This window comes from Euleptes europaea, chromosome 5 (genome assembly GCF_029931775.1).
Source record: "Euleptes europaea isolate rEulEur1 chromosome 5, rEulEur1.hap1, whole genome shotgun sequence".
Classification (NCBI taxonomy): Eukaryota; Metazoa; Chordata; class Lepidosauria; order Squamata; family Sphaerodactylidae; genus Euleptes; species Euleptes europaea.
The window spans coordinates 109491714-109563460 of record NC_079316.1 but is presented as its reverse complement, the minus strand read 5'-3'; the positions used below and the strand labels follow the sequence as shown (position 1 = coordinate 109563460).

The 71747-nt window shown below is 46.8% G+C and overlaps 2 protein-coding genes and 1 pseudogene across 2 annotated transcripts in view; 1 reads left to right on the top strand and 2 right to left on the bottom strand.

The window, feature by feature from the left end:
• Positions 1–10072, bottom strand: part of LOC130478194 (transmembrane protein 254-like) — an 11717-nt gene extending 1645 nt beyond the window's left edge. The window contains exons 1-3 of the mRNA XM_056850343.1: positions 10037–10072; positions 1570–1673; positions 860–919 (exon numbers count right to left, since the gene is read on the bottom strand). Coding sequence (XP_056706321.1) covers positions 860–919; positions 1570–1673; positions 10037–10072 — 200 coding nt within the window. The remainder of the gene's footprint in view (positions 1–859; positions 920–1569; positions 1674–10036) is intronic.
• A 6227-nt stretch (positions 10073–16299) lies between these two features.
• On the bottom strand, positions 16300–29777 carry LOC130478169 (transmembrane protein 254-like). Its single transcript, XM_056850301.1, has 4 exons — positions 29679–29777; positions 20740–20843; positions 20044–20103; positions 16300–16453 (listed from the first exon to the last, which is right to left on the bottom strand). The coding sequence occupies exons 1-4, from the start codon at positions 29775–29777 to the stop codon at positions 16300–16302; spliced, it is 417 nt and encodes a 138-aa protein (XP_056706279.1).
• A 15742-nt stretch (positions 29778–45519) lies between these two features.
• On the top strand, positions 45520–64948 carry LOC130478123 (pecanex-like protein 4; annotated as a pseudogene).
• Positions 64949–71747: the final 6799 nt, after the last annotated feature.

Below are 71747 nucleotides of genomic sequence, written 5' to 3'. Positions count from 1 at the left end.
TTTTGTTATAGTTTATCGTTCCCAGCTCAGCCTTTGAAGCTCCCCGCATAGAATCTGTGTGGCATGACTGTAACTAGAGGCAGGATGAGCATGGCCCTACCAAACTCCTTGAAGAACTGAAGAACAGCAAGTGAAGTAGCTACAGGGCAGATTCTAAATGGGCCTCTTCCTAATTAGCCTCATTAATTAAATTGCGTCTCCACTGTGAGGGACTGAGTTAACTTGAGGAGTCTGGCCAGGTTTCCTCATCTTGAGAAAGCTGATTCCCTGAAAATCTTGCCAGTCTCCGAGGCTCTACTGGACTCGAATCGAATCTAAGAAGGCGTGATTCGAATCTGAGACTCAAATAGAATCTGAGACTCAGATCGAATCTGAGACGTAAATCGAATCTGGACTAAAATCACATCTGGACTCTAATCAAATCTGGACTCTAATCGAATCAGGACTCGAATAGAATGCCAGAAGGCAGGAATCACCACTGTGGACCTGCCTCTACAATCAGGAAGTGCACCGTAATTCTTACCATCAATCAATTTTAAAAAAATGGTAAGAGAACTCCAAAGTCTATTCTAGGCCAGTATGTTGTAGTGGTTAAGAGCGGCGGACTCTGATCTGGAGAACCAGGTTTGACCCCCCCCCACGCCTCCACATGAGCAGTGGACTCTAATCTGGTGAACCGTGTTGGTTTTCCCGCTCCATAGGAGAGCTCACACCTGGGGAATTGCAATCCAGTGGCATGTTTTTGACCTCATCTGGTGTTTCTGAGACCTTAAAAGGTAAGGAAGGAAGGCAGGCAGGAAGGAAGGAAGGAAGAGAAAAGCAAAGCAAAGCAAAGCAATGAAAAGAAAAGAAAGCTTACCGGCACAGCTTGATACAGTAAAGTGCTTCCACAATATGAATTAACCAGACAATGCCATACCTGGAAATGAGGGAAAAACAGCATTGGTTTTGGACTATGTTGCTTCATATCTGGCCTGAGACATTCCAGTACCTAGGGTTGCCAGGTCCCTCTTCGCTACTCGCGGGAAGTGTTTGGGGCAGAACCTGAGGAGGACGGGGTTTGGGGAGGGGAGGGACTTCAATGCCATAGAGTCCAATTGCCAAAGTGGCCATTTTCTCCAGGGGAACTGATCTCTCTCGGCTGGAGATCATTTGTAATAGTAGATCTCCAGCTAGTACCTGGAAGTTGGCAACCGTACCAGTCCTTGAGATGGAAGTCTAATTGGTGCATCCTCCACAATAATGTAATTGAAATGGGGGAGGGATAATAAAGGGGGGGCTCTCCTGCCCCTCACTGAGACTTTATGCTTTTCCAGTTCATTCCAACTTAAAAAAAAAGTTGTAGAATTTTGCATCAAAAAAAGTTGTGGAATTTTGAATCTATACCCCTCTGTGATCTAAAACACCCAGGTCAAGACCCAAAACTGCATTCTCAAGCATACCCAGTCAAGATCTCGCTCTTTTACCATGCTGTAGACCCCCACCTCTTACAACCCCATTCCCACTCATGGATAATCAGGAAGGGAAAGTCAGCAAGGAAATCTGGCCTCATTTCTGGATTCAGCTTACCCAATATCGATATAAAGTTTGTGCTTCTGCACCATGGAGTTTGTGAAGGTGCCAACTGGTCCCAGGTAGTAGTAGGGAAATGTTGCCGGTGAAAAGACTAACCACTAAGAGAGAAGAAAAGAGGGAGTCATTCATATTCCTGAGCATTGATTAGACATCACCACATCACCTTATTTATTTATTGAGTTTATTTATACCCCGCCTTTCTCCACAGTGGGAACCCAATGTGGCTTATGTAGTTCTGATCTCCTCCATTTTATCCTCACAGCAACCCTGGGAGGAAGGTAAGGTCACCCAGCGAGCTTCCATGTCATGAGTGGGGATTCGAACCCGGGTCTCCCAGATACTAGTCCTACACTCTTAATCACTACACCGCACTGGCTCTCATTTGTCAAACTTGGTCTAGGGAAGTTTTTAAAATCTTCTGTAGGTAATAAATGAATTTAAGGGACTTGAACCACACATGTGCCTTACACAACAGAAGAGAAGAAAGGTTTTCACACCATACGACTCACATTGCTTTGCTAACCGTCATCCTTTTTAGCCTGGTTCTAGAAAGACAATAGGAGCCCCGTGGCGCAGAGTGTTAAGCTGCAGTATTGCAGTCAAAAGCTCTGCTCACGACTTGAGTTCGATCCCAACGGAAGTTGGTTTCAGGCAGCCGGCTCAAGGTTGACTCAGCCTTCCATCCTTCCAAGGTCGGTGAAATGAGTACCCAGCTTGCTGGGGGGTAAAGGGAAGACGACTAGGGAAGGCACTGGCAAACCACCCCACAAACAAAGTCTGCCTTGGAAACATCGGGATGTGATGTCACCCCATGGGTCAAGAATGACCGGGTGCTTGCACAGGGGACCTTTACCTTTTATAGAAAGACAACGTGAAGAACAGGGCCCAAATCAGAAATTGACAGCTGTTTCGGAATCCTGAAATAATTATCACGGGTAAAAGTTTCTAGCCTTCATGACTGGAAAATAGGGTTGCCCGGTCCCTCCTCGCCACCGGTGGGAGGTTTTGGGGGCCGAGCCTGAGGAGGGCGGGGTTTGGGGAGGGGAGGAACTTCAATGCCATAGAGTCCAATTGCCAAAGCGGCCATTTTCTCCAGGGGAACAGAACTCTATTGGCTGGAGATCAGTTGCAACAGCAGGAGATCTCCAGCTAGTACCTGGAGGTTGAACTAAATGAAAGTACGTGCTCATATGCAAACACGTTTTATCAATGTATCCAAAAAACAATGATATCTACTATATAAGGTGAGACAATACCTAAGCTAACTTATCTACTGTGTCTTTGAATACCGAGACAGACCTATCATGCTATCTTTAGTACCATACCTTTAAGGGCTCAATGCTAACAGCTGTCTTGCATGCTGAGAACTCTGAGACTTAGGGGGTTACCGCACTTTGTATTCCCAGCAATGTATTAAGAGTTTGAAAATGTTATAAAAAACATCGCTTTAAAAGGGTTTTTGGATACCATGGCTTATAAATGGTTGGAAGACATCTTCACAACTAAAGAGGCCAAACAAAGTGCGAACAGTATTTTTTATAACATTTTCAAACTCTTAATACATTGCTAGGAATACAAGTGCAGTAACAGCCTTATATTACAGCTTGATGTGTGCAGCAGCTTCATTGCCAAAAGCAAAAGCAGTCCTGAATGACGCGAATAAGCCATTCAGAATTCATTTATAAGAATAGCGAAACACCAGGAAGGTAATTATTAAGTTTTTTATTGCCACTCATTTATAGATGTTAATAACACTTCACAGCAGTTATAATATAAGGTTTATCGAGTCGAATATTGATTGCTCAACAGGTGAAATACGGCTGATGATGCCTCAATTGTTTTGGTGAAAATGCTTACTATCCGGAAGGCATTTATGAGCAAAATTTGGTTTTCTCTGTATAAGAGGCTCCTCACTTCTGTAAATATTGTATATATTGTCTATTTTCAATGTATGTGATTGTAAGACACAGTAGATAAGTTAGCTTAGTCTCACCTTATATAGTATGTATCATTGTTTTTTGGATACATTGATAAAACGTGTTTGCATATGAGCACGTACTTTCATTTAGTTCAACTAACTTTCTAGTACGGTTGATATACTTGTTAGTTCAAGCACCTGGAGGTTGGCAACCCTACTGGAAAATAATGAGAGCATAAGAGTATATACTACACACTGGAACTCAAAGGAATCGCGAGGGATAGCTATTCTAACGGGAGGGGAGTATTTATATTTATACCCTGCTTTTCTCCCCAGTGAAGACCCAAAGAAGCTGAAACAGTTTCCCCTGTTTCCAGCTGTATCCTCACAACAACTGTTAGTCTAGGTAGGTTAGTCTAAAAGTGTGTCACCCGGATCTCTCAGATTTTAGTCTGGGACTCCAACCCCTACACCACACTGGCTGTCAATTGCACTAGTCAGCATTCACTCTAGTTTATTGTTTTAAGCCTCAAAATTTCCAGTTCTTTATTTCTACTTTCTGTAGGTTGTTTATCCTCGGAAGTGGAGGTCAAAACTGCTTTCCCCTCAGCTGCCATTCTGCCTTTTGTCTTCTTTGCAACCATGTCGTCCTCACTTTTACCTGTAGGGTTGCCAGGTCCCTCCTCGCCACCTGAGGAAGGTGGGGTTTGGAGAGGGGAGGGGCCTCAATGCCATAGAGTCCAATGGCCAAAGCGGCCATTTTCTCCAGGGGAACTGATCTCTATCGGCTGGAGATCAGTTGTAATAGCAGGAGATCTCCAGCTAGTACCTGGAGGTTGGTAACTCTTTTTACCTGAGAGATCCCCCCCTTAAAATAATTTTCCAGCACCAAGGAACTCCCCAATAAAAGGTGGTTCTTAATAAAATATCTTAATTTTCTGTCAGGATTTTTTCCTGTCTGAGTCATGTTTATTTCACTTGTTTCAACCCTCGGATTCTCAGCCAGGAGTCCCAGGTTGTTGCTCAGTGTTCAGCCACGTCTGGCGCCAACCTGTTTTGCAAAACTAGGAGAAAGGGCCAATTACTACTCCCTGCGTTTTTCTGGATTCATTTGAATTTCCCGTAATTACAGCTCACCCGGTAGTGCCCACATTCCATCGCCCTTTGGCCCTCTTTATCGATTTTCTTCTCTCTAATTTCAAATATGAATACCTGCCCTTTCCATGTATCAGGCAAGGTATCATGGGCAAAGCCAAAAGCCCTGCTGTCTGTTTCCTCTTCCCTCAGAACACTCCGCTGCCTGACTTCGGTGATTGGCATTCGAGCCACTGCGCACAATGTTTATTTGGTATGTGCCAGAGGAATTAACCCCCCAGACCTAGACTTACTCTAATAATACCGGGGATTTCTTCCCTGCAGCTGCAACACTGCTACAATCAATATTAACAAGTTCTGCAACCTCTTCTGAAATTTCTGCTGGGCGTGGCAATTGCATTGGCAGCCAGTCTCCTCCCGGGTCCAATTCAAGGTGCTGGATTTGACCTTGAAAGCCCTACAGGGCTTGGGACCGGGTATCTGAAGGACCGTCTTCTCCCATATGTTCTTCCCTGGGAATTAAAATCGCGGGGAGAGGCCGGGTGGGGGGGGTGTGCACAAGACGGGGCCTCTTTGGTGGCAACCCCACAATTACGGGACAACCTCCCCAGGGAGGTGGCCTGGCCCCCTCACTTTCAATCTTTAGGAGGTAGCTGAAGATGGTTTTGTTTAGGACTGCAGCCTTATATGGTGATGTTAAATTTTGGTTTTATGTTTTTAATGCTTTTATGTATTGTATTAATATTGTAAGCCAAAGAAAGGCAGCTAATATAAAGGAATGAAAATGAACGAATAAATAAATAAATAATAACTGCTAGGTGGTATAGTAGTTAGAGTCAGACCCAGGTTCGAATCTCCACTCTGCCATGGAAGGTCGCTGGGCGGCCTTGGGCCAGTAACACACTCTAACCCTAACCTACCTCATAAGGATAAAATGGAGGAGAGGTAGGGTTGCCAACCTCCAGGTACTAGCTGGAGATCTCCTACTATTACAACTGATTTCCAGCCAATAGAGCTCAGTCCACCTGGAGAAAAGGGCCACTTTGGTCATTGGACTCTATGGCATTGAAGTCCCTCCCCTCCCCTAGCCCCGCCTTCCTCAGGCTCCACCCCAAAAACCTTCCTCCTGTGATGAAGAGGGACCTGGCAACCCTAAGGAGAGGAGTAAAGCCACTTTGGATTCCCATGGGAGAGAAAGGTGGGGTATAAATGAAGTTTAAAAAATGTATGGGCACAGCTATTTTCCATGATTATACGTAACTAATAAATAAAAGTGGAGCATTCCTCCATGGGTAGTAAGTCTGGTCTTTACGCTACCAAGCCAAATCAGTCAAAACGTTCAACATGATTGGCTACAAGAATCACGTAGAAAATAAAGGAGGAATTGTAGAACTTCCTGGTTTCTGTTTAGCACTTGATGGTGGCACCTGGGCAAGGTGGTTGAGAGAGCGGTCGCCGAGCAGGTTATGAGATTCCTGGATGACACCTGGGCATTGGGCCCATTCCAGTCGGGCTTCCACCCTGGCCATGGGACGGAGACGGCTCTGGTCGCCCTCACAGAAGATCTCCGTCGATAGCTGGATCGAGGTGGGTCAGGGCTGCTGATTCTCTTGGATCTGTCAGCAGCCTTTGACATAGTTGGTCACGATCCCTTAGTGTAACATTATGCTTTCAACTTGATGTTTTGTGGTTTTTATGTGACTTTATGGAGTGTTATCTGCCCTGAGCCAGGCTTGGCTGGGAATTGAGGGCGGGCTACAAATTTGAATAAATAAATAGACTCCGGAAAAGACACTAAGCAAAACTATTTCTTGGAAGACTTCGGTGCCATTTAATTTCCACAGAAAGGACAAGTCACGAAGTTTCTCTGTAAAATGTTTGGTTGGGGTAGTTAGGGTTGCCAACCTCCAGGTACTGTGGTAAACTGAAGTTAGCGTGCTGTAAGATAATTAGCAAACATAAAACAGCAACAACGGCAAGCAACTACAAACAATGCTTATTTATGCTTCACAGAGCAAAACAAGATACAACCAGTATCTAATACACAAATGGACAATGTCCAAAAGTCAATACATGACCACAGAACGAAGACAATATAATCCCAGCGATAGTAGCTAGGAAGTTTTCCTTCTCTCCAAGAGGTAAGGTGATGAAACAATGCACAATGCTACAGAATTCCGATTTTCTTTCTGTTTTGGCTTAAGATGACAGCCTTCCTCAGGGGCCACTATATAAACGAAAAACATGCAGTACAACAGCATAAATAACAATCCGGACAATCTTTGCTAAAGAAAACAAGTTGTAAAGATATTGTTTTCTTTAGCAAAGATTGTCCGGATTGTTATTTATGCTGTTGTACTGCATGTTTTTCGTTTATATAGTGGCCCCTGAGGAAGGCTGTCATCTTAAGCCAAAACAGAAAGAAAATCGGAATTCTGTAGCATTGTGCATTGTTTCATCACCTTACCTCTTGGAGAGAAGGAAAACTTCCTAGCTACTATCGCTGGGATTATATTGTCTTCGTTCTGTGGTCATGTATTGACTTTTGGACATTGTCCATTTGTGTATTAGATACTGGTTGTATCTTGTTTTGCTCTGTGAAGCATAAATAAGCATTGTTTGTAGTTGCTTGCAGTTGTTGCTGTTTTATGTTTGCTAACCTCCAGGTACTGGCTGGAGATTTCCTGCTATTACAACTGATCTCCAGGCTCCAGCTGATAGAGATCAGTTCCCCTGGAGAAAATGGCCACTTTGGCAGGTGGACTCTATGGCAGCAAAGTCCTTCCCCTCCCCAAACCCCTCCCTCCTCAGGCTCCGTCCCAAAAACCTCCCACCAGTGGCAAAGAGGAACCTGGCAACCCTAGGGTTAGCGGCCAGTTGAGCAGTAGATTCAGGATGGACAAATGCTGGATCTGCAGAGGTACTGGTTGGCCAGTGTGTGAGACAAGATGGATCACTGGTCTGATCCAGCAGGGCTGTTCTTATGTTCTTGAACCAACGTCGGTTGGGCAAAGCCAGAGTTTGATCGAGCGTCTGCAGGCCAAATCCCAGTTTCACAAACCAACCATAGTTAAAATAAAGCAAGATTTGGAGTTACGACTCAACTGAGCATCTCTTATAGCTTCAGTATCTTGAGAGGGGAGGGGGGCCTTCATATTTTACCCCAAGGCTAGTCACTTTCTGCCTTGCCTATGTCCCCTTTGGAAACTGAACCCAGGTCACACCAAAGAGGAGGAATTGCGTCACTCTGGGTTAGTGACTTCACAGGCACTAGCCAGCAGGCTAGTGACCTGAATGGCCCAGGCGAGCTCGACCTTGTCAGATTTCAGAAGCTAAGCAGAGTCAGCCCTGGTTAATACTTGGATGGGAGACCACTGAGGAAGTCCAGGGTCGCTACGCAGAGGCAGGTGATGGCAAACCGCCTCTGAGCGTCTCTTGCCTTGAAAACTCAACTGGGCCACCGTATGGGGGCTGCGACTTGACAGCACTTTCCACCACCACAGCCGGCGGTCACCCTTGCCAATCAAAGAATTGATTGAAGGGAAGTTGGATAACACGACTAGAACGTAAAGAGCTGCGGCACTGCAAACCGATGTGCCTAGAAAGACTGACGTTGTTAGGAGAAGCCTGCTTAGTTTTAATACATCGAGAGTTTGCTTTAAGACATTATTTAGCACAAGCATTTAAAACCTCCGTGGCCAGATACCGAAGCCCAGAACCTAGTTTTCCCTTCAGGAACATTATACTTGGCCGAAGGCTCTTTCCTACTAGCTTGTATTTATTTATTATTTGTGCCATTTAATTTTGCCTTTGCCCAGCATCTAATTTAAACTGGACTCTCAACCCATGCAATGTTGGCACAAACATATCAGGCCACAGATCTGCCTCCCAGGAGGATGCTGCGCTGGCAGGTCTGGGGCCAAGGCTCAGGGGAAGAACATCTGCTGGACATGCAGGAGGTCCCAGGTTCAATCCCTGGCATCTCCAGTTTAATGGTTCAGCAAGTTGGATAGGTCTCCGCCTGGGACCCTGGAGAGGGTAGGCAATAAGCAGCCTTGACAGATCAAGGGTCTGCCTCTATGTGCACTCTAACATATTACATGCATGGAGCATGAGTGCATGCATGCGCTGAGCTTGTACTTGGGTAAATTCTTCCTTGCTGACAGCATCGCATTTAAACCAGGGCACATCTTGGTACCCCTACCCTGCCCTGTTCAAAGACTGAATTTCCAGAAACTGTGGGGGGAGGAGGAAGAAGAGGTGGGTGAGGTTTTAATCTGCAGAAAGGCCAAGTCTTGAAATTCATGCTCTGCCATGATCAAAAGGAAACAGGAGGGGAAACTGCCCAGGCTGCAGATAAATAACAGCTTCAAACCTAGGGAGCTGGAGCAGCATTCAAGGGTCTGGACCAGGATCTGGGGGATCCCAGTTCAAATCATGACTCTTGTCATGAAAGTCACTGGTTGCCTCTGAGTCTCTCTCTCTCAGTCTCACCTACCTGGCGGGGTTGTTGTGAAGAAAGGAGCTATGCCACCCTGATCTCTTTGGGAAAAGGGCAGGATAAAAAAGTACTTAATATTAAAAAATAACAGTAATTAATACCATTAATATATTTATTACTATTCATAATTGCTATTATTAATAATAATACTTTCTCAGCGTGGTGCCAGCATGGTGTGGTTAAGAGCAGTGGTTTGGAGCGGTGGACTTGGATCTGGAGAACCAGGTTTGATTCCCCACTCCTCCACATGAGTGGCGGAGGCTAATCTGGGGAACTGGATTGGTTTCCCCACTCCTACACATGAAGCCAGCTGGGTGACCTTGAGCTAGTCGCACACTCTCTCAGCCCCACCTACCTCACAGGGTGTCTGTTGTGGGGAGGGAAGGGGAAGGTGATTGTAAGCCGGTTCGATTCTTCCTTAAGTGGTAGAGAAAGTCAGCATATAAAAACCAACTTCTCCTTCTCCTTCTCCAACTCCATTCTTTTCAGTTTCCACCTCCAAAATCTCCAGGTGTTTTCCCACCTGGAGGTGTCAATCCTAGCCATTACAGCATTCAAAGGATCCTGGATCAAACACCCACTCTGCCATCAAGCTCACTCTCAATCCTCCCTGTCAGTCTTACCTACCTTGCAGGGTTGTTGTGAGCAGATCTATGCCACCCTGTGCTCTTTGGACAAAGGTTAGGATTTTTTTGTTTAAAGCACTCAATGATAATGATAACTCTCTTCCCTTGAAATAAATAGGAATCAAACGTGATTACCCACCAGCAAAAATGACTGTCATGACCCCCAGCCTCAATTGTGTACCGAGGATTGCGATTCCTGGGAACCCTGAGCGTTCAAAACTGGGATTGGCCCCAGGGAAGCAGAGCCCCTGCTCCAACCCCCCCACACACACACTTTTAAAGGCGCCCTGCTCCCCTCCTAGCCCACCGGGTCTCACTCACCCCATGGTACACCAAGCCGAACACGACAGCAGCCATAAAAATCGGGTGGGTGAATCGGAAATAGGTACGGGGGTTTTGTCGGGTCCTCCTCGGTGCCATCTTCACCCTGCTCTGCCACTCACCCGCTGTGGAACTGTGAAGGGCTCGGTCCAACCATCGGCAGGCCATGCTGGCAGCAGTTTGGCTCCGCCCACTGGGGTGGGGGGCGTGGCTCGGGAGAGGAGGGACAGGCGGGGATTCGATGGTTTTTTTGGGGGGGGCGTTTCCAGATTTACCTTTCTGAAACCACCTTAATTTCCCCACCCCTTTTGAACCCATTCTGCTTTGTCTCCCAGGCCATTTACACTGGGGAAGTTTGTTGCTCTCCAGATGCACTGTTTTCTGATCCGAATTCTCAGAACTTCTGCTCGTGGGGGCTTGTCGCCTGGAAGAAATCCCAGGAGGAGTGGAGTAAATCTCTGCTATGAATAAATCCCCAGAGAAACCGCCAGCCCTGTCCAGCCCCAGGTGAGATTCTCTCATTTGTTCTTCTGAGCAGATCGGCGAGGCCGAGAAGCAGAGGGTGGGAGGAGACTGGGCGGCCCGTCTTGGCAAGTCAGAGAAAGGGTGCCTGTACTGGGCTCCCCGAAGAACCGTGGGTGCAAGCTGGATTGCATTTGGGCTGAATAATAATTAAAAGGGGGCGGGGAGTCGGGGACTAAATGTACAAGGCCAACAAAATATAAAACAGTACCCAACTATTGATGTGAACTTATATCCAAGACTCACAATGTATTTGTATCAAATCAAATCAAATTTATTAATATGGTTCATTGCCCAATCCCATGTTAGTACATCAGAGCTTTAGACTTGATAGTTTCGTACTGTAGAATTACAGACTGCTTGTATAAATAAGGGTGTAAGGTTGATAAAACAACAACAACCCCCGGTTAAAATTATCACCCCAAACTGGAATAAGGAGAGAACTGGGTGGATCACACCCATTCTAACAAAGTATAATCTTCTTTTAGAATTTAGATTGTACCTTTTCTCTTCTCAGACCTAGAGGTGGACATGTAGAAAATTTATCAGGTGGCAAAATACTTAACTCAAGTAATGGCTTCAAAACTGTCCTGCTAAATGATACGGGTATTTGGCCCCAAGAGATATTGCTTAGGATAATGTTTTTATGTACTTTAGGTATTATATATATGTATGTATGTATTTGCTTATGACCTTGTTAATGAGCAGTAAACTAAACTGAAACAACAAACACCTTAAAATTCATAAGATTGTAAAGTATTTTAACAATCATTCTCTAATAAAGTTCTGTGTATTCTAATAGCAGCAGCCCAAAACTTGGCAGTTTGGAGCATAAGCTGTGGATTTTCTCCTGATAGGAGCTTCTTTACCAAAAGCTCAGTTGACTCTTCAGGGAGTCTGCCAAGCAAGGGAGAAATAAGCTTTGATTGATGGGACTTTGCGGTAGAATGGGCAACATATCAGTGCGTGTTCGATGGTTTCAATGTCCCCTGTCCCACACGGACAAAACCTTTCTGATCTAGGGGTCTTCTTATATTTCCCTTCTAAAACAGCCGATGGAAGAGCCTGACATATAGCAAGGGTAAAGGCCTTCCTATAATTAATAGGCTCAAGATGAGAAAAATAAGCCGCAGGTGAGACTAAGTATCTAGATTTATCACGTACTAGGAAAAATGATGATTTTCCAAGGTCTGTCTGGCGCTCAATGCATTTGTATATAAATATAAATTCAGTGGTAGCAAAGGTACATATTACATTTGTAATGCAAGTCTTACAAAAGGTAACCTCTCTGAAAAGTGAAACCTGGGAGCTTGTTAACAACACGGAATTTGGCTGCTACATGGAGACAACTTGCAGCATATAATATAGGAAGAAGCCCTGCATAAAAGGAAGAGAAGGCCCACGTTGCCTCAATTTATTTTGTCTTCAGTCTGGATTAAAAGGTGTTAATTTGTAAGACTTGCATTACAGATGTAATATGTACCTTTGATACCACTGAATTCATATTTATATACAAATACACTGCGAGTCTTGAATATAAATTCGCATCAATAGTTGGGTACTATTTTATATTTTGTAGTGCGTTTGGGCCAGAAGAGGGGAGGAGGAGGAGGAAAGGTATGCACTGCTCTCCGTTGTCCCTGCTGCGCATTGGGGCTGAGTGCCCCACTGATGGAGTGCCCCGCTGATGGACAATCTTACATTTCCCTCCCTCTTCTCTGGACAAACGGTGGTGGTGGAACAAGCTGCTCCTTGCCTCTGATCACCTGGCACAGACCCAGCTCGCAGGGTTGCCAACCTCCAGGTACTAGCTGGAGATCTCCTGCTATTACAACTGATCTCCAGCCGATATAGTTCCCCTGGAGAAAATGACTGCTTTGGTAATTGGACTCTACGGCATTGGAGTCCCTCCCCTCCCCAAGCCCCGCCCTCCCCAGGATCTGCCCCCAAAACCTCCCACGGGGGGGGGGGAGTCCTGGCAACCCTACCAGCGTCTCCACCTTGTCGTAAATACCGCAGCACAAGTCCCTTGCGTAGTTCGAGGTTGCAGGAGGCTTGGGAGAGAGCCAAGGCTTGTGCATGAGTGTGTGTGAGTGTGTGTGTATGTGTGTCAATCAGCCAGGCGCTCCAACAGCAAAACAAATTACCAAGGCAGAGGGGAGTTACTAAGATCTTGCCTGGGCAGGCTGCAGAGGGAGGGAAGAGGGAGATGGAAAGAAACCAGAATGTCTCTTCCACCCAGCTCTGTACAAACATCTAGGTCTGAAGGGGGGTTAGGCTTGCCAACCTCCAGGAGGTGGCTGGAGATCTCTATTACAACTGATCTCCAGATGATAGATATCAGTTCCCCTGGAGAAAATGGCCGCTTTGCAAGGTGGACTCTATGGCATTATACCTAGGGTTGCCAACCTCCAGGTACTGCTGCGTTCCGTATGGAAAAATACCAAAATAATGAACAAAATTTACAACTAAATCTTGTTTGCTTTTACTGGATGTTGCATATACTTCATACAAACTTACAGTCATATGGCTTACCTCATACACATACATACAGGTTTACACATCTGAATACACAGGCATAATATGCCCTTGCAATTTTTCCAAATCTGGTGTAATTGCCAATTTTTCGATGAGCATTACTTGCCCTTACAATCTATGCGCCACCTGCTGGGAAATTTCCAGAGGCCTGTCTTCATCCCTCAGGTGTGCTGAACCAGCAGGTCAGAGAGAGAAGAAGAGCTGGTTTTTTAGTATGCCGATTTTCTTTACCACTTAAGGAAGAATCAAACCGGCTTACAATCACCTTCCCTTCCCCTCCCCACTGCAGACACCCTGTGAGGGAGGTGGGGCTGAGAGAGCTCTAAGAGAGCTGTGACTAGCCCAAGGTCACCCAGCTGGCTTCGTGTGTAGGAGTGGGGAAGCAAATCCAGTGTTCACCAGATTGGCCTCCGCCGCTCATGTGAAGGAGTGGGGAATTAAACCTGGTTCTCCAGATTAGAGTCCACTGCTCTCTACGATCGCCAGCCTTCAGGTGGTAGCTGGAGATCTCCTGGAATGGCAACTGATCTTCAGACTACAAAGATCAGCTCCCCTGGAGAAAATGGCTGCTTTGCAATGTGGGTACTATCACTTTACACCCCACTGAAGAGCCTCCCCTCCCTAAGCCACACCCTCCTCCCCAGGCTTCATCCCCAAATCTCCAGCAACTTCCAAACCCAAAGTTGGTAACCCTATCAAGAACCCTAAGAAGGGCAGATGATAGCTTGCTATCAAAGATGACAACCATAATCAAGCAGGTTTGGCAAGTCAGTGGCATTTAGCACATTCGAAGCATGAATACATTTTGTGTGTGTTTTATATGAACTTTAGATGTTTTTTAATTATTTTTTGGATGGATTTAAGGTGTGATTTTATTAAATACATTTTAATTTATTTGTCACCTTGGTGGCCCTTATGAGGGCAGAAAGGTGGGTAATACATTTAGTAAAAAAAGAAGTACCAATAAATGACCATGAAGCCTGCTCACTCCCTGCAGAGACACAACCCAGAGCAGAACACGCGGAGCTTGATAAACCAACATTGTAACCCTACAAAGGCATTTTCCGTAGGATTTCCCTACAGGCTGGGGCCTCCCAAACAGCCCCCATGGTTCGCTTGGAGAGGAGGAAGGAAGGAAGAGGCTGATGGAAGGCGGAAGTAAGTAAATATTTATTACAGTCCTAGGCCAGAATGCTGTTATACACACAGAATTAAAAGTGTAACATAGGTTATAAATATGAATATCATATCATCAATCAGACTCCATATGATCGATAATCATTTGTCATTACTAAAATATAGAATAAAATAATACTAAAACAAATGAATAAAGAGGATATATAATAATCTGCTTATGACCCTTCCTGAACCAGTATAGATAGGGTTGCCAACTTCCAGGTAGTAGCAGGAGATCTCCTGCTATTACAACTGATCTCCAGGTGACAGAGATCAGTTAACCTGGAGAAAATGGCCGCTTTGGCCATTGGACTCTATGGCATTGAAGTCCCTCCCCTCACCCTGCCCTCCTCAGGCTCCGCCCCAAAAACATCCTGCTGGTGGTGAAGAGGGACCTGGCAACCCTAATTGCAGAGATCAGCGGCCACGTCACAAAGAGAAGCCCTGCTGTGCCGCACGTTTAGTGCAAAGTTTATCATTTCACAGTGACAGGACTAAAGTGCCGGGGGGGGGGGGGGGAAGAGTGCGAGAAAACTGCAAGCTTCTGAGCATGCAATCCTCGTCACATTTCCTTTGGAGTAGGTCCCAGGGCGAGTATTGGGACTTTCTTTTCAGTAAGCATGGGGACCCTCGGGCTGTAAGAGGTATAATTCCTCAAGTGGCTAGGGGAGGTGAAAGGGAGCCCGATCACGCGCCGATACTGCAGGCGTACATAGGCTGCCGTGGAGAGAAACAGCAGTGATCGACCGAATCCTGCCCCTGCCCTGGAACCTCGCTAGGCAATCTTGGGACGCTTTCTCTCTCTAACCTACTTTGGGGGGTTGTTGTGAGGGTGAAATGGGGGGGTCTGATGCATGCCACCCGAGAGGAACACTAAATCAATAAATGGCAGAGCAAGTCTGTGTGCATGTGGGAAATATTAGCCATTAGTCTTCATGTGTCTCTGAAATGGAAGTTCTGGTGGTAGGTTCTCACGCTCTCCTGCCGCTATGAAGCCGCTGGTGGAGAGGAACATTTGGATTTGGCGGGTCGTAAACCAGCAAGTGGAAAAAGGAAGTTAACCCAAAAGAAAAGGTTTGAGGAGCGGTTAAAATGGTTTGGGCTGTTTAGCTTGGAAAGAAGGTGGTTAAGGGGAGACATGATAGAGGTCTATAAAATTATGCATGGTTTGGAGAGAGTGGACAGGGAGACGTTTTTCTCCCTCTCTCGTAATACTAGAACTTGAGGTAGTTTGCTGAAGCTGGAGGGTGAGAGATTCAAAACAGAGAAAAGGAAGTATTTCTTCACACAATGCACAGTTCAATGGTGGAACTCCCTGCCCCAGGATGTTGTGATGGCTGCCAACTTAGAAGGCTTTAAGAGAGCAGTGGACATGATCATGGAGGAGAGGACTATTCATGGCTACAACTTGTTACCCGCCCTGACCCTGATTTACTGGGGATGAGGGTGGGCTACAAATTTGAAAAATAAATAAATAAATAAATAAAAATAGATACTAGTCATGATGCATACCTATTCTCTCCAGGATCAGAGGAGCAGACGTATTATATTAGGTGCTGTGGAACAGACAAGATAATGCTGCTGCAGTCGTCTTGTTCGTGGGCTTCCAAGAGGCACCTGGTTGGCCATGGTGCGAACAGACTGCGGGACTTGATGGACTTTGGTCCGATCCAGCATGGCTGTTCTTATGGTCTTATGATTTCTACCTCTGATCAAATGATAAAGCTCCTTCTTTATCGAGAATAATTCCATAAGCTACTTTCTTCACTTCCCCTAGAGTTGCAATACCAAGATACACCCCAAGGAGATGGGAAACTCTTCCAAGCGTGTAAGTATTTAGCAGTTTCCCTACCCTCGGGCAGAAAACAATACCCAAAGGCCTGACTGTGTTTTTAGTTCTTCTTACGGTCAAATCCTTCATTGGTGTTTCTTCCTTGACTAGCACATAGATATTCCAAGCATGTCTTGTGTTAAACCACCACCCACCCCAGACAGAAAACAATATCCCAAGCCTTGACTGTATTTTTTTAGTTTTTCTTTTTCTTTGGGTGGAGTCCTTCCGTGGTGTTTGTTTCCTTTGGTGGGTCGTAAATCAGCAAGTGGAAAAAGGAAGTTAATCCGAAACAAAAGGTTTGAATGACCCATCGCAACTGGGTTGAAGGGTCTGTGATGCCTTTGTCCCTGCAGAGAAGACACAAACCGACTTTCAGTTGCTATCCATATCTCACCATTTTAGATGATGGGGGAGAGAGAGATATGTACAAAGCCTTCCGATCAGCAAAGGAAAGGGAGGATTTGAAATTAATATATCCGGCAGGTAGGGTTGCCAACCTCCAGGTACTAGCTGGAGATCTGCTATTACAGCTGATCTCCAGCCGATAGAGATCAGTTCACCTGGAGATAATGGCCGCTTTGGCAATTGGACTCTATGGCATTGAGGTCCCTCCCCTCTCCAAACCCTGCCCTCCTCAGGTTCCGCCCCCAAAACCTCCCACGGGTAGCGAGGAGGGACCTGGCAACCCTACTGGCGGGGTCCCTCAACTGCAATGACCCTGGGGGCATGGCTGGAATCTTGAGGAAGGGCTGAGGGTGCCGCCACAATATGGCAGCCGTGGGGTGGGGCCAGTCACAAAATGCGTGTTTGTTTATTTTTTCTTGACCTTTAGGGTACTTAATTAATTTATTAGTCACCTTGGTGGCCCTTATGAGGACAAAAAGGTGGGCTATAAATTTTGTAAAAAGAAAAAAAAGTAACAATACATGAAAGAAGAATTGGTTTTTATATGCCAACTTTCTCTACAATCAAAACATCTTACAATCACCTTTCCTTTCCCTCCTTACAACAGACCCCCTGTGAGGTAGGAGGGACTGAGAGAGCTGTGACTAGCACAAGGTCACCCAGCTGGCTTCATGTGGAGGAGTGGGGAATCGATCCCAGTTCTCCAGAGCAGAGTCCACCGCTCCAAACCACTGCTCTTAACCACTGTACCATGCTGGCTCAATTGGAGGCCCAATTTAAAAGTTTTGAGAGGATTCCCTTCAAGCCTCGTCCTCTGATAGGAGCACCTTTATTCCTGAATGGGTGCTCCCTGCAGACACTAAGGCGACGCCTTCTAGGCTCTTCTGAAGCACTTCCTCTAATGAGGGAGAACCCATTCAGGAAGATCACACACCAAAATATGTTTCGTCACAGGAACTGGGTTGTTGCATAGGATCTATGTGAATCAGGGCAATCTATCACTGGTTGGTGTACACACATCTGGAAACCAGACTGGTGTGTGAGCAATTTTCCATGTGGCAAAACCCAAGGTTTGGGATTAAGAGCTTACATCAGGCCAGATTAAGAGATAAGGTAAAAATACCTCATAAGGTTCACTTCTGGATTAGTTTTTAATACAACAACACAACACAATATACGCCTTTATTGGCATATCAAAAGGAAGAACATATATTGGGAGAAATCAGAGTACAAATAAATAAAATTGGATAAAACCATCCCAAATGAGCCATTAAGGAAAGCTACACACCAGTTGAGGGCAGCAGGAAAAGAGGAAGACCCAACAAGAGATGGATTGATTCAATAAAGGAAGCCACAGCCCTCAATTTGCAAGATCTGAGCAAGGCTGTCAGGCCATTTTGGAGGACATTGATTCTTAGGGTCGCCATGAGTCGGAAGCGACTTGACAGCACTTAACACACACACCATTCACGATATACGATTTGCTAGCTGTAAGAATCTTGCAACTGATTCAAGTATTTTTGGGTTTTGTGTGGTCATAAGATAGGATGTCCTAATTTCATCAGAAAGCCGTTCCCTGTTTACAAACTGCGGGTTAATGAATTGGGATCAGCTACAAGCATAAAAGGAACAATTAAAAAGGACATGCACAAGTGATTCAATTTCACCACTCCTGTAAGGGCAACTCTATCTGCAAATGGGATTTTATGCAATCTTCCATATAACAAGGCGGAGGGTTGTGCATTTAGCCTGGCAAGCATATATGCTCTACATTGTTGTGGTGCAGTTCAACAAGTATAATAATAATCGTGTTGTATATTTATGAACAATGAGGAAGGCCTATTCAGGCCGAAACGTGTATGGCATTGGTCATTTGTATTGAATGTATATCATATATTCATTTGTATTGAATGTATATCTCTGGCAGGGTATAAGCTTTTGTGAGCTACATCTCACTTCTTCAGATACCTGTGACTCACGAAAGCTCACACCCTGCCAGAGATTTTGTTAGTCTTTAAGGTGCTACTGGACTCTGGCTGTTTTCTACTGCAATTGACAGACTAACACGGCTACCGATCATGGCTAACACGGACTAACACGGCTGTCAACTGTGCATGAAAATTTTGTAACTGGTGTTTTTATATATAGCTTGCACTCCAGGCCCTGTGTCTTTAACAAATTTATAGTGTACACCTTGTGATAAATATAATTATTTTGTTACGGTTTATCGTTCCCAGCTCAGCCTTTGAGGCTCCCTGCATAGAATCTGTGTGTAACCATAGGCAGGATGAACATGGCCCTACCAATCTTCTTGAAGAACTGTGAAGAACAGAACATGAACACATGAAGCTGCTTTATACTGAATCAGACCCTTGGTCCATCAAAGTCAGTATTGCCTACTCAGACCAGCGGCAGCTCTCCAGGGTCTCAGGCGGAGATCTTCCACATCACCTACCTGCCTGGTCCTTTAACTGGAGATGCTGGGGATTGAACCTGGGACCTTTTGCATGCCAAGCAGAGGCTCTATCACTGAGCCCCAAATGGGAGGCTCTAAATGGGCCTCCTCCTAATTAACCTCATTAATTCTATTGCATCTCCACTGTGAGGGACCAATAGGGTTGTCAACCTCCAGGTACTGGCTGGAGATCTCCTGCTATTACAACTGATCTCCAGCGAATAGAGATAAATTCCTTTGGAGAAAATGGCCACTTTGGCCATTGGACTCTATGGAATTGAAGTCCCTCCCCTCCCCAAACCCCACCCTCTTCAGGCTCTGCCCAAAAACTTCCTGCCAGTGGCAAAGAGGGACCTGGCAACCCTAGGGACCGGGGGGGGGGAGGACCTCCATGTGGAGCTTTCCTCATCTTGAGAAAGCTTACACCCTGAAAATTTCGCTGGTCTCTAAGGAGTCTCTACTGGACTCGAATCTAATTGAGAAGGAAGGAATCACCACTGTGGACTTGACTGTATGATCAGGAAGCGCATCATAATTCTCACCATCAATCTCAATTGTTAAAAATGGTAAGTCTACTCTCCAAAGTCTATTGTAGGCAGAAAATAGAGGCCTAAGCCTAGCAGATGAGGTGCAGATGGACAGTTTCAGTTCAGACTGCGTGACTAAGCACTGTGCCCCTAAGTGATCCCTGCTCACAGAAAACCAGCATGTCAGGAAGGGAGTAAAACAAGACCCCCCCAATATAACACTTCCTATGTGTAGGGAAATTTTTTTTTATAGGGGAGCTCACATCTGGAGAAGTTCAATCCAGTGGCATGTTTTCGATATCTGGTGTTTCCGAGACCTTTAAAGTTAGGGTAAGGTAGAAAGAGGAAGGAAGGAAGGAAGGAAGGAAGGAAGGAAGGAAGGAAGGAAGGAAGGAAGGAAGGAAGGAAGGAAGGAAGGAAGGAAGGAAGGAAGGAAGGAAGGAAGGAAGGAAGGAAGGAAGGAAGGAAGGAAGGAAGGAAGGAAGGAAGGAAGGAAGGAAGGAAGGAAGGAAGGAAGGAAGGAAGGAAGGAAGGAAGGAAGGAAGCTTACCGGCACAGCTTGATACAGTAAAGTGCTTCCACAATATGAATTAGCCAGACAATGGCATACCTAAAAACGAGGGGGGAAACAGCATTAGTTTGGGACTATGTTGCTTCATATCTGGCTTGAGACATTCCAGTACCTGAGATGGAAGTCTAATTGGTGCACCCTCCACCACAATGTAATTAAAATGGGGGACAACAAGAGGGGGGGACCTCTCTTGCCCCCACCGAGATCTTATGCTGTTCCAGTTCGTTTCAACCCAGGACTTTTGGAAAAAATGTGGAATTTTGCATCTACACCCCTCTAAAACACCCAGGTTAAGACCCAAAACTGCATTTTCAAGCATGCCCAATCAAGATCTCGCTCTTTTACCAAGCTGTAGACCCCCACCTCTTATACCCCTAACGGCCTAACCCAACTCTTGGATAACCAGGAAGGAAACGTCATTCAGCAATAGGCTTGCCAACCTCCAGGTACTAGCTGGAGATCTGCTATTGCAACTGATTTCCCGCTGATAGAGATCAGTTCCCCTGGAGAAAATGGCCGCTTTGGCAATTGGACTCTATGGCATTGAAGTCCCTCCCCTCCCTAAACCCCGCCCTCCTCAGGCTCCACTCCCCCAAACCTCCCGCCTGTGGCAAAGAGGGACCTGGCAACCCTATTCCATGAGGAAATCTTGCCTCATTTCTGGATTCAGCTTACCCAATATCGACATAAATTTTGTGATTCTCCACCAAGTAGCTTGTGAAGGTGCCGGCTGGTCCCAGGAAGTCGTAGGGAAATGTTCCCGGTGAAAAGACTACCCACTAAGAGAGAAGAAGAGAAGGAGTCATACAAATTCCTGAGCATCGATCAGACATCGCCACATCACCTTATTTAATTATTCGGTTCATTTATGCCCCACCTTTCTTCACAGTGGGAACCCAAAGCAGCTTACGTAATTCTCATCTCCTCCATTTGATCCTCTCTACAACCCTGTAAGGCAGGTTAGACAGAGAGTGTGTGATCAGCCAAGGTCACCCAGCAAGCGTCTGCATCACGAGTGGGGATTCGAACCCAGGTGTCATACCAGTCAGACACTCTTAACCCCTACACTACACTGGCTCTCACTTGTCGAGCTCGGTCTTGGGAGGTTTTTTTAATCTCCTGTGGGTAATAAATGAATTTAAGGGACCTGAACGATACGCAAGTCTTACACTACGGAAGAGAGGAAAGGTTTTCACACAGAAATCAAGAGCTGCTTAGGAATAATTATCACAGGTAAAGTTTCTCGCCTTCGTGACTGAAAAATAATGAGACAACAGAAGAGTTTATACTAAACACCGGAATTCAAGGGGATCTCAAGGGATGGCTATTCTAAGGGGGGGGGTGTTATGATTATTTATAGTTATTTTAATGTTTACTCCCTGCTTTCTCACCAATGAAGACCCAAAGAAGCTGACACAGTTTTCCCTGCCTCCAACTGTATCCTCACAACAACCCTGCAAAGTAGGTTAGGCTAAAAGCGTGTGACTTGCCCAAGGTCACCCGGCGAACTTCCTTGGCCAAGTGGGGATTGGAACCCGGGTCCTGCAGATCTCAGTCTGGGCTCCAACCCCTACACCACACTGGCTGTCAATAGCAGTAATCCGCATTCACTCCAGTTTCTTTCTTTTAAGTCTCAACATTTCCAATTCTTTGCTTCTACTTCCCGTAGGTTGTTTATCCCCGGAAGCGGAGGGTCAAAACCACTTTCCCCTCAGATTCCATTCTGCCTTTCATCTTCTTTGCAACCACATTGTTTTCACTTTTATCTGAGATAAAAAATTCCTTTAAAAGGTTTCCCAGCACCAAGGAACTTCCTAATAAAAGAAGGTTCTTGAATAATACACCTTAACTTTCTGTCCGGATTTTCGCCTATCTTTATCTTGTTTATTTCACTTGTTTCATCCCTCGGATTCTCAGCCAGGAGTCCCAGGTTCTTGCTCAGCATTCAGCCGCGTCTGGCACCAACCTGTTTTGCAAAACTAGCAAGAGAGCCAATTACTACTCTCTGCATTTTTCTGGGTTCATTTCAATCGTACGTAATTACATCTCACCCGGTACTTCCTGCATTCCATCGCCCTTTGGCCCTCTTTATCGTTCTTCTCCTTAACTTCAAATGTGAATACCTGCCCATTCCAGGTATCTGGCAAGGTATCATGGGCAAAGCCTTGCTGTCTGTTTCCTCTTCCCTCAGAACAATCTGCTGCCCAATTCCGGTTACGGGCATTGAAGCCACTGTGCACAATGTTTATTTAGTATGAATTAACCCCCCAGGCCTAGACGTATTCTAATAATACTAATTCTAATAATATCTTCCCTGGAACTGCAGCATTGCTACAATCAGTAGTAAAACAAGTTCCGCAACCTCTTCCAAGATTTCTGCTCGACACAGCAATTACGTTGGCACCCGGTCTGCTCCCAAGCCCAATTCAAGGAGCTGGTTTTGACCTTGAAAGCCCTACATGGCTTGGGACCGGGTATCTGAAGTAGGGTTGCCAACCTCCAGGTGGTAGTAATCAAATAACGGCTTACAAGTGCTATTCAGGAGTATAGAATTCAAAATATGGCACAAGACAATATTTTCCAAAAATAGGAAAATAAAAATACAAATCTTGCTTTTAGGAACATATATTGAGAACAATTTTATACAGTCACACTTGTTGAGCAAAAAGATATATAACAACTGGTCTAAACAAGACCCCAAGTTATATCACACAAAGCGTTACAGTATGAAAGTAAATAGGCTCAAAGGCTCAATTCTTATTCAGTCCGTTTTAAGGAAATCCATATATATTGCACCTAGTAGGCAACGGAAACGAAACATGATACAATGGAGATCCGGTATAATTCCATTTAGTGTAAACTTTCTCAAGCCTTCAGTCTTTCCGTGCACTATTCTGTGAAAAAATGCATAGCTCATTCAATGCATAAAGGAGAGTACCTTTCCTGTATGTTTGGACGGCAAAGTAAGACGTCTCCAAGGTATGCCTGTAGTCTGCCTAGTAAATGTCATGACATAATGTCACCCCACTGGTCAGTAATGACCCGGTGCTTGCACAGGGGACTACCTTTACCTTGTTAAGTTAGTAAAGGGGAGGGAAATGAAACAATATGGATTGAGCGCTGGCTGAAAAATAGGAAGCAGAGAGTAGGAATCAATGGTCAGTTTTCACAATGGACAATTTTATACAGTCACACTTGTTGAGCAAAAAGATATATAACAATTGGTCTAAACAAGACCCCAAGTTATATCACACAAAATTGTTCCCAATTTATGTTCCTAAAAGCAAGATTTGTATTTTTGTTTTCCTATTTTTGAAAAATATTGTCTTGTGCCATATTTTGAATTCTAACCTCCAGGGGGTGGCTGGAGATCTCCTGCTATTACAACTGATCTCCAGCCGACAGAGATCAGTTCCCCTGGAGAAAATGGCCGCTTTGGCCATTGGACTCTATGGCATTGAAGTCCCTCCCCTCCCCAAATCCCGCCCTCTTCAGGCTCTGCCCCCAAAATCTCCAGGTATTTCCCAACCCAGAGCTGGCAACCCTAATCTGAAAGACGATCTTCTCCCATGTATTCTTCCCTGAGAATTAAAATCACGGGGAGGCCCCCTTGACTTTCCCCTCAACGAAAAAAGCTTGTCTGGGGGGTGCACAAGACAGGGCCTCTTTGGTGGCAGTCCCGCAATTATGGGACAACCTCCCCGGGGAGGTGCGCCTGTCCCCCTCACTTTCGATCTTAAGAGGTAGCTGGAGATGGTTTTATTTAGGACTGCGTTTAATTAAAGCAGCCCTACTTGGTGATGTTAAATTTTGGTTCTATGTTTTTAATGCTTTTACGTATTTTATTAATATTGTAAGCCAAAGAAAGGCAGCTAATATAAAGAAATAAAAATGAATAAGTAAATAACCACTAGGTGGTACAGTGGTTAGAGTCAGACCCAGATTCGAATCCCCACTCTGCCATGGAAGGTCGCTGGGTGACCTCGGGCCAGTCACACCCTCTCACCCTAACCTACCTCATAGGGTTGTTGTGAGGATAAAATGGAGCAAGGTTAGCGATTACATAAATAAATAGACATTACATCTGTTTAGGTCTCATGTTAACTGGGCCTTAGCCTTTAGGTATTCAAGTTTAACAAGCCGGAGATCTGTATCTTGGGTGGGTGTTGCGCTAGTATGTCAATGTCCCACATGTGTCTATTTATTTTACAAAAGTTATGCCCTGCCTTTCTGCCAGCCCTCGTAAGGGCCACCAGCGTAGAAACCCAGTTTAAATGAGGCCGGGCCCATGTGGCAAAGAGTTGAAGGGTCTCGCCTCAGCAATTTGTAAGATCTTAAATCAGGGTTCTGACCTGGACTATAATATGTCTCATGAGCAGTTGCAATTTATCTTGACTCCTAAGGCAGTGGAATCGATTAGTGTTCATCTGATGGAAAATTATTATAAGGTCCATTATCAAAAGCATCCACTCCCTCACAGATTACATTAAATCTATGTAACCAACCGGTATGTACGCTGGAAACGTGGTTCCAATACTACTGATGTCAAACAAATGTGGTGGAGCCTCATGGCAGTAAAAACACTTTGGAAAGAGTGTTGTGTGAAACACATCGAATGGTTGGTTTCTGTTAGGACCTAAAGATCCTAAGGCCTGTGATAATTTCCCCATAAAAACAGATCTATGGCATGGTATATACTTACTGCTGGTAAGGGAATGACTGTAAGCAGCGTGAAATCTTCCACAGGATTAAATATGAAAAGTACCGACCATCAAAATCTTGCAGATGATTAAATTACTTAAATTAGCAGAATCAGTATATAGTTAAGAAATGGAAGGTTAAATAAAGCCAATTTCTCAAATGAGCGGCAACCTTTTAATACCTTCTGGAGAGAAAATCTGCACCTTTGCTACTGATTTCTGTAACTGCTGATCGAAGGGATCGGCACAAAAGTACCGCTTAACTTACAGTTCTGGGCAGAGAACTGAATTGAAATATGAAAATACGAAAATGGAAAAAAAATGAAAACTATACAAGCAGGTGACGATGTGTAGAAGAAAAGATATGTGTTGATTTAAGAGCTAAAGGTGTTATCGTACATAATGACAGCGTAGGTGAGAAGAACGGGAACAATTATACAAATGCCTCCTTGTGTCCTGCCGTGACTTCCTGTCGGCTTGTCTCGCTGAGTAATCTCACGTTAAATAACTCTATTTATGGGTAATTATTCCTAATTCACTTGACTCATTGAGATATGTAATATCATGACAAGCAGCTGTTAATGGCCCGCTTGACTCACACTGTGATCTCTAAAACAGTCGTAGAACTTGTTTGTATTGTATTGTGTATCTGAAACAAGATAATAATTTTTTTTTTAACTCCTCAAAAATTGCCAAAACCTGGCACCCACTTTCACAGGCTCCAAGGCCGACTTCAAAGAAGTTGGTTTTTATATGCCGACTTACAATTGCCTTCCTATCCTCTCCCCACAACAAGCACCTTGTGAGGTATGTGGGGCTGAGAGAGTTCAGAGAGAACTGTGACTAGCAAGAAGACACAGGATGGGAAACACTGCCTCAGAAGACTGGCTCCCTGCCACCTACTCATGAGGAGAAGAAAAAGCATTCCACACATGCTCAGACGCATGTGTGCTACTTCCTAAGCTTCCTCAAAGACTTTGTCCTCTTTGCACTGAGATTGTTTGTAATTAATTCACACTGTCCTGTTGCAGAGATGCCGCCGTTCCATTATTGTTCAATCAATCAATCATTTATTATTACAGCCAAAGGCCAGCATAAAATATACATCCTATAATAAAATTATACAACGTCCACTTACAGCATCTCATCCATACTAGTTAATCGGAAGGTTTGCCCATAAGGTCTTTGTTCTTCATAAATGCCTTCCGTTTCCAGCAAACATAGGAGCAAAATTTTGCTATGGAATATATAACTCACCCTGTCTTCCAGTAGATATTCTACCAAGGAGGCCTCAGAGGTGTGAGTGTACAAACTGATAGGAGGGGAGTAATTAAACGATTTCTGGCATCACTATAATGTTCACAATGAACATTTGGATATGCGCTAGCGTCTCCACCGTATCCATGGGACAAGAGTCATTATTGCTGTTTTTAATCTTTTAACCTTCTTTAAAGGCTGTGTTGAGCTGGAAACGAGGGCTCTAAAAATCCTTGCAATAAACCCCCTCCAACATTTCACGCACACGTTCCAGCAAGCGTTTGTAACACTCCTTCTTTTCACAGACGTCTACAGAAGCCTCTCCCAACAGTAACAGGTAGTTTCAGAAAGCAGCCATGATGGCGTGCCGTAGAAGAGCTAGGTTCGAGTCCAGCAGGCCCTCAGAGCCCAACAAGATTTTCAAGGTGCGACCTTTCAAACATAGCGGCTCCCTTCGTCAGATACAAGTCGGAATGGAGATCCATTCCTCCTTGTATCTGACAAACGGAGCTTTGAGTCTAGAAAGCTCAGACCCCCCCAAAATCTTGTTGGTCTCTAAGGTGCTAGTGGACTCGAACCTAGTACTCCCGTCAGTAACATTATACTTGGCCGAAGGCTCTTTCCTGTTAGCTTGTATTTATTTTTTATTTACGTCATTTAATTTTGCCTTTGCCCGGCATCTAATTCAAAACAGATATTTCTTCACACAACGCAGAGTTAAATTGTGGAACTCCCTGCCCCAGGAGGTGGTGATGGCTGCCAACTTGGAAGGCTTTAAGAGGGGAGTGGACATGTTCATGGAGGAGAGGAGTATTCATGGCTATTAGTAAAAATGGATACTAGTCATGATGCATCCCCATTATCTCAAGGATCAGAGGAGCATGCCTATTATTTTGGTGCATTGGAGCACAGGCAGGATAATGCTGCTGCCGTTGTCTTGTTTGTGGGCTTCCTAGAGGTACCTGGTTGACCACAGTGTAAACAAACTGCTGGACCTGATGGGCCTTGGTCTAATCCAGCATGGCCTTTCTTATGTTCTTATGTTTTAATTTAAACAGGACTCTCAAATCAGTACCCATGGAATGCTGGCACATCACACCACAGATCTGCCGCCCGGGTGGATGCTATGCTGGCAGGTACGGAGCTGTGGCTCAGCGGAAGAGCATCTGCTCGGCATGCAGGAGGTCCCAGGTTCAATCCCCAGCATCTCCAGTTAAAAGGTTCCGCAAGTTGGAGAAGTGAAAGACCTACACCCGGGACCCTGGAGAGGGAAGGCAATAAGAAGCCTTGACAGACCATGCTCTATGTGCACGCATGCATATTACATGCATGAGTGCATGCATACGCTGGGCTTGTGCATGTGTAAATTCTTCCATGCTGACAGCATCGCATTTAAACCAGGGCACATCTCGGTACCTCCACCCTGCCCCGTTCAAAGACTGAACTTCCAGGAAACTGTGGGGGGAGGAGGGAGAAGAGGTGGGCACGGTTTTAATCTGCAGTAGGGCCGTCTTGAAATTCACACTCACCAGGGAAGCAACCCATTCTTCCCCAACCCGTTCATACCTCCAGGGGAGAGTTCAGCCACGATCAAAAAGAAACAGGAGGGGAAACTGCCCAGGCTGCAAATAAATAATGCCTTCAAACCTTGGGAGCTGGAGCAGCATTCAAGGATTTGGACCAGTATCTGGGGGATCCCGGTCCAAATTCTGACTCTCGCCATGAAAGTCACTGGATGCCCTGAGTATCTCTCAGCCTCACCTACCTCGCAGGGTTGTTGTGAAGAAAGGATCTACACCACCCTGACCTCTTTGGACAAAGGGCAGGATTTAAAAAATGTACTTAATAGTATTATTAATCAGTAACAGTAATTCATGTTATTCATATGTTATTGTTCTATTTCTATTGTTAATAATAACACTCTTATTTGAATGAATGGGGCTGAAAAGCAATTACCTAACATTAAAAAAATGTATGAATAGTTGTCACAAACTCCAACTTCTACAGATGGCGATTCCTTGTTAGCCGCTACCTTAGAAAATGGGCCTGGTCTGGATGAAACGGAACCTGTGCTCCAAGTGCCCTTCTCTACCAGGGCACATCCTGCTACCTCCTCTCTGACCCATTCAAAGAATTAACTGCTTGAAAATTGGTGGGGGGGACGGGACACGGTTTTAACCATGCAGAAGGGCCAAGTGTTGGCATACATGCTCAGCAGGGACTCAATGCAGCTGCAGAAGAAGAAGATACACCCTGTGAGGTAGGTGGGGCTGAGTGTGTGTGACTAGCCCAAGGTCACCCAGCTGGCGTCATGTGGAGGAGTGGGGAAACCAACCCGGTTCTCCAGATTAGCCTCCGCTGCTCATGTGGAGGAGTGGGGAATCAAACCCGGTTCTCCAGATCAGAGTCCACTGCTCCAAACTACCGCTCTTAACCACTACACCACACACCATCAAACCATGGGAGCCAGTGCTAGGGTTGCCAACCTCCAGGTGGCAGCTGGAAATCTGCTATTACAAGTGATCTCCAGGCGACAGAGATCAATTCCCTTGCAGAAAATGTCTGCTTTGGAGGGTGGATTCTTATGGTATTATGACCCATTGAAGTCCCTCCCCTCTCCAAACTCTGCACTTTTCAGTCTCCAACCCAAAATCTCCAGATATTTCCCCACCTGGCCTAGCAACCCTAACAGTTGCAGCATTCAAAGGATCTTGGTTCAAACCCCCACTCTGCCATCAAGCTCACTCTCGATCCTCCCTATCAGTCTTACCTACCTTGCAGGGTTGTTGTGAGCAGATCTATGCCACCCTGTGCTCTTTGGACAAAGGGCAGGATTTTTTGTTTAAAGCACTCAATGATAACAATAACACTCTTGAAATAAATAGGAATCAAACGTGATTACCCAACGACAACCATGATTCTCACAACCCCCAGCCTCAATTGTGGACCGAGGATTGCGGTTCCTCGGAACCCGGAGCGTTCAAAACCTGGGTTGGCCTCAGGAAAGCGAAGCCCCTGCTCCAAATCCCAGGATGCACTAAAAGAATGACAGGATGGCTCATTAGAAACAATGGGAGAGGATGCACAGCCTATTGAAGATCATGGGAGCCAGGAATGCCCATTGACTTGCATGGGCTCCATTGAAATACATTACAGGACACACACACACAAAAAAAGAGTTCCAAAGAAAATGTGGAAAAGATTTTCCACTAAGGTCTCTGGGCTCAGATACAATACTCTGGGCCTGGAATGGCAGCCTCTGAGACAAGCAGGAGTGTTGTGGGACTGGAATGGCAGCTCCCCAAGGGCCATCGTTCCACTCTGGGGGCTGCCATTCCAGTCTCAGGACACTTCTGCTAATGCCAGGGGCCGTCATGCCACTCTGGGGGCTGCCATTCCAATCCCAGAGTAATGGAATGGAAAATCCATTCCACGTTTTCTTTGCAACTTTTTTTTTGTGTGTGCTGTGATGTATTTCCATGGAGCCCCTGTAAGTCCATTGGCCATCCTGGCTCCCATTATTTTCAATGGCCCGCGCAGCCTCTCCCACTGTTCCTAATGGGCCCTCCTGTCATTCCATTGGGTGCATCCCTCCAACCCCCCTCCCCCCTTTTAAAGGCTCCCCACTCCCCTCCTCGCCCGCCGGGTCTCGCTCACCCCATGGTATATCAAGCCGAACACGACCGCAGCCTTGAAGATCGGGTGGGTGCGTCGGAAATAGGTGCTGGGGCGTTCGGGGGCCTCGCTCGACGCCATCGCCGCTCCGCTCCGCTCCGCCACCCGCGCGCCGCGGGACTGTGCGGGTCTCGCTCCAACCCTCGGCAGGTCATGCTGGCCGCGGCTGGGCGGGGGGCGTGGCTGGGGAGAGGAGGAGCGGGCGGGGATTCGTTGGGGCCGGGGGGGGGCGTGGCCACCCTCGCGCCACGTGCCGTCTCAAAACAGAAGCCGCTGGGATGCAAATGAAGAGGAAGAAGGTGGGGAAGCTTCTATGGTCTAGAGGCGCATGTTCAATCGCTGCTGTATATATAAATGCTTTTTTATATATATAAATATATATATTTATAAAATGTTTTTATATATATATAAATGTATATATATGTATATATATATGTGTGTATATATATATATATGTATATATATATATATATATAAAAGAGAGAGAGAGAGAGAGAGATGTCTTCAGAAACCTTGTGAAAAAGCATGCAGTCAATGCAATACACACACACACTCATACATACAGAGAGAGTTGTCTTCAGAAACCTTGTGAAAAAGCCCTCTGCCCTCTGAAAAGAGGCTTCATGGGAATGCCGTTTCCCGGGTGATGTTGCCGTTTGCCTCCCGTGCCATGAACGGCTTCCCCTGCCCGTTTGCGCACACTGAGCTTCGATTTAAAGCGATGGGGCTCCCCCACCCCACCCCCAGGGTCTTGGCAACCCTGGCAAATCCGCCTGTACGAGAGGCATCTATTTGGTGGAGAACCTTCTGCACCCTTTGAATGTGAGGTCACAGCCTGTCCCAGAAAGAAGTGTTGAAACTGCGTTCCTCTGGTGCGTGCTTTTTCAATTCAAAACATAATTTTAATAACAATCTGATATCATAGGCACAGAGTTTATTTGGAAGGCATCTCAAAATACACGCCTGGGCTGTTACAAAATCGTTCCATCTGTTGATTGTTGTGTGCTGATGTTTTACTAGACCACTGATGAAGACCTGGGAGTTGAGACGCATTTGTCATGTGGTTTTAGATCAGGGGTCTCAAAACTGTGGCTCCAGAGCCGCATGCGGCTCTTTGGCCTGTTGAGTGCGGCTCTCCGAACTTGGTTCGGAGCCCCTGCTCTTGCGCCCGCTCGTGCCGGCAGCCGGGCTGCGGAGCCGGCACGCCTGGGAGAGAGAGCGGGTGTGCTGTCTCCCCCCCCCACACACACACCGTGGAGAATGGCCGGGTCCCCCTTTCCCTTTCCCTCAATGGCTGGGAGGCTAAAGCCTCCCCTCCCCTCTAGCCGCAGCAAGCGGCTCAGCTGTTCCTGCCCCCGCCTATCAGCTGTTGGGCGGGCTGGGCTTCCTTTGGTAGACCTGGCCTCCGGCTGAGTCCCATTGGGAGGCCATGTCTACCCACTGGCTCTCTTGGCAGTACACCTGGACTCCGAGGAGGGGAAAAAGTCCCCCTTCAGAGGCCAGGTCTACCCATTGGCTTCTATGGGCCTCCGGAGGCCAGGTCTACTGCCAAGAAAGCCAATGGGTAGACCTGGCCTCCCAATGGGACTCAGCCGGAGGCCAGGTCTACCAATAGGCTTTTATGGCGGTAGACCAGGCCTCCAGACGAGGACTCCGGACGGGGAGGGGGAAATGGCAGGGACTTACAATTTAATTTTTATCAATAAATAAGATCACTATTAAGTATGATATCAAGTTTTATTCAGTGTACCTATAGTTTAATTAAGACTTAAAACTTTAATTAAAGTTTATTAAGTTAATAAACAGTGTACCTACCTATATAGTTTAAGTTTAAGAAATTTGGCTCTCAAAAGAAATCTTAATCGTTGTACTGTTGATATTTGGCTCTTTTGACTGATGAGTTTGCCGACCCCTGTTTTAGATGATCAACCTTATATATGCATGAGTGCTTTATAATAAATGTATTTCATAGTTTAATTGAGCTTTTTTTCCACCCAACCTTTGGGTATCCAACTTTGTTTTTTGGTTGGGTCTTCCCCCCCACACACACTATTTTGCATGGTTTACTGACCCAATCAGAGGCTGTGGCTACCCATTCTTGATATATGGACACTAGGGTTGCCAACCTCCAGGTACTAGCTGGAGAGCTCCTGCTATTACAACTGATCTCCAGCCGATACAGATTGGTTCCTCTGGAGAAAGCTGCTGCTTTGGCAGTTGGACTCTATGGCATTGAAGCCCCTCCCCTCCCCAAACCCCACCCTCCTCAGGCTCCACCCAAAAAACCTCCCGCTGGTGGTGGAGAGGGACCTGGCAACCCTAATAGACACATGCTCAACAAATGTAATTCAGAATTATTCGAGGGGTAGGTGGAGTGTGAAGGGAATGGCAGGCAAAGATTTTAAGGGCTTCTTAGAGGTGTTTCACAAAAAGGGAAATGATAGAGGGGAACAGTTGCTCGGAATCCAAGTGCAAGCCACATGTGGATTTACACACTGAAACAACTGTGCCAAGTATTCCTGGTATATAGTGAGATATTGTGCCAGCTGCTTCTTAATAAAGGACTCCCTACATCCAGTGTTTGGGCTGTGGCGCCTTTATGGATTATTAAACCTGGGGAACCCAGGTTCGAATCCCCACTTGCACCATGGAAGCTTGCTGGATGACCTTGGGCCAGTCACGCACTCTCAGTCCTGACGCTGGCTAGTATTTGGATGGGACACCTCCAAGGAATACCAGGGTGATGCGGAGGCAGGCAACGGCAAACCCTGTGGGGTCGCCATAAATCAGCTGTGACTTGACCACAATTATCACAAATGTTCTGTTTATCCAGTTGACGTATTCGTGCAGTTTAGAAATTGTATCTGGCTACCGGGAGGGTAAGTCAGAATTCTTCTCTGAGCCATCTTATCAGGACTCAAAGCCTGCTTTTCTTTGACAATGAGTCATTACAGAATAGCAAAGCCAGCAGAAAAAACTTGTCAGGGTACAGAGGTTCCTTTTTTTTTAGTTCTTTGTTTTAATTTGCCTCATTGTTTTGTATCAAAGGTTTCTTCCTAATGATAACTATTGCCTATTTGTTTGATTTTGCTATTTTCATTGAATGTCAGCTGGAATTTTTAGAGCTTTTGGGATTGCTCTTATTACCGGTAAATCTGCAAACTTTCCAGATGGCCAAAATTGATTAAAAGGGCAACACAGACCTTTTTACAATATTCGACTGCACGCTGGCCATTTGAGATTCAAGATGATATGGACGGCGTGTCAAACCTGGACTGTGAAGCTCTAGGTTCAAATCCCCAAGTAGGCAAGAAGTAACCTATTATTTCTTTACACATTACAGAGTGCACTGGTCAGGTCTAGGGTGCCCATCCTGTGTCCTTTGTAACAGTCAGATGTGAGTTGTGAGTAGGGTTGCCAACCTCCAGGTACTAGCTGGAGATCTCCTACTATTACAGCTGATCTCCAGCCGTTAGAGATCAGTTCCCCTGGAGAAAATGGCTGCTTTGGCAATTGGACTCTATGGCATTGAAGTCCCTCCCCAAAGCCCGCCCTCAGGTTCTGCCCCCAAAACCTCCCGCCAGTGGCGAAGAGGGACCTGGCAACCCAAGCTGAGAGGTTCTCTTCAATTGCCATGTTCTTGGTGCTCAGTTCAGGTTGTGAACGTGTGGTACATGGACAAATGATTGCAGTCTTCCCTTCCTGTGCCATTTTCCTAATCTAAAATAATCCATGTGTGTGTGTGTGTGTGGGGGGGTAATATCTGTCTTGTGGGTTTCCCCCAAATAGCACCCACCCAACCATTTCTGGTCAGGAAAATGGTGTGGGGGAGAGGACTCAAACCCCTTCCCCACATTCCTTCCAGTTGTTATCTCAATTGGGCATTTGGGAGCTGAGGAGCACCCGCCAATCACGCTTGGTTGTTAACACAGGTGGGTTTTCCCACACACCTTATCGTTGCACACTAGATACACAGGTGGATTTCTGCTTTGGCACATTCTTTTGTGAGATGGTGGCAAAGGTCAGCTGTCCTATCTTTCATTCCAACCTCCCACACAGATGATAAAATGGCACCCTCAGGTCTACAGGAAGTGATGAGTCAAATGAGTTGCCCTGAAGCTGGAGATGCGTTATCATGACACACAATAATGTGACCCTGATGAGCAGGAAATGTGGCGTGCAAAGGATATAAATCAAGAAATGACTTCACAGTAGGGTTGCCAGCTCCTGGTTGGGAAATACCTGTAGATTTTGGGGGCGGAGCCTGAGGAGGGGGGTTTAGGAAAGGGGGGACTTCAATGCCTTGGGGTCCAATTGCCAAAGCGGCCAGGGGAACTAATCTCTGTCGGCTGGAGATCAATTTTAATAGGGGAAGATCTCCAGCTACTGCTACCCTACTTCACAGTGGATTTATTTTAACATGATAAGAGTGGCACAGGTTTTTTATACAAGCTACCCCAGGGACATGACATTGTATCTTCAGGCAACTCAGTTAATTTATTTACAGTCATTTGACCAGCAACTTTAAAATATTTAATTTTTTTAAAAAACATCAATACAGAACCATGATTACAATTTTGTGACACCAACCAGAGATCTCCGCACTCTTCTGGCTATATAACAAAACTTTGCCACTGTGTAAGAAATACTGATATCTTTGTCCTCTAGTAATAAATTAACAATAAAATTGTCCGAGTGTCTAAAAACTCCAGTCAGCAAGGGTAAAATCTTCAGCCATCTTCAGGCATTAATGAGCACTTATTGCAAAGAAAAAAACTGGCACGGTGCAGTGGTTATTTGTACACGAAGCACACAGTGTTACAGTAATAATACAGTAATTAAGTAATGTTCTACTTAAGGATAGATGGAATCACATTCTAGCTGTATCTGAACAAGTGAGCTGTGGCTCACGAAAACTCATACCCTGCCAGAAATTTTGTTAGTCTTTAAGGTGCTACTGGACTCCTTTTCTACTGCTAGTGTTACAACTGTGTATACATTGTGCATATATGCTTTCTTACAGCTTGATTCCTGACAGTCACACTACAATCTCAAAGAGAATTACTGCCTTCTAAGTCCTTTGAAGTGAATGGGAGAGGAGGACTGCCCTGAAAATCAGAGTCTAGAAACCATCAGGCACAAAGAGAGATTTGTGGTGATGTCTAAATACAGGCCAGATGACTTTAGGCCCAGCAGTCTACCTTGGGACACAGGAATAACAACACTGGCCTACTTTACAGGACAGTTGTGACATAGGAAGCACTGGGAACAATAATAGTGTTATGCTAATGCTAAGTATTATTCTTACGTACATTTAATTGGATAGCATAATATACTTTAAACACAGTATTTGGGTTTCCTAGATGCAGGGACTGGACTGCTTTTGTGTAAGCGTACCCTTAGTTCTGCCAGCACGGTGTAGTGCTGGGTTCGGCACCATGGTATCCACAGACTTTCCCTAGAGCCCGCCAAGTGTTTTCAGAAAGTTGGCAGGGGCAGGTGGGCTTCTGGTCAGCCATTGGAGATCTGATTGGCGGAGGAGGTTTTTAAAAAGTTGATTTACCAGGAGCTGCGGTGCCAACACAAGGATCTGCAGTACCAACACAACAGCACAAGGATCTTCATGGGTTGACTGGAGATAAGCGGTGTATATGCAAGAAAATGTTTTAAAACAACACGTTCCTTTTAAAAGGCATCACAGTGCTTCTGCCTGAAATGCTGAACAGTTATCCATGACCTCACTCCCTGATATTTTTTGGTTGGATCCACATCTTGAGGCTGCCGTTTTGTAGCTGGCTCCACCTCCTGTGGCAGTCATTTTCCGGCTGTGCCCACCACCCTGTGTCAGAGTTCGAAAGGTGCCCACAGGCTCAAAATTGTAGGGACCCCTGGTATAGTGGTTAGAGTGGCAAATTACAATCGGGGCTCATATAGCCACTCTGCCAATACCACCTGCTGGGTGACTTTACTCCCCTTTCTCTGCTTGACCTTCCTCACAAGATTGTTGTAAGAAAAATATGGGGAAGAGAGAACTCTGTATAGTGCCCAAAGATTCTTGGAGGAAGGGAAGGAGAACAATGGGATAGATTTCTCAGTGACGTTTTGGAAGCAAAATATTTAAAAGTTCTGCTAAAGGGGAGAATGACATTTGTGTTAACAAACAACCATGTATTTTGTTTGTTACATTAAGTCAACATTTGGTTTTATGTTCAAGCTACAAATCTGCTGTTCCCATCAAATGCTGTATACTCATTTGTTAGGCAAATACATACACACAAATGGCAGGAAGAGTAAATCTTCGGGGAGAAAAAGCAAACATTATATGATGTTCCAAAACTAAGATGAGCTGCCTGGAAATCTTCTGATCCTCAGAAGAATCAAGATCGAATAAGCACTGTTTTACTTCATATCCAAATAGATGTGCAGTTTACAATCTCAGCCCCTCCGGAGGAGGAGGAGGAGAAGAGAAGAGTTGGTTTTTATATGCTGACTTTCTCTACCACTTAAGAATCAAACTTGCCCCTCCCCACAACAGATACCCTGTGAGGTAGGTGGGACTGAGAGAGCTCTAAGAAAGCTGTGACTAGCCCAAGGTCACCCAGCTGGCTTCATGTGGAGGAGTGGGGAAACCAACCCGGTCCTCCAGATCAGAGTCCACTGCTCCAAACCACTGCTCTTAACCACTACATCACGCTGGCTCTCAAATGGAGGTTGCTGCAATGCAGTCCCCAAGCACTTATACCCTTGCAAACCCACTGACTTCAATGGGGTTTTTAAAGGGTGTGGCTGTTTAGGACAGCTCTTCCAGTGATCCATGGAGCCCAAAAATAAGCGTAGTGACTGGCATTGGTTTTGCAAAAACAGGGCTGCAATCAGTGATTTTAAAGAATTCAGTAATTTAACCAACATTTCTATAGCACAAATGATTTGTATAGAATTAAGCCTCTCTCAACCAATTTTGTTGATCTCATATATTTGTTGCACAAATTTGTTGATCTCATGGGGTTTTCAAGGCGTGAGACAGACACAGTTGTTTTGCCATCGCCTGCCTCTGTGGTCACCCTGGACTTTCCTTGGTGGTCTCCCATCCACCGGCTTGCTGGGAATGAGAGCTGGATATAAATGCAATAAATAAATAAATATAAATAAAGTAGTACCCTGCTGAGCTTCCGAAATCTGACAAGATGGGGCTAGCCTGGGCGAGCAGAGTTTAAGTAAGGGGCAGGCTCATGAGCTAGATGGAACTGAAAGAAGCTTCTATGACCAACAGTAGTAACCGGTTTATCTACAGGTCGAGTATCCCTTATCTGGACTGCTTGGGACCAGAAGTGGTCTGTATTTCGGATCTTTCCATATTTTGGAATTTTTGCATATACAGAAGAAGAGTTTTTATATGCCAACTTTTCATACCACTTAAGGAAGAAACAAACCGGTTTATACTCGCCTTCCCTTCCCCCTCCCCACAACAGACACCATGTGAAGTAGGTGAGGCTGAGAGAGCTCTAAGAGAGCTGTGACTAGCCGAAGGTCACCCAGATAGCTTCAGGTGGAGGAGTGGGGGAACCAACCCGGTTCACCAGATTAGCGTCCACCACTCATGTGGAGGAGTGGGGAATCAAACCTGGTTCTCCAGATCAGAGTCCACCGCTCCAAACCACCACTCTTAACCACTACACCACACTGACTCCCAGGAGAGACCCAAGTCTAAACACGAAATTCATTTATGTTTTATGTATACTTTATACACATAGCCTGAATGTAATTTTAAACAATATTTTTAAATAATTTTTTGTACACTGAACCATCAGTGTCGCTGCTGAGGGCCTGTGAGTAATGTCTGCATGCTGGCTGAAAAGGTCCGGTTTTTGGATCAGTCTGGATAGGGGATGTCCGGATAAGGGATACTCAACCTGCATTAACAAGGCTGGGACCAGGAGAATCCCTCACGGTCAACTTGACCTTCCACAGAAACCTTAACCCCATCTAAGACACAGAATCATCGAGTTGGAGGGGGCCATGCAGGCCATCTAGTCCAACCCCCTGCTTAATGCAGGATCAGCCTAGTGTTGGGGAATCGACAGCGAGCTTCGTTATATGTCAGACAGACAAGGGTTAAATTGATTATATTGATGCTGACCAGTTCAAGAAGGTGATGTAATCTCCAATGTGTCAATTAGCTATTGGTCAGTGAAGATCAGTTGTAAACGTGTTTGTGGTCACGTAACCAGAATCTGCATATTACTGCTTTCTTCCTTTGACTAGAAGAGAAAGCAGTACCCAGTTACCTTTTGGATCTCAAACAGAGAGGATGGGGCAACTCTGTATTTTAGAGATGCCTTAGGCTTAAGTTTAGATTCCTGCCATTTCTTTTCTGGCATGTTTAGGGAACTAGAGATGTAGTAAGGATTTATTGTTTTAAACTCAAGTTTACCCTACCCTATTTTTATAGTGAGTAAAGTTTGTTTTGCTAAGACAAAGGACTTTGTTCATTGTGTGCTTGTGCCGTAATTGACTTTCACCAGCCATAATCAAACGATTCATAATCCTCTGATAAAAGGGAATTTTCCCATCAAGTGGTAGCATGGATGGTTGTCATAAATGATTAATGGCTAGACGTGAAGTCAAAACGCACAAATTTTGAATTGAGATTTTTCACGGGAAACAAAATGATTACAAAACGCAAGAGGAAACCTCTGTGTTGGAGCTCAGCAGCTTGTCTGCGAGAGATGGCAGAGAATTTCAAAACCCCGCGCTTCGTAAGCCGAGAGAAAGGAAGATTAAACTGCAAAGATGTCGAATGGAGGTGCTTCCGGGTCAAGCAACGCAGTCTCAACCTCAACAACCATGAATTCAAATGTAAAGGGGCCCCAGACAATAGCGATCCCACCACTTAATCAAATTCCATTTGCCATATGGAAAAAAACTGTGGAACATGACTTTAATGTGCTCGAGATCAAACATGTTTTGAGTATGGATAAATCTGCTAATGACAGCCCAAACCTTAAAAAGTTTGAAAAGGCTGATTCCCAAGTGATCGGTCTTCTTGTAAGTGCAATTGCCCAAACGGAAAGCAGCATTATATTGTGTAACGACACAGCCAAACAGATATGGGATGCGCTCATTGAAAAATATGGTACAGCTTCTGATTACTGCAAGGGGAGAAGCATACACATGTACTCAAAAGGGGACTGTTACAATTTTCATTGAGAGTCTATGTGGAAATATTATGGAAATAAATCTGCAGAATGTGTTGTATATACCGAATTCAAAGGAATGCTTGATTTTTGTGACAAAGCTGTTGGATGCTGGTTTTTGGCTAAAAATGCGGAATGGAGTGTGTTGTTTGTTTGATTCCAAAGAAAGAGAATATGAAGTTTTGACAGAAGGTTCTCATTTCTACTTAAACAACATAGCTGATGAAATGGACTGTAATGACAATAGTGATGATGATGATTTATGTGGAGCTGAGGATGGAGTTGTTGATGAAACAGGTTACTTAGCTGCTTATAATGAAGGGTTGAAAGAACTGAAAGCTATGGACTTTGAGCACAAAAATTGTTTATTCTCATGGCATGTAAAGCTTGGACATAGAAACTTTAATTCTGTCAAGCAACTGCTGATACCACTGAAAGACTGTATTAAGAACCAGGAACGCTGTGAAACTTGCATTAGGGGAAAAGGAATTGCCCCAAGATGCGTGCAGAAAACCAGTGATGTTAAAGCAGAGAGTCTAGAGGAAGTACACTCTGACTTAATTGGCCCACTTAAACCATCAGCAGGTGGCGCCAAATTCATCCTGCATTTTATAGACAGTGCTTCAAGATTTGCTCATGTTTATTTGTTGACGTCTAAGACTGAAGTACCTGAGAAATTTAAAGCATATGCTGCTATGGTGAGAAATAAGCATAACAAAGGAATACAAGTGCTATACACAGATAATGGCAGTGAATACATTAATAATGAAATGAAAGAGATTCTTGAATCTGAAGGGATAGAGCATGCAACTTTAGTAGCTTACACCCCCAAGCACAATGGATTGTCAGAGAGATTCAATAGAACTCTAATGCAAAATGCAAGATGTCTTTTGCTATAGGCAGGTTTGCCTGACCCCTGCTGGGGAGAATGTGTGAATACAGAGGCCTACCTTTATAACAGGTCAATTTCCAGTGCCATTAACATGACCCCATATGAAAGATGGAATGGCAGAATGCCTAGTCTGAACTATTTAAAAGTTTTTGGATCTCGTGTATATGCATACATCCCAAGAGAGAAAAGGGGAAAACTGAGCCCCACAACTGAACTTGGGATACTAGTTGGTTATCACCCACATGTTAAGGGATATCGAGTAATGAATCCAAAGAACTTTAAAGTACAAGGCCTGAATGCTGTGTACATTGATGAAAGAGATGTCATAAATAACAAGCGAATTAATAGCTTCAATAATCCAGAGGTCTGTGAAGAGGAAGCCAAAGAGATTACATTTACAGCATGGGAATTTATGCCATCTGTCCCTGTGGAATGTCAAGAGACAGCAGAGACAAAAGGGGACAACCCTGAAGCTGATGGAACAGAGCAACCCTCTTCAACCTTAAGGAAATCTGCAAGGACCACAAAAGGCATTCAAGCGGAGAGACTGAATCTCTATGCTGAAGTGGACAGCCAGTGGGAACCCTCAGGTTGGGGCGAACTGCAGAAGTTGCCCGATGGTGAGAGGTCGAGATGGCTGCATGCAATTCAGGATGAATTAGAGTCATTGCAGAAAAATAAGACTTGGAAACTAACCAAACTTCCACCTGGGAAAAAGACAGTCAAATGCAAATGGATTTTTAAAGTAAAGCAAAACGCTGATGGCAGTGTGGAAAAGTACAAAGCAAGATTAGTGGCAAAAGGATTTACCCAGAAATTTGGAACTGACTACATAGAAACGTATGCACTGGTCATCGGACACACAACTATACATACCTTACTGTGCATAGCCACAACTAAGAATAAACATATCTTGCAACTGGATGTGAAAACAGCTTTTCTGAATGGCGACTTGACAGAAGAAATATATATGCAAATCCCTCCTGGACTAAAGGACTCTGATACTGAAAATCAAGTCTGTAAACTTGAAAAGACTTTGTATGGACTTAAACAATCTGCTAGAGCATGGAACCACAAGCCTACCTCACTACTGGAAGCTCAAGGTTTCAAACAAGGAAGCATAGAGAAAAGCTTATTCAGCAGAAATGTGGCTGGACAGTGGGAATATTTCCTGACCTTTGTGGATGACATTTTAATTTGTTGGGCCCTGAAACAGCTGCAAAGCAAATTGCAGACAAGCTGAACCAATCAGTGGAAGTGAAATTACTTGGTACAGTGAAAAATTATCTTGGAATGGAAATAGAAAAAGATCAAGGCAATGGATTTTCAATCAGTCAAAAGAACAAAATACTGGAATTTCTACAATTTATGAACATGCAGGAGTGCAAACCAAAGAGTACTCCCCTTGACCCAACATATATGAAATTAGAAGGAGGTGAATTATTGGACAATAATAACAAGTACAGAGAGGCTATTGGAAAACTACTGTATCTAAGTAATGTCAGCAGGCCAGATATATGCGCAGCTGTTGGAATTTTGAGCAGACGGACCAGTGCACCAAGAGAATATGATTGGAACGCAATAAAGCCCCTTACAGGGTACTTAAAGAAAACTATCGACTTAAAATTGAAGATAACTCCGAATGATGAGCCAAGACTGACAGGATACATGGATGCTGATTTAGCTGGAGATATAACGGACAGCAAATCTACAAGTGGGTAACTATTCTTCTTTGAAGAAAATCTAATCACCTGGACAAGTCAAAAACAGCAAATTGTTTCAATGTCTTCAACAGAAGCTGAGTGCATAGCAGCCAGCAGTGCATGCATGGAATTAGAGGAGATACTTGAATTACTACGTGACTTTGGAATAGATGTACTGACACCTGTTACAATATTTGAGGACAATCAAGCATGCATAGCACTACTGAACAGTGAGATCGCCAAGGGAGGAAAACATCTTCGACTCAAGATTGACTCAGTGAAGGACAAGCAAAGAAGGGAACTTATAAATGTGAAGTACTGTGAAAGTAAAGAGATGGTGGCTGACATTTTGACAAAGCCACTGCATAGACAACAGTTTGAATATTTACGTGATGCTTTATGCTTGTATGTCTGAATACAACAGAAGCTCGAAAAGGGGTTTCTCAGGGAATAGATAGCGAGCTTCGTTACATGTCAGACAGACAAGGGTTAAAATTGATTGTATTGATGCTGACCAGTTCAAGAAGGTGATATAATATCCAATGTGTCAATTAGCTATTGGTCAGTGAGGATCAGTTGTAAACATGTTGTTGGTCACGTACCCAAAAATCTGCATGTTACAGCTCTTTCTTTGTCTAAGAAGAAAGAACAGTATCTCTTACTTTTTGGATCTCAACCAGAGAGGATGGGGCAACTCTGTATTTTAGAGATGTCATGTGCTTAAGTTTTGATTCCCTCCAGTTCTTTTCTGGCACCTTTAGGGAACTAGAGATGTAGTAAGGATTTTTTGTTTTAAACTCAAGTTTACCCTACCCTATTTTATAGTGAGTAAAGTTTTGTTTTTGCTAAGACAAAGGACTTTGTCTATTCATTGTGTGTGTGTGCTTTAATTGACTTTCACCAGCCATAATCATACAATTTATAACCTCTGATAAAATAATTTTCCGAACACTTTTGATTCCAGGGATTTAATGTGGTGTCCGTCCCCCCCTCCCACACACACACACGGCTGGTGTATTTGTGTTGTGCCTAGAAAAACGTTACCCCAGGTAGATCTGATCAAGGATAACGCACTGGAGATCAGGAATTACTTTTTACAGCTTATGCTTTTTAATGGTACCAGTTTAAACAGTACAAGCTGGGATCAAATCTCTCCAGCCGAAACCCAAAGACAGAATCACTGCAGAAAGAATCACATTGTCATTTAGCATTGATCAACTTTTTATACACTTCTACAAATTGTCTTCAATAACGATACCTTTCTACTTTTCTCATGGTGTCATTCTCAACAAGCAGTTTGTGCAAAGCAATTTATTTTGCTGAGACGCGAAGGTCCTTGTAATGAGATAAGGAGCTAGCAAAGCAAAGGAAACCGGCATTGTTTGGGATGTTGCAACATTGAGGAAAGTATGTGAGTACTTTTATGCAGACTTAGTGACTAGGAAAGGAAGAGAAAGGAGAGAAAGGGAGGGTGGTTCTTGACACCCATTTATCTACACGGGTGTCATGTCTAAAGGGAGGATTCCTGCACCTGTTTATGTACATAGTGCCACAGGTAAAATACCTTTATTTGGGGCACTTCGTTTGGACTCTTCAAAGTGATATTCAATGGCTCTCTTTCACCTTCCCCCATAGGGTTGTCAGCTCCAGACTGAGAAAAACCTGGAGATTTTGGGTGTGGAGCCTGAGGAGGGCGGGGTTTGGGGAGGGAAGAGACTTCAGTGCCATAGCGTCCAATGGCCAAAGAGGCCCTTTTCTCCAGGTGAACTGATCTCTATCGGCTGGAGATCAGTGGTCATAGCAGGAGATCTCCAGCTCGTACGTGGAGGTTGGCAACCCTAAGAACAGGAGAAGGCAGCTGGGGTTTCGAGAGAGGAGGAAAGGCGGTTGGTGGGAGGGGGGGCACAGCGACTCAGGACCTCCAGCGACTAACAGTCCTCCTCTGGCTTTGGTCCTCCTCCTAGATCCGGAGGAGGTGGCCGTGTGAGAGAGGAGCTACCAAAGACTCATTAGAGTCTTCTTGGCCTTTCAGAAACTTCGAACGCCCACTGTGGCCTTCTAGTGCACTTGGCGTATCTAACCAAGACTTCTGATAGACAAAATGACAGTTGGTGGTATGTAGCTCACAGGGTTCAGAATGCCTTGAGGCCAATGGACGGGTGGCTTTTCTTCTAGAAGTCAGTCGGCAGCAGCCAAAGAGTGAAAAGAGGCTTTGTGGCACTTTGCAAACTTCTCAGCGTTTATTGTGGCGTTAATTTCTATGTGTCCTTGTCCACTTTGTGAGTCTAACAAAGCGTGCTCTGGATTGCAAAAGGTTCTGCCATCATAAACGTGTTCGGTGTCACAAGGCTCTTTTATTGTTTTGTTCTTCCAGACCGGTAGTTCTTAAACTTGAATCTGCTGTTGCTCGGATTCATCGGCTTGCCAACCTCCAGGTGGTGGCTGGAGATCTCCCACTATTACAACTGATCTCCAGGTGATAGAGATCAGTTTCCCTGGAGAAAATAGCTGCTTTGGAGGGTGTACTCTATGGCATTAGACACCACTGAAGTCCCTCCCCTCCCCAAACCCTGCAGTCTCCATGATCCACCCCTAAAACCTCAAGGTATTTCTGAACCTAGAGTTGGCAATTCTACAGATTGATAAGACTCACAGATCTCAGGCATATTCTCTATGAGCCCCCCCCACAAGGGTTGCCAGGTCCCTCTTCACCACTGGTGGGAGGTTTTTGGGGTGGAGCCTGAGGAGGGTGGGTTTTGGGGAGGGGAGGGACTTCATTGCCATAGCGTCCAATGGCCAAAGAGGCCCTTTTCTCCAGGGGAACTGATCTCTATCGGCTGGAGATCAGTGGTCATAGCAGGAGATCTCCAGCTCGTACGTGGAGGTTGGCAACCCTAACAGCAGGAGAAGGCAGCTGGAGTTCCGAGAGAGGGGAGAGGTGGTTGGGGGGAGGGGGGGCACAGGGACTCAGGACCTCCAGCGACTAACAGTCCTCCTCGGGCTTTGGTCCTCCTGGATCTGGAGGAGGTGGCCGTGTGAGAGAGGAGCCGTCAGACTCATCATCAGAGGTCTTCTTCTTGGCCTTTCAGAAACTTCGGACGCCCGCTGTGGCCTTCCTCCTCGGTGCCTTCTATAGTGCACTTTGTGTTATCTAACCAAGACTTCTGATAGACAAAACAGTAATATATATTAGCATAGCTGATATGGCAGGTTGGCATAGTAACTCAGTTTCCCACGGGAGAGGAATGCACGAAATAAAATGTCTGTTAGAACAACAAAGCGAGGCAGCTGCGAGAAGCCGCGAGAAAGTCATAACACCTCAGAGGAGCCGAGGAGCCGAACAGGCCTGCTTCTGACAATGAAGCTGGAAGGTGAGAGATTCAAAACAGATAAGTCATTTTTCACACAACGCAGAGTTCAGTGGTGGAACTCCCTGCCCCAGGATGTGGTGATGGCTGCCAACTTGGAAGGCTTTCAGAGGGGAGTGGACATGTTCATGGAGGAGAAGGCTATCCATTGCTACTAGTCAAAATGGGTACTAGTCATGATGCATCCCTATTCTCTCCATGATCAGAGGAGCAGGCCTGTTATACTAGGTGCTGTGGAACACAGGCAGGACAATGATGCTGCAGTCATGTTGTTTGTGGGCTTCCTAGAGGCCCCTGGTTGGCCCCTGTGTGAACAGACTGCTGGAATTGATGGGCCTGGGTCTGATCCAGCAGGGCCTTTTCTGATTTTCTTATGACATGTCTTCTCAGGCTCAAGGCAGGAGGGGTGCATACTCCTAAAATTAATTTTAGGATGGGCTTATGGCACTTAGCTTTAAGCGATGTTTATCAGGTGGCGATCTGTGAAGTCCCACGTGGAAACTGTGTGTTCATAGAGACCTTGACGGCAGGCTGCAGCTTAGAACGGGGTCCAGTTTCTTACTGTACAAACAACGTTCAAACTGGCATGCTGCCGTAATGTCCTCCTCTACTTCTCTTGCTGTCATTACAGAGGACGAGATCTGTCTGAAATTTGGGCAGACGAGAATGGCCCCCGACGTGCCTCTGATGGGCTACCACAAAAGAGCCTTTGTCTTGAGATGGCTGGCACAGACTTTTTTGGGCGGCCCCCGGTTGATGTTGGGGCAGAGCATGCCCTCATATGTCTTTGTGCATCAGAGTCTTCTCTTCCTGGTGCCCTGGGCACTGGGAGGAGTGGGCACTCTTCTCTATCAATTGGGCGTTCTGGAAGACTTCGAGACAGCCCTGCTTTCTTGAGAGCTCATGCTCGCTGCCGCCACTATTATCCAGGGGACATCTTTGGTGGCGAGACGGAGGAGGGCCTCAGCGCAACGAGTGCTGAAGCACAATCCCCTGATGGATGAAGAAGTGTGGGAGTTTTCAAGCTGCCTGGGGTCACAAACGGTGGCGTTCCTTATTCCAGGGAAGAAGCATGTCATCCTCAACGTCGTTGGTCACTCGATCCTCTCTGCGGTGCTGTGCAGTTCGGCGACTTGGTACCTGCTACCAAACAGGCTCACTTCCCTGTACCATGATAACATCGGCGTTTCTGTGGCCGTCTTTGTGTTGGGGTGGCTGACGGTTTGCGTGGCGGAGTACGCCTTAATTGTCAACACCCCACCAGAGACGGCTGCTTTTCAAACAATAGACGACAATGAAATCACGCCTCTCTTGAGACCATCCTATGTTTTCCTCTTTGTCACAGTGGATCTCGCTGACAGGTAAAATGGTGACACTTTGTGTAGGGAGAAAGAGAGATGAGTATACATTGAGTCCATGTTACATCAAAGCACTTCCAACAATACTCGTATTCTGAATCGTTTTTATTATACTTGTGTTTTATATACACCATGCAAACACATTCTTCTCCAGTTTACCATATCTCAGGGGGTCAAACACCATAAACAACTATCTCTCATGACATTGCATATCTCAATGAGTCGGGTGAATTATAAATAATTATCCATAAATTGAGAAACTCAACATTCCATTAGGCAGTGAGAGAAACTGACAATATGGCATAATAGGACACAATGAAACAACAGTTCTATAATAATTCCCACTCTTCTCACCTCAGACATCACGATGTATGATCATTCCTGTAACTTGTCTTTCATTAAGAAAATCAAAATAATCCTTTGGTCACAGAAATGATACCCTCGTCTCTTTCCATCCAGGTTCACTGCTGACGTACCTGACTTAAGGCTGGCAAACCAGATTTTGCATGTCGTGTTTCTGGTTTTGCCTCTCGTACGGACGCTGGGGGTTCTGCCCCCTCTGGACGCACTTTTCCTCTGGGGAATGGAGCAGCTGTTGGAGATTGGTTTCGGAGGTTCACCCATGTCCAGCGACATAAGGTAACTTCTTATAGCTTGGGAGTCCCGGGATGGGTGGGTGGGTAAAGCCAGGCTGTAGCCTTTGAGCTACATGTAGGCCTTCCTGGGTGGTTTTTTTTCTTTCTTTTTTTGGTGTGTGGGGGTATTGTGAGCACTTGTCCCGTGGTAGTCCCACAAACAGCATCCAGAGACAAAGAGTCCAAAAGAGAGCTGATTTAATGGAAAACATACAGGTATGCAGAGCTTACAGGTACATTGGCACGAATGGCAATTGGGAGCACGGGGTAGGCCTATAAGGGTAAGTATTAGTCACAACAGGTCAAGGCGGCCCCCCTTCTACTGAGGAGCTGTTCCACGGGAGATAGCACTGGAACAGGAATGCAGCAGTTAGCAAGTTTGGCCTTGAGAGGCACCTGGTAGAATCGAAACTAAAACAGTCAGAGTCTGACAGGCTGCTTAGAGCTGTGGAAAGCAGGCTGACAGGTATTTTGTTTGCTTATTTTTGGAGCCCTCCAAGTAGTTAGGAGCCCTGTGGTGCAGAGTGGTAAGCTGCAGGACTGCAGTCCAAGCTCTGCTCACGACCTGAGTTCAATCCTGACAAAAGTTGGTTTCAGGTAGCCGGCTCAAGGTTGACTCAGCCTTCCATCCTTCCAAGGTCAGTAAAATGAGTACCCAGCTTGCTGGGGGTAAAGGGGAGATGACTGGGGAAGGCACTGGCAAACAACCCCATAAACAAAGTCTGCCTAGTAAGCGTCGGGATGTGACGTCAGCCCATGGGTCAGGAATGACCAGGTGCTTGCACAAGGGACCTTTACCTTTTACCAAATAGTTTGCAAAACTTCATAAAAACATAACAAGCCCTGTTGGATCAGTATTTGAGGAGAGGGAGAAACAGTTCCGTCTGTCTACTCTCTACCCATGCATAATTTCATAAGCCTCTATCATGTCCCCCCTCAGTCATTTCATTTCCAAACTGGACAGTCCCAAACTCTTCAGTATTTCCTCATGAGAAAGGGGCTTCCTCCCTGGGTTAATCTTCTTGGATGCCTTCTTCTGTACTGTAGTTTTATCATAGGTTGTATATTTTATATTTAATGCTGGCCTTTGGCTGTAATAAAGAAAATAAGTCAATGTTCTTGGATGGCTCCTTCTGTACTTTCCCCAGCTCTGCCACATCTGTTTTGAGATACGGTGACAAGAACGGCACGCAGTATTCCAATGGAGGTGGCAACATAGATTGATACAGGGACATTATAATAGTGGTTGTTTTATTTTCAACCCCTTTCCAAATAATATGCTGCATAGAGTTTGCCTTTTTCACAGGGGCAACGTTTTAATTGAGCAGTCCACTAGGACCCCCGGGGTGTCTTTCCCTCTCAATCTCAGCAAGTTGAGACCTCATTCACCTCTACTTGACGTGGTTTTGATCAGTGCGCATCACATCTCACTTCTCTGCACTGGAACCTCATCTGCCGTATTGTTGCTCATTTGCGCAATATGTGGAGATCCTCCTGGAGCTCTTCACGGTCATCCCTGGTTTTCCCCTCTCTGAGGAATTTTGTGTGATAGGGAAACTTGGCTGCTACGCTGCTCGCCTCCAGTTCCAGATCATTGCGGAACAAATGAAATAGCACCGGCCCCAGTACCGATTCTTGTGGGACCCTGCTGCTCACTTCCCTCTGTTTCGGGAACTGTCCATTTATTCCAACCCTTTGCGTCCCGTCGTCCAACCAGTTTTTAATCCATGCCAGGACCTGCCCTCTTCATAGAGTGTAGGACCCTTAGACACCTTTGGAAGATCTTGGCCATGGCACCTGCCCCAGCCTTATTAAGCCACTGACACTTACATTGTACCCCTGGAGGCCATGATGCCATCCTAATCTATGCTGTAGGGAGACCGTCTTGCCACAGCTGGGGAGGACGTGTTGTCAGAGATGTTCACACTCTGGTCCGTTTGTGGTGGGAGGGAAGGGGGTGAAATAGGTCCAGTCCTCCATGCGAGTGGCATGGAACTTATTTTTCTCCAAGCAATTCCCATTTTTCTTTCTTGTCTCTCTCTTTCTCACCCCTCACCCCATTCAGGTTGCTGGGAATGGTTCTCCTCTCCATGGGAACAGCCGTTACCGCATATTTCATCCCCAACTCTCTCGGCTTAGTAGTCTTCATGACGGGATGCGGATTTGCCCTGAGCCTTGACCTCACTCAGATTGGGTTTGCCATCAAGGACCTCATGACCAGCTCTTTCGCTATTAAGCAGTTTAAGGATCTGATTGCGTGGTGTTGCAGACAGTTTCGGTGGAGGGAGATCCTTTTTCATTTGAGAGTCTTCCTTTTGGCTCTCGTAGAAGCCGGCCTATTGCACAGGGCGCAGGGAGATCAGGCATTCTCTACAACAAGCCTGCAGGCCGTGATGAGCTACGTACTGGTGGGGCTGCTCCTGGGCATGTGGGTTCTCCAGGAGATTCAGGCCGTCTACGTCTTTGGAATCGTCCGGAATCCATTTTATCCAACTGATATCACCATTGTGAATCGGTTTGCAGAGAAGAACAAAGGGCTCTCGAGAATTGGGGCTTTCAGGAAGATGTTAACAACCGTAGGTAAGATGGCCTTCAATATGACAGGCCTCAATCAATGTCTCTAGATACTGCATGTTGATATGTAGGGCTCGGAAATTACAGCTGTAATTTTTAAATTCTAATTTATTTGCTTCAATAACGGTCATACTCCTTTTTGATAATGTTCTTAAGGTTTGTTTTCAAATTTGCCTTGACTTTCTTAGTAAGGCCGACGATATTCATTCTTGTATTTTTATAATGCTGGTCAAATGACTGTAATAAATCAAATCGAATCGACCTTCACCATGAGAAAACATCTGGTTTGGGGGCCTCTTGCTAAGCATTAACATGAAAGCTGAGGAAGGGTTTTCAGTACTCTGAGGACAGTCGATGTGGCCAAGGTTGAAGAGAAGGGGCTATTTGCTCCCTTCCCCCACCCAGTATAAGAGTCACACCTTCCCCTTTCCCCCCAAGAAAACAATTCAGCGTAAAATGAACACGTCAGTCCTCGGGGCTGGTGAACTGAATTTAGCTTTGGGGAGTAGAATTCCTATTGAATGAATAATCTTAGGCTACAGTTTACGAAACAACGGCCAAAAATCCTTGAATCGTAGGATCCCAGAGGTGGAAGGGACCACCAGAGTCCTAGCCCAACCCCCTCCTCATGTTGCACTATAAAAGCAGTCGATTGACTGAGGTTTCGTAGCTTGGTGGTGACTCAGGAGTCCTCTGCCATTTTTTAAAGAAAAAGGTGGCTATACTATGTTATAGGGTGGATTGTTGTTTTTATCGGTCAAGGCAATTTTAAATCTGTGACATGGATCCTGATTTAGATAGCCCCCTCCCCCCAAGACTGTTAAAGCGAACAAAATGTTGGTTTGTAAGTAAATAAGGAGTCAATGTTGTGTAGTGGTTGGATTATCAGGCTGGGGAGAACGGGGAGTCAAGCCTCACTCTTCCATGAAGCTGTCAGTGTGTGACTTGGAGTCTTTAGTTTTAGTTGAACCTGCTTCATGGGGTGATCATGAGGAGGCGGAAATCGCATGTCCATAAACATTGACCATCATCACACGAGTTTTGCTGCAGAGCTTTGTCCCTTCAAGGAAGCAGGAAAATAAAGAGTACATCAGAGCAGAGACCTCTTTCCCAAATCCAGTACCTGTCAGGCTGCTATCTCGGTTTCGTTATTGCCTCTGTCTCTGTGCTGTATTGTCTGCCCCCCAAGGTCGCATGCCTAAGCCTAAGCCTGGGAACTCAGCTCCTGGGAAACTGTATTCCTGCGTGTAATCTCCCGCCTTTCCTGCCTTATAATATCTCCCAGCTAGTGAGCCTTTCATAGCTGTCATTTTATTCGTTTGCACTGTATGCCTATTTGATCAGTAAAATCCATCTGTTTGGACTCTATACGACTTTGTGGTGATTTCTGGTTCTGTGGGCCAAGGGCTGACATTATGACAGCTATCTCTACATCTTCACCGTTCTCCTAGCCAGGCTGGAGCCCAGGGGGGTTCGCCTGCCACTTGGATGGGAGCTGTGCAGCTCTCCAGGTGATCTACTACCCTGGAGCCCTTCTCAGAGGACCCTACTCTGTTACAGGACTTAATCGCTGAACTTTTCCGGACGAACCGAGAGGTTTGCCGCTTGACGGGACTGGTACACGCGCAGTGGCAATCTCTTACAGGACGTCTCTGGATGTTAACATCGGAGGATACTGATGCTCGTTTAGATCTTCAGGACTTGGATCAATTACTGGACGATGCCCGATTGGCGACTGAGGATTTACAAATATTAACTGGACTTCTGGATAATCTTATTTCTCGACAAACTCTTTCTACCATGGCGGGAGCCCCACCGGAGGGTTTTTCCCTGATCCCGGATGCGGCCAGCTGCCAGGCTGAGGCCAAGCGAGTCGCTATTAGCACCGCTCTTCTCCTTGTGGAATGTACAAAGGACACCCCGGTAGCCACCTTGGCTCAAGTTTTGACCCCGACGTTTGGAGCCGAGGCATCCGCACTGGCGGTTCGAGTACAACCTCTGCTGGGCGGGGAACCTGACCCCATACTCTTGCTCCTCGAGACAGAACTTTTGCCGCGCATTACGGCAGAGGCTGCCCTAAGACTTGAGAACGCCAAAGTTCTTGCGGATCAGCAAGCCGCCGAAGCGGCTAGGGTCGCAAGAGAGAGAGAGGCGGCGGAAGCAGCCAGGGCGGCTGCAGCAAGGAATCAGGCGAACGTGGACACGCGCCCCAAGGACTATGTACTGGGACTATCAGGTCTAACCTTTTCCCCGGCGTTTGTCCCGTCGCGTGCGACCCAACGCGCACGCCGTTTGGCTGACCGACGTCGAGACTCAGATGAGTCTGAAGACGAGGATTTATATGGGGATAGCTCTCAATGGGCCACGAGCTTCCGAACCAGTAAGCCTCATCTTACTGGGGGCCCAAGTGAGGAGGTTCATCTTTTACGAGCCCAGAATCGGGAGCTCTCCGACCGTGTGGATCAACTCCAAGAAGTAATGGAACTTATGCTTCACGAGAACAGGCAATTACAACAAACCCTGATAGCTCAGAGACAGCCCGTTCCGATACCGGGTCAGGCGGTACCCGTACAACCACCCGCTAATGTGCCTGCTCCACCCTTACCTCCTGGAGCTCCTGTTGCTCCTCCGCTCCGACCACCCGTGCAACCACCTGCTAATGTGCCTGCTCCACCCTTGCCTCCTGGAGCTCCTGTTGCTCCTCCGCCCGGACCACCCGTGCAACCGGGTCAGCCCGCGCCCGGCCCTTGGAAGCAACTCAAATTGAGGACTACGTATGACGGATCTCTTGAGACTTTGCCTTGTTTCTTGCATCAAGTGGACAGTTATATGCGAGAACAAGGTCAACTTTTCCCCACGGAAGATAGCCGGGTGCGGTACGTAGCTTCCCTCCTGACAGGCAAAGCGGCTGACTGGATGGTCCTCCAGTTTGACACCCGCTCTCGTGCGATTCGTTCCCTCAACAACTTCATGACTGCCCTGAGAAGGAGGTTTGAGGACCCCTTCCTGGGAGAAAGAGCCAAAACGGAACTTTTACAATTAAAACAAGGCTCTGCTACAGTTCGGGAATTTGCCGATGAATTTCAGCGACTGGCAAGTAAAATTGTAGGTTGGCCCGAGACCACCCTAATCCATCATTTCAGGGAAGCCTTGCATCCTGACATTCTGAACTGGTCTTACATGCGGGGCGATCCCGATACCCTCGAAGGCTGGATCCTATTAGCCGAGGAAGTGGAAAGCCGCCGCCGCTTTATTTCTCTCGTCCGTCAAAAGCACAAGGAGAAGGGCACCCAAAAGCCTCAACCCAAGGCACCACTGCTCGTCCCGCGAAATCCCCCACGTCCGCTCCAGGAACGTGAAGCCCGATTTCAGAGGGGTGCCTGTCTTACATGCGGAGAAATGGGCCACTTTGCAGCCGTTTGCCCACGCCGCCAGGAATTATTTCGTCCCAGCACGACAACCCGCGCCCGAGGTCGTCCACCACGCAGAGGCACCGCGGCCACCCGCAGCGCAGCTCCGGGAAGGCCCACACCCTCTGCACTCCATGCCGGGGACCCAGCCTCCCTGCCTGCTTCCAACGACCCCGCCGGGTCTCGGATTACAAGTGCCCCATTGGGGGACAGCTTTCCCTCTTCGGATGAGGAAAACCCTTGGATTTCTCCAGCCTTAAACCTGGAATCTCCCCTCGACTTGTCAAAAAACGGCTCCGGTCTGTGGTGAATGGAGCATCTCCACAGACCTCTCAGGATCTTCCTATCAAACCGAATGCTCCTACCAAAATCAAAGAAGTGGACTCCACCGTCTACGTAGATGCAGTTTTACAACAACTTAACGGAGGTCCACAAATCCCCGTCAAAGCACTAATTGACTCCGGTTGCTGTCGCACTCTCATAAACGAAGCCACGTTTGCTGCCCTCAGAGCCGACTCAGAGGCTTTACCCGCCCCCGTCCAATTTGCTCAAATGGACGGGAGCCAATTCCAGGGGGGTCCAGTTGATCATCGCACCATAGGGGTGGCAATGGGAATTGGTTCCCACTGGGAACAAATAGACTTCACTATAGCCCCTATCCGATTTGACGTGGTCTTGGGAATTAACTGGATTAAAGGACATAGTCCCAGTATTGATTGGGAAACAAACACTATTTCTTTCGCTAGTCCCACCTGCGACCAGCATCGGCAAAACTTTGCTCTGCCATTTCCGCCCGTTCCAGCGTTAACCTCTACTGCTCCAGTACCACCGGCTCTACCCGCTGTATACCGGGACTTTGAAGATGTCTTCGACCTTAAGGAATGTGATGCCTTACCCCCCCACCGGGCCTCAGACTGTGCGATTGAAGTAGTAAAGGACTGCACATTAACCAAAAGTAAGATTTACCCTATGAGCGCTTCCGAGCGCACTGTCCTCCGGGACTTTTTGGACAAAAACCTCGCCAGAGGGTTCATTCGCCCTTCGAATGCCCCAAACTCGGCCCCCGCGTTTTTCGTCCGGAAAAAAGAGGGCGACCTTCGCCTGTGCATTGACTTCAGAAAGCTCAATGCGGTTACCCAGACCAACGCCTATCCTATCCCATTAATATCGGATATTTTGGGACAATTACAGGAAGGCCGTGTATTCTCTAAATTAGACTTGGTGGAAGCCTACTACCGAGTCCGTATCCGCGAAGGAGATGAACACCTCACTGCCTTCTCTAGCTGTTTCGGAATGTATGAATTCCTTGTAATGCCGTTCGGATTAAAAGGGGCCCCGGGGGTCTTCATGCAACTCATCAATGAAATCCTACATGACCTTCTATATCGTGGGGTGGTGGTCTACTTAGATGACATTCTCATTTATTCGAAAACTATGGACGAGCATGTGACTCTGGTCAGAGAAGTTCTACAACGCCTGCGTAACCATCAACTGTTCGCTAAACTAGCTAAGTGTGAATTTCACCAAAGCAAACTCACGTTTTTGGGATACATCATCTCCCACCAAGGTCTTCGCATGGACCCCGCCAAAGTCCAAGCCGTCCTCGATTGGACTCCCCCCACCAACCGTAAGCAAGTACAGCAATTTCTGGGATTTGCAAACTTCTATCGGGGATTCATCCCTAACTTCGCCCAAGTGGCTCTACCCATTACGGACCTACTGAAAACTAAGGGAAAAGTAAGCTCGGCTGCCTTGCCCTCCGCAAAAATCCTATGGACTGAGCAATGCCAAGCCGCCTTTCTGGCCCTCAAACGCCTCTTCACTTCGGAGCCGGTGCTACGGCACCCAGACCCAAATCAAATGTTCATTGTACAAGTCGATGCTTCCGATGTAGCCATGGGAGGGGCTCTCCTCCAACAAGGACCGGACGGTCTTCTTCACCCTTGCGCTTACTTTTCAAAAAAATTTGCGCACGCTCAATTAAACTGGCCCATCTGGGAGAAAGAGGCCTCTGCAGTTCATCATGCACTGACTTTATGGCGGCAATTCTTGGAAGGGTCTAAAGTACCCTTTGAAGTTTGGACCGATCACAAAAATCTAGCTGCCCTCACGGGGTCCCATAAACTATCGGCGAAACAACAACGGTGGGCGGAGTTCTTTGCTCAGTTCCGTTTCACCCTGAAGCACGTCCCTGGGAAGCAGAACGTTCTCGCGGATGCCCTCTCCCGTTTACCACAATATCCGGTAAAACTCGAAAGACCCACCAACTCTCTGTTCACCCCTATGCAACGTGGGGCCCTACCTATGCTGGCTGTGCAAACCCGATCCCAGCATCAACACACCTTCCCTAACTCGCAAGCTCCGCCAGCCCAACCGGCTGCCCAGCCGCCACCGCAACAGACCGGAGTTCCCGCCCCTCCTACCCCTCCGACCGCTCAGCCGCCTGCAGTCTGCGCGCCGCCGCACGTAAGCACTAACCCTATAACTATTTCTCAAATCTCCGGGACCGACGGGGGGGCTCCCTCCAAGCTCCCCATCTCCGAATCCTTTTTAACGGTCCTTCGGGACCAGTGCCTTTTAGAACGTTCCGCTCATACCCTACCTCCTGGTGTTTTGGAACAAGGGGGGTCCTGGTACAAAGACTCAAAATTGTATGTACCCAAAGCTCTCCGAAAGGACGTTTTACATTTAGCTCATGGAGCCAAAACAGCTGGGCACTTTGGGTTTCTGAAGACCCTTCACTTATTGCGCAGACAGTTCTGGTGGGGGGGAATGCGTTCCGACATTGACTCCTTCATCCGCAGCTGTCCCGTTTGTGCCGCTGCGAAACGATCGCAGGGCAAACCCCCGGGATTGCTACAACCTCTTGAAACGCCCAGCAGACCTTGGGAAGTGATTGCTATGGACTTCATGACTGATCTCCCTCTCAGTGGGGGTAAAACTGTGTTGTGGGTTGTTACTGATTTGTTTTCTAAGCAAATACATTTGATTCCATGTGCAGGGATCCCCTCTGCTCAGAAACTGGCCCGCCTCTTCGTAACGCATATATTTCGTTTACATTCGTTTCCGCGTAAAATAATTTGTGACCGCGGAAGTGGTTTCGTTTCTAAGTTTTGGAAAGCTTTCCTCAAGTTGGTGGGGGTGGAACAGGGAATGTCTAGTGCATACCATCCTCAAACTGATGGTCAAACTGAACGTGTCAATGCTGTACTCGAATGTTATTTGCGTTGTTATGTTAACTACCACCAGGATAACTGGGTAGAACTGTTACCTTTAGCAGAATATGCCTACAATAATGCCATGCATCAATCCACAGGTTTTAGCCCGTTTTTCGCTGTGTATGGACAAGATTTCAGTCCCATCGTTCCTACAGATGATGTAGAGGGGGAGGGGAACCCCGACATTGCCTCCTGGGCACACGCCCTCCGTACCACTTGGCCCTGGCTCGTTAGCAACCTCGACCGGGCCAAACGTAAATACAAAGCGCAAGCTGACAAACATCGCTCCCCCGGGGGTGATCTGCAAGTGGGTGCTTTGGTTTACCTTTCCACCAAAAACCTCCGGTCCACCCAACCGTGCCATAAACTCAGCGCCAAGTTCATTGGCCCTTTCCCCATTACTCGGGTCATAAACCCTGTCACAGTGGAACTGGCTCTCCCCAAATCTTTGAGGCGTGTGCATCCTGTTTTCCACATAAGCCTCCTCAAACCCCATGTTGCTTCTCCACGGTGGCATCCGGACCCACCGCCTGCACAACCCATCATGGTGGGGGGGGAAGAACACTTCGAAGTCTCCAAGATCCTTGACTCCCGTATTCACCATGGTACTCTCCAGTATCTAGTTCGTTGGAAACATTTCCCCCCTGCCTATGACGAATGGGTGCGCGCACGGGATGTCTCCGCCCCCGACCTCGTCGACGCCTTTCACATTGCTTACCCGAACAGGCCAGCCCCCTTGCGAACTGGGAGGGGGCCTTGAGGGGAGCAGAATGTCAGGCTGCTATCTCGGTTTCGTTATTGCCTCTGTCTCTGTGCTGTATTGTCTGCCCCCCAAGGTCGCATGCCTAAGCCTAAGCCTGGGAACTCAGCTCCTGGGAAACTGTATTCCTGCGTGTAATCTCCCGCCTTTCCTGCCTTATAATATCTCCCAGCTAGTGAGCCTTTCATAGCTGTCATTTTATTCGTTTGCACTGTATGCCTATTTGATCAGTAAAATCCATCTGTTTGGACTCTATACGACTTTGTGGTGATTTCTGGTTCTGTGGGCCAAGGGCTGACAGTACCCTCCTTCCTCCTCTTTGGGATGTTATAGTCAAAATGAAACAGAAGTCCAGCAGCATCTCAGAGACAAGGAACGTTTATTCCAGCCTGAGTTTTCATGAGTCAGAACTCATTAAGGGGCTTCAGGGCTCCTCGGGCGCTGCCGGTTTTTATATGCCGACTTTCTCTACCACTTAAGGAACAATCCAACTGGCTTACAATCACCTTCCCTTCCCCTCCCCACAACCCTGTGAGGTAGGTGGGGCTGAGAGAGCTCTAAGAGAGCTGTGATAAGAAGGGGTGAAAACGCATGGTTGCTTTAGCCTCCTTTATTCCCTGTTTCAGCCAGGATTCAGCCAGGATCGAACGAACGTTCGATGAAAAGTATGCGTTCGGTTCTGGCTGAATCCTGGTTGAAACAGGGAATAAAGGAGGCTAAAGCGACCATGCGTTTTCGCCCAAGGTCTCTGAAGTCAGACCCTGTTTTGAGCTAGTGAGAGGAGCGGTGTTTGTGTATGCATTTATTGGAATCTTTGTGTGAGAAAAAAGGTTGTCATCTCTCTTTTGCAACTCTGATTTCAGTGTCACCGTTGGCTATGATCGCCTTTCTCCTACTGGACGATTCTCTGAATCATCTCCCATCTGTGTCTGTCTCCATCGGATTGACAAGAAGCTTTCGAATGGTAATTTTCAAGCGTGGCACCAAAGTGGTATGATACCATGTGGGGGAAAGCAGGCCTTGTAAAGCAATTCTGTGCCCAAAAGTGTATCGTCAGTATGCCCAAGGATAACTTGAACTCCATTGCTGTGGCTTGGAAAGGCCCCTTTGGGCTTCAGTCCTGTGCCAAAGGTTGTTGGGTATCATTGCTAGGATAAACCTTTGCCTGAGATACAGAAGAGTGACTGTGCATCATGTGCAGGCTGTAGACAAGTCACATTCCTCCACCTTGGCACCATAAGTAGTACACTACAGTTTACAATCTTCTCTTATTGGGCATGTGGTGTGGAATTCAGAAATAACGTATGTCAAGTGTTTAGCCACTATGCCATCGTCTACTGTAACAAGGTTCCCCGAACTATGGGGAGATGAACTACTAATTAGATGCGTTGTCTGTGTGTGTTCCATGTTTCTGCAATATTGCCGTGCATGTGTGGAATTGTGGGCCTGTGGTCCAGATCTGGGCCAGCAGGGAGCTGGAACTTCTGATTCATGTCTCTCCACCCACACCCGTGTGCATGTGAAGGATATGAGGATGCTCCACTTCCTACTTCAAACTCAGAGAGGGGTTAAGGAGAAAGGGGCTGGGAGGGGTTTGGTGATTTGCCCCGCCCCCTACATCATAATGGAGGGTATTATGTCCCCAAATCCTTCAGAGTCTTCCATTCACTCCTTTGTGTATGTATGGCTGCATCATCAAGTCGCACAGACTGATGGTGACCCCAGCAAGAGGCTTTCAAGGCAAGTGAGAGGCAGGTTTGCCATTGCCTTCCTCTGCATAGCAGCCCGTCCTCCTCAGGAGTCTCCCATCCAAGGACTTACCAAAAAGAAGAATTGGTTTTGTATCCCACTTTTTCTCTACCTTTAAGGAGTCTCCAAACAGCTTACAATCACCTTCCCTCCCCACAACAGACACTTTGTGAAGAAGGTGGGGCTGAGAGAGTTCTGAGAGAACTGTGACTAGCCCAAGGTCACCCAGCAGGCTGCATATGTAGGAATGGGGAATCCAACCCTGTTCTCCAGATTAGTCCACCGCTCTTAAGCACTACGCTTCCAAGTACTGCCGACTTGAAGATTGGCCTATATCTTGCTGCCGCCCCTCCACCTTTTCTCTGTCTTTTCTCTGAACCTAGCTAAAAAAAAAAAAAAAAAAAAAAGCCAAATTGTTGACCTCTCACAGTTCTTCTTGGGAGCAAAGTTACTCCAAAACTCACAGTTGACTGTGAATTTGCCAAGGGGTTCTCCACCCCCACCCCCCGCCGCCCCGAATTAGAATCTGAGTTTCTTTTCAGACATGAGCTCTCACGGGACTTCTTAGAAGGCCTGAGAGGTCCTGTGTGTGACAGAAACCGGAAGGAATTGTCGCGTCAGCAACTCTGGGCAGTGTGGATCTTGGCAGAACAAGGCCAGAATCGCTTGTGCCCTGGGAAGGGGTTTTGCTGGAGGGAATAAAATTCTGAAAGCAGCTTTACCCAAACTGCGGTGGAAAGCTTCTGCAAAATATAGTTATGTTTTCAAGTTTTTAAAATTAGCTGAGGTTATGGTGGGATCTGGAAAAAACAAAACTCCAGTTTCAACCACTCTCTGTTCTAGGTATGGCAAAATACCGAGTGTGCCCTCGCAGATATGGTGCTGGTGTCGACGATTCAGCTTCTGGTGTCGGAAACAGACCTCTGGTGGAACCGAAGCCTTGACACAGGAACCAGACTCTTACTGGTAAATCAGCTTTGCTGCCCCCATCAGACAAAATGTCCGCGCAGCCCAAATTTCCCCTCTGCCTCCTTTCCGATTCCTGCACATTTTGAGTCACATTCTTCATATTTAGTGTTAGAAAAACCTGTTGTGGTTTTGAAGGTGAATGGTGATCTCAGACCTGAATGGTCTGAGATCGCCATACCTTAAGGGTTGCCTTCTCCCATATGAACCCACCATACACTCTGGTCATCTTTGAGGGCCCTGCTTCGGTTGTCCCCCCCATCTGAAGCTAGACTGGTGGTGACCTGAGAAAGAGCCCTCTTGGTGGTGGCACCCAGGGAAGTTCATCTCTCTCTCTCTATCGGTGTCTTTCGCTAACGAGTGACGCTTTCCCCCCGTTTTGTTTGGCATAACCCCAATAACGGTTCCTGTTCCTTCTCCCTGGTTCCGCTGTTGTTGGTTTATATGTTTTATTGAATTCTTTGATCGTTTTGGATGTTGTTTGTAATTGTTCCAATGTTTGACTGTTTTTATGTTCCGCCACCTCACGGACCCTGATCGGGGGGAAAGGCCACAGAAAAAGGTTTTAGATTAATAAAATAGAAGCTAGGTCCCCTTGACTACAGATTGCAAAAGGTTCCAGCTGGCAAAACGGAGCAAAGGTTCCTTTATTCCGTAACCCTCGTCCTCTTGCATTGTTCACTGGGTTGTCTTGTGCTGCCTCATGGCACAGTTTTCTGTCCTTCACTCTTCCTCCTGGAGGCTCAGTGAGAAAAGAGGACTATATATATTTTTTAAAAAGTTCTTTCTGTCCCACTAGGTCGGCTTCATCCGGAACCGTCTCTTCCAATTTCTCTCCAAACTGTGGTTTGTGGTAACCATTCTCGTGATGTCGTGGACCAAGAGAAGACAGCGCCGGAAGTCCTCCTTGCCCCTGATCGCCCTCAACGTTGCCTTCTTCCTGATTCTCCTCATCCTCATAGCGCTCTCTGCCCTGCTGTCTCCCCCCTTGCTGCCCCCTTTCAGCCTCCCCATCTTTCTTATCAGTTTTCCCAGGCCTGTCCGAAGTTGGCCAGGTCCAGTGGGCAAGAATGCCTTTGTGTGTCCTGACACGGCATATTACCAGCAGATGGTTCCCGCTTAACAGCAGCGTTGCAGACTACTTTCGCATCTGGTAGCCTGGGTTAGTCAAGTGACGGCATCTGTAAGGTGCCCCCCCCCGGTGTCTTCGAAAAGTAGCAGCCATGCGCCCTGAAGCATACAGTGAAACCAATGCATGCTGCCTTTCATGCGATGAATGGGGGTGTGGGTGACTGACCTGTGGCCCTGGACACTTAGCTTTGTTGTTTCCAGGATGTGTTAAGTTCAGCGATTCGCTCCCCCTTTCTCTAGATCCCTGCCAGTGTGCAGGTCCTGTTGTGGCGTGAAGGTCTCCTGACTGATCCCTGCCAGTGTCCTGCAGCCTCCAGCTGACTGTAGCAGCGTTAAGGGGTTCAGCAGATCACTGCAGCCAGCCTGAGGCTTCTGTAGGTGCAGAAGTTGCTTCCCTGGCTCCAGCGTGAGCTGCCTCTAGTTGTGATCACCTCTGGGACGTGTAGGGTTGCCAGCTTCGGGTTTAGAAATACCTGGAAAATTTGGGGGGCGGAGCCTGAGGAGGGAGGGGTTTGGGGAGGGGAGGGACTTCAATACCATAGAGCCCAATTGCCAAAGCAGCCATTTTCTCCAGGTGGACTGATCTCTATCAGGCTGGAGATCACTTGAAATAGCAGGAGATCTCCAGCTAGTACCTGGAAGTTGGCAACCCTAAGCACAAATGATTTTTTTTTCTAAAACATTAGCAAAAGTATATACTCTTTTAGCTTGGCATGACAGAAAAGGTTGTTTTAATGTTTTTTTTAACTAATAGAATGGCTTGCTTTTCAGGTTGTGCTTTACCTTATTCTGAAGTGCTAAAGTTTCACTGTGCCGACTGTTAACATTTGGGTGCGACTGGAGATTTCTTAAGGAGTGATATGCAGCCAACCAGCATTCGCTGACGTACTTCATCCTCCTCCAGTGCATCCGGAAAGAAAACGTTAATACTTGCTAGGCTGGTAAAATGGTGCAAATGTGCCCCCGTCTTGCTGAAGCTTGGTTTGGGTCTGGTCAGTGCCCAAACCCCCTGAAAACCTGCCCACTTGGGGTGCCCTGATGGTGAAAAAACACATTCCATTCAGTAAAGGGATTGTTATATTCTTAAGAGCATAGTTGTTTGGGAGAGAATTTCAGAAGGCCGCAACTTTCTGTAAGCACTTGTTCCATCGAAAACCAACAGTCACACCAGGAGACTTAGTAGTCCAAAAGAGTATGTTTATTGGTATCATAGGCAAGCAGAGCTTAGAGGTCCAAAGACAGCAATGGAGGGGAAGTGGTATGCGTATGATTATATGAGAATACTAGAAAAGCAGCAGCAATACAGTCTCATGAGATAACCCCAAATAGTCTAGCAACACCAAGGCTCCCACGGGCACCCGCTAGCTTCAAAGGGATCAGGAATGCGAGCATAAGGGCAACAGTCCTTGAACAGAGTCTGTGAGAAAACGAAACTACTTCAGATACAGCGAGCAGGCCTGACACTTTCCCCTATCCTGAATCCAAGGATTGGAGAAGCTGCGCCAGCCAAAATTCTCCCTTCTTGGTCATTTGCCTTGAACACAACAATCCTGCCCTGTGGAAGTCTATCGATCCATTCTGATGTCTTTCTGCCTAGTGATGGGAAGTGTTCCGAAATAGTGCCCTTACCACGAATAAGGCCTTACTGTTGTTAGGAGGGGGAAAGGTCCCACAGTTGAAATTCTAAGCAGAAAGTCTTTCCAGAAGCTCATCATACTGTGGCTCTGAAGCAATTCTGAAAAATGCATATCGATACCTCCTTTCCCACCTAGCCACCTTCTTTGCAGTAAGTCCACACCCCCATCCTTCGGTCTTCCCCGATAACTTTCCGGAAATTTCCATTCCCTCGTTTCCAGTATATATTTTCGTGAGCTATGAATAGTCACCCTGCGCTTGTCTGCCCTCGTGTCAGATGTGTTCCTTGTGGCATTGCTGGACTTTCCTAATTCTCAACCAGTAGCAGCAGGATAGTGCCCATCGCGTAAATGCTGCACCGACCATTAATGCACTTTCCTTCCTTTCCCAAGGCCTGTGTTTACCTGGATCGCAATACCTGTGTCGGTTTCAGGACAGACTGGCGTGGATCCATGTCCTAGAGAGAGGCTACGCTTACTGCCACGTGAACATCAAGGTGACAATTGGCAAACCTTCTTAGGGGCATCACTGGAGCTAGAGCAGGGGTCCCTAGCCTTTTCGAGCCTGCCGGCACCGTTGGACTTCTCTTACAGGCTAGCGGACTCAATCACAAAATGGCTGCCGCAGGAGGTGGAGCCAACTGCAAAATGTCCAAGAGTGAGGTGACGCGTAGCTCTCGCTGTTTGACATTTCTGGCAGAGGCTCTGTTGAACAGGGTGCCTTTTCAATGAACCTCCTGTTTCAAAATATTGTCTCACCTGCATGCAGCTTGCCTTCATTTCACAGGAAAGATCCTTGCGTTGTGGCGGCAGCTGCTGCCAAAGCAACCTTTTTTAAAAATCTCCAATGGCCAATCAGCAGCTCTGCAGGGCGAAAGCTCCACCTGGCCCCTCCCACTTTCTAAAAAGGTGTTGGCGGGTGCCATGGCACCTATTGGCACCACGTTGGGGACCCCTGAGCTCGAGTGCCTTTTCTTTGTTACATCTTGAAGCAGTATAAGTGACTTTATGAGTGGTTAAAACTATGTTTTCACCAATATGGCCTGAGGTCACAGAAAGCTTAAACAGTGTGTGTGTGAGTGAGTGTGTGTGTGTGTGTGTGTGAGAGAGAGAGAGAGAGAGAGAGAGAGAGAATCTTTTATTGAACCCAGAAAATGTAACCCTTCTTTTATCCATCCACTTCTACCAGCATGGTGTAGTGGTTAAGAGCGGTGGTTTGGAGCAATGGCCTCTAATCTGGAGAACCGGGTTTGATTCCCCACTCCTCTACACGAAGCCTACTGGGTGACCTTGGGCTAGTCACAGTTCTCTCTTAACTCTGGGGTTTTGCCTGCAAGGCTTCTGATTGGCTGTGCAGATTTTTTAAATGTTGCTTTGGCAGCAGCTGCCCCCACAGCAGAGGGTCTTCACTGTGACTGAATGTAAGCTGCGGAAGCCATTTTGTGGTTGGCTCAGCCTCCTGCAACAGCCATTCATGGCAGCCATTTTGTGGCAGCACCCAACACCCAGTGGCAGAACTCAGCTGATACCCAGTAGGATCGAAAATGATGGGGACCCCTACTCTAAACCATGGTTTGGAGGGTAATCTGAACCCAAGCCATCAAATGGTTGTAGGTCTTTACAAAAGAGTCAAATGTATTTGTCTGATGGGTTGTTCTTTAGGGGTTAGAACTGGAGGAGATATACTGTCACGCCACTGAAGCTCAACGGGTCGATGACATCTTCGAAGAAGCTTTTGAATGCCAGCACCCTCGGAGACCCTCCATCAACCGTCACGTGGGGAACGTCTTGTCAGCCTGCACAGTTCTGCCCATCAAAGCCTATTCGGATGCCCAGAACAGCCTGTCTGGAATAATGGACTTGCCGGAGAAACGGGCTCAGCTGAAAGCAGACTTTGTCCGAGTCCTCTTATGGGTACTGGTCCAGGAGTGCTACAAAAAGATCAAAATGCCGAAGACCAGTGGAGAAGCCCCTAGCCGAGAGTCTCTCCCATTTACACCACCCGAAGTTTCGAGCACGACGAGCGTCTGGGCATCCGGGTCTGGAAGTCTCCATTTGGAGTCAACTGAGGAGGAGACCAATAAAAGCTACCTTGCTGATTTGGAATCCAGCAGGGAAGTGTGCCCAGACCCTGCTCGTCGCTGCCAGACACGGCATACATCGAGGACGAAACAACAACAGAAGAGAGTGCTTTCAGCAGACTTTATCAATCAGTGCTGTGTGCATTACCAACTTTTGGCATCGGAAAATGGCAACTGTCGCGTCCACCCTCTGTTAAATTTCAAAGCCAGTATTCGGAGCTGTTGGCCGTGCCGAGGCGGTGGAGGACGGCACCATTTATGAACGCCCAGCTGAAAGAAATGAAGGAAAGATTTCCACAGGACTGGTTCCACTCTGTCCTGCGACAGCTTTATTTCTCCCGCCTGAAAGATTGTCATTTCACTCTGCTTGGCAATCTGTTGAAAGACCCTACTTTGCAGGAAGTTTACATCCAGGCAATCTTACCTTGCTGGCTTGCATTCTTCGGATCTGACCAGATGCTTCCATCTCCTGGCCAGATCACGAAAATGTTCAACGGTGACGTCCCCTGGTCCATCCCGATGTGTTGGCTCTCAGAACGGCAGGAACTGTTTCAGCTGGCATTGAAAGCCTTCAGGTAACCACCTCAACAGTAGCATTTTGGACGTAAAGGAAATGGTTCTGGGGTAACAAACATCTGTTTAAGAAATTTGTCCTTGATTTGAATCGTGAATAATTGGCGGTGGAAAGTGCTATCAAGTCGCAATTGACCTAAGGCGACCCTGTAGGGTTTTCAAGGCAAGAGACAAACAAAAGTGGTTTGCCATTGCCTGCCTCTGCGCAGCGACCCTGACTTCTTTGGAGATCTCCCATCCAAGGACTAAGCAGGGCCAACCATGCTTAGCTCCGAGATCTGATGAGATTGGGCTAGCCTGGGCCATCCAGGTCAGTGCAAGAGGCATTCAGAGGTGGTTTGCCATTGCCTGCCTCTGTGGAGCAACCCTGGACTTGCTTGGTGGTCGCCCTCCAAGTTCTCACCAGGGCTGACCCTGCTTAGCTTCTGATGAGATCGGGCTAGCCTGGGCCATCCAGGTCAGGGCAGGCTGTAGTTAGCAAACCCTATGGGGCACAGAGGGACTTAATCTTGTGGAAATAAATGTCGAAGTTGATCACGGTGTGTCCGTGTTTGTCGGTGACCATTGGGCTAGCCGGGACCATCCAGGTCAGGGCTGAGAATACTTACTGATGCGAATAATTTTTGACCAGATCCACATAGCTAGCTGCCTTTCTTGCCGTCAAAGTGTGTCCTTGGAGCACTTTAAAGGCGAACAGATGGGATTGTGCCATTGGGTACAATCTCCCTCGGTTGTTTTTTGCTGTAACATCTGTTCAACCCCCACTTGGGTGTCCAGAGGAGCGTTCTCCGCTCCTCTGTCTTCTTCTTGCAACAACAGTCCAGTGAAGTAGGCTAGTCTGAGGGAGAGAGACTAACTGATTAAAAAAATCAGTTAGTCTCTGACCAAGTACTCATATTTGGATGGTGGAATACTGTATGAGATAGTCAAGCTGAAACCAAAGCTGGTCACCGTGGAAGAGACTGATCAAATGGTGATTGACGGGCATCAAAAATATATGCATGAAATGCAGAGACACATCTTAGATGACCTGAATGCAGATCACAGTCAGGTCCTAACAGAGGACCGTATTCCAGTACTGAAGAGGCATTAAAGACCAGTGCTCAAATTATTCCGGTATATGTCTGGCTAAGCTGGCTTTTATATTGGGATTGCATATATTAAATAGATCCTTTGAAGGGGACCATCCAGGAGAATTCACGTTTATGGCGGGTGCCAGATCCAGCACACTAGACTACCTGATGGTTTGTTCTTATTTATTGCCCATGGGAACGACATTTGGTATACTCCCATCCTTTGAGGGCGACCATTTCCCTCTGTTTCTCCAGATGGCATTTCCAGCTGTTTCAACCCATTCTGAAACTTGCTATCCTTGTCAGATGTGCCCGGTAGAACAAAAAGAGTGCCGAGTAAGATGGTCAAATAGCCTTCTTCAAAAATTGGAAGATTTTCTAGCTACTGAAGATCTACAGTTTTACTGTGTAGCCTTTTTAAAACCAAGTTCTAGTCAGGATCCGCTAACAATATATGAAAGTCTCATTCAGAAACTGAGACCCATGCTATATGCAAATACTCGTACTAGGCCGATTTTACTTTACAAATCTAAACCTTGGTTTGATAAAGATTGTTTGGATGCAAAAAGGTCCCTACATTTGGCTTACCAAAAATGTACAGGCATGCAGTCAGAACAAAGACAGGAAGCTTCCCATTTTCTATCAACCCAGAAAAAAGCCTATAAACACCTACTTAAAAAAAAAAAAAAGGAATACACCAGAGAACTATGGGGTACGTTGATTAAGGCAGCCAAAGAAAAAACACGGCCCTCTTCTGGCGACTGACCTCAGGTCAAGCCTCGAAAGACACTTCTCCTTTAGACTCCCTTATACCCCCTGATAGATGGACCTCCTTCTTTCAGAATATGTATGCCTATAAGGAACCATCGATTCTCTCTATATTAGAGTTAATAAAATAGCCATCATGGCCTCCTGTCTCGCTAAAAGAGATAAAATAACATATCTCGGTATTATTGTATGCCGATGATACTGTTATATTATCCAGGACCCCTATAGATCTTAGAAGAGCCCTGACCAGGTTTGCCTTATATTGTGATAATGAAAAACTAAACATAAATTATCAAAAAACAAAGATAATGGCCTTTGGTAACCGTCCAAAATCTAGAGACTGGCATATAAAAGGGCATAGGTTGGAGCAGGTCAACAGTTTTAGGTATTTGGGAGTAGTTATACAGGCTTCAGGATCAACGCTGGCCCATAGCAATCCCGTGGCCAGTCTAGGTGACAGATTAGCCTATAATATAATCAAATTCCTCCGTACGAAGGAGGCACACTTTATTCCAGAAGCTCTCAAGCTTTACCAGGCCAAAACAATGGCACAATTGCTTTATGGAACACATCTTGGACCCACCTCTTCCTGTTTCGCACCTTTGGAATGAGTCCAGTCCATGTTTCTCAGACTGGCCCTCAGTGGAAGGTGGCGGTGGGCTTGTTGTTTGCAAAAATGTATTAAATTGGGCAATTCTTAAGATTTGTCCTCCTTTCTTCCTTGCAGAACTCAAGGCGGCTTATGATATAAATAAGAGAAACGCAACCCAAACTGAAGATTTTCAATTGGCGGCCAGTCATTTATCCAATACACTTTTGACCAGAGGGTACCCTACACCGATAATACGAGATGCTAGGAAGAGAGCTGAAGATATAGATCGAACTCATCTAGTACATGGCACTGGAACAAGATCCTCACGTAGTGGACTTACAGCATCCCTCCAATTTACAAGTCTCACAAGAGACATACTGTCAGGCTGCTATCTCGGTTTCAGTATTGTTTCTGTGTCGGTACTGTACTGTCTAGCCTCAAGGCCGACCACACATACCAAGGCCTGGGAATACTGCTCCTGGGAAAGTTGCCTCTGTCTGTGTATGCTGATGTTGTATAATCTCCCGCCATTTACTGCCTTATATTATCGTTCGGCTAGTAGGACTCTCATAGCTGCCATAGTTCCCTGTATGCACTGTATTGCCTTTTTGACCAGTAAAAGCCATCTGCTTGGATTCTATATGACTCTGTGGTGATTTCTGGTTCGAAGGGTCAGGAGCTTACATTATGGCAGCTATCCATCTCCTTCTTTATTGTACTACTAGTCAGGCTGGAGCCCAGGAGGGTTCGCCTGCCGCTTGGATGGGAGCTGAGAAGCTCTCCGAGTGACCTATTATCCTGGATTCCTCTCGGAAGGATCCCACCCTGTTACAGGACATAGTCGCTGAACTCTTCAGGACTACCCTAGAGGTTTGCCGCTTGAGGGGACTGGTACAGGAACAGTGGCGATCTCTTAAAGGGACTCTCTGGATGTTGACGTCGGAGGATACTGATACTCGTTTAGATCTTCAAGACTTGGATCAATTACTGGACGATGCCCGGTTGGCAACTGAGGATTTACAAGTACTAACTGGACTTTTGGATAATCTTATTTCTCGAGAAACTCTTTCCTCTAGTTCTACCATGGCGGGAGCCCCGCCGGAGGGTTTTTCCCTGATTCCGGATGCAGCCAGTTGTCAGGCTGAGGCCAAGCGAGTCGCTATTAGCACCGCTCTTCTCCTTGTGGAATGTACAAAGGACACCCCGGTAGCCACCTTGGCTCAAGCTTTGACCTCGACTTTTGGAGCCGAGGCACCCGCACTGGCGGTTCGAGTACAACCTCTGCTGGGCGGGGAACCCGACCCCATACTCTCACTCCTGGAGACGGAACTTTTGCCGCGCATTACAGCGGAGGCTGCCCTAAGACTTGAGAATGCCAAAGTTCTTGCGAATCAGAAAGCCGCCGAAGCGGCTAAGGTCGCAAGAGAGAGAGAAGCTGCTGAAGCAGCCAGGGCGGCCGCAGCAAGAGCTAGGGATCGGGCGAACATGGACACGCGCCCCAAGGACAATGTACAAGGGCTATCAGGTCTGTCTTTTTCCCCGGCGTTTGTCCCGTCGCGCGCGACCCAACGCGCACGCCGTTTGGCTGACCGACGTCGAGACTCAGGAGAGTCTGAAGACGAGGATCTATATGGGGATAGCTCTCAATGGGCCACAAGCTTCCGGACCAGTAAACCTCATCTTACTGGTGGCCCAAGTGAGGAGGTTCACCTCTTACGAGCCCAGAATCGGGAGCTCTCCGACCGTGTTGATCAACTCCAGGAACTAATGGAACGTATGCTTCAGGAGAACAGGCAATTACAACAAACCCTGATAGCCCAGAGACAGCCCGTTCCGATACCGGGCCAGGGGGTACCCATACAGCCACCCCAACCACCCGCTAATGTGCCTGCTCCACCCTTGCCTCCTGGAGCTCCTGTTGTTCCTCCGCCCGGACCACCCGTGCAACCGGGCCAACCTGCGCCCGGCCCTTGGAAGCAACTCAAATTGAGGACTACGTACGACGGATCTCTCGAGACTTTGCCTTGTTTCTTGCATCAAGTGGACAGTTATATGCGAGAACAAGGACAACTTTTCCCCACGGAAGATAGCCGGGTGCGTTATGTAGCCTCCCTTCTGACAGGTAAAGCAGCTGACTGGATGGTCCTCCAGTTTGACACCCGCTCTCGAGCGATTCGTTCCCTCAACAACTTCATGACTGCTCTAAGAAGGAGGTTTGAAGACCCATTCCTGGGGGAAAGAGCCAAAACGGAACTCTTACAACTCAAACAAGGCTCTGCTACAGTTCGAGAGTTTGCCGATGAATTTCAACGACTGGCAAGCAAAATTGTAGGCTGGCCCGAAACCACTCTAATTCATCATTTCAGGGAAGCCTTGCACCCTGACGTTCTGAACTGGTCATATATGCGGGGCGATCCCGATACCCTTGAAGACTGGATTCTATTGGCCGAGGAAGTGGAAAGCCGCCGACGCTTTATTTCCCTAGTCCGTCAAAAGCACAAGGAAAAAGGCACCCAAAAACCGCAATCCAAGGCACCACCGCCCGTCCCACGAAATCCTCCACGTCCGCCCCAGGAACGTGAAGTCCGATTTCAGAGGGGTGCCTGTCTTACTTGCGGAGAAATGGGCCACTTTGCAGCTGTTTGCCCGCACCGCCATGAGTTATTTCGTCCCAGCACGACGACCCGCGCCAGAGGTCGTCCACCACGCAGAGGCACCGCGGCCACCCGCAGCGCAGCTCCGGGAAGACCCACACCCTCTGCACTCCATGCCGGAGACCCAGCCTCCCTGCCTACTACCAACGACCCCGCCGGGTCTCGGATTACAAGTGCCCCATTGGGGGACAACTTTCCCTCTTCGGATGAGGAAAATCCTTGGAATTCTCTAGCCTTAAACCTGGAATCTCCCCTCGACTTATCAAAAAACGGCTCCGGTCTGTGGTGAATGGAGCGTCTCCACAGACCTCTCAGGATCCTCCTGTTAAACCGAATGCTCCTACCAAAATCAAAGAAGTGGACTCCACCGTCTACGTAGATGCAGTTTTACAACACACTAACGGTGGCCCACAACTACCCGTCAAAGCACTAATCGACTCCGGTTGCTGTCGCACTCTCATAAGCGAAGCCACGTTTGCTGCACTCAGAGCCGAATCTGAGGCTCTACCCGCCCCCGTCCAATTTGCCCAAATGGACGGGAGCCATTTCCAGGGGGGTCCAGTTGATCACCGCACCGTAGGGGTAGCAATGGGAATTGGCTCCCACTGGGAGCAAATAGACTTCACTATAGCCCCTATCCGTTTTGAAGTGGTCTTGGGTATTAACTGGATTAAAGGACATAGTCCCAGTATTAACTGGGAAACAAACACTATCTCCTTCGCCAGCCCCATGTGCAATCAGCACCGGCAGAACTTTGCACTATTATATCCGCCCGTACCAGCACTAGCCTCCGATGTCCCAGCACTTCCAGTCCTACCTAATGTGTATCGAGACTTTGCGGATGTCTTCGACCTTAAAGAATGTGATACCGTGTAAACGTGTAAATGCTGTCCTTGAATGTTATTTACGCTGTTATGTAAACTACCACCAAGATAACTGGGTAGAACTGTTACCTTTTGCAGAATATGCCTACAATAATGCTGTACATCAATCTACAGGTTTTAGCCCATTCTATGCAGTGTATGGACAGGATTTCGGTCCTGTTACGCCCAAAAATAATGTGGAGGGGGAGGGAGATCCTGACGTTGCTTCCTGGGCACATACCCTCCGTACCACTTGGCCTTGGCTCGTTAGCAACCTCGACCGAGCCAAGCGCAAATACAAAGCACAAGCTGATAAGCATCGTTCCCCCGGGGGCGAACTGCGAGTGGGTAAATTAGTCTATCTTTCCACCAAAAACCTACGTTCCACCCGTCCGTGCCTTAAACTCAATGCTAAATTCATTGGCCCTTTCCCAATCACACGGGTCATAAATCCTGTCACGGTGGAATTAGCTCTCCCGAAAACTCTGAGGCGTGTGCATCCCGTTTTCCACATTAGCCTCCTGAAACCCCATACGGCCTCTCCACAATGGCATCCCGATCCGCCCCCCGAACAGCCCATTATGGTGGGGGGGGGAAGAGCACTTCGAAGTCTCCAAAATCCTTGACTCCCGTGTTCACCATGGCAACCTGCAGTACTTGGTCCGTTGGAAGCACTTCCCCCCTGCCTACGACGAGTGGGTTCGTGCACGAGATGTCTCCGCCCCCAAACTAATTGATGCCTTTCACACTGCCTACCCGGACAGACCATCCCCCTAGCCGACTGGGAGGGGGCCTTAAGGGGAGCAGGATGTCAGGCTGCTATCTCGGTTTCAGTATTGTTTCTGTGTCGGTACT

Bases quoted from the DNA above. Each gene is read 5' to 3' on its own strand.
- LOC130478169 (XM_056850301.1), bottom strand. From the start codon at position 29,777: ATGGCGTCGAGCGAGGCCCCCGAACGCCCCAGCACCTATTTCCGACGC. The intron at 20,104-20,739 runs GTAAGCTGAATC...CCTCGTTTTTAG, and splicing joins AAAATTTATGTCGATATTGG to GTATGCCATTGTCTGGCTAA. The intron at 16,454-20,043 runs GTAAGCTTCCTT...TCTTCTCTGCAG, and splicing joins TACTGTATCAAGCTGTGCCG to GGACAAAGGCATCACAGACC.